This window comes from Chenopodium album, chromosome 27 (genome assembly GCF_948465745.1).
Source record: "Chenopodium album chromosome 27, dcCheAlbu1.1, whole genome shotgun sequence".
NCBI classification, from domain to species: domain Eukaryota; kingdom Viridiplantae; phylum Streptophyta; class Magnoliopsida; order Caryophyllales; family Amaranthaceae; genus Chenopodium; species Chenopodium album.
In genome coordinates, this window is record NC_137860.1 from 5,246,159 (window position 1) to 5,307,513 (window position 61,355).

The 61,355-nt window shown below is 34.7% G+C and overlaps 5 protein-coding genes and 1 long non-coding RNA gene across 6 annotated transcripts; 3 read left to right on the forward strand and 3 right to left on the reverse strand.

The window, feature by feature from the left end:
* The first annotated feature begins 6,816 nt into the window (after positions 1-6,816).
* LOC145621552 (homeobox-leucine zipper protein REVOLUTA-like) lies at positions 6,817-14,637 on the forward strand. Its single transcript, XM_081676281.1, has 18 exons — positions 6,817-7,577; positions 7,689-7,848; positions 8,490-8,575; positions 8,673-8,763; positions 8,884-8,979; positions 9,086-9,199; positions 9,288-9,371; positions 9,848-9,994; positions 10,079-10,153; positions 10,311-10,417; positions 10,626-10,809; positions 11,205-11,393; positions 11,627-11,707; positions 12,448-12,582; positions 13,230-13,549; positions 13,666-13,771; positions 14,051-14,200; positions 14,292-14,637. The coding sequence occupies exons 1-18, from the start codon at positions 7,300-7,302 to the stop codon at positions 14,439-14,441; spliced, it is 2,553 nt and encodes an 850-aa protein (XP_081532407.1). The 5' UTR covers positions 6,817-7,299; the 3' UTR covers positions 14,442-14,637.
* A 7,164-nt stretch (positions 14,638-21,801) lies between these two features.
* Positions 21,802-24,223, forward strand: LOC145619593 (UDP-glucose 6-dehydrogenase 3-like). The gene is made up of 3 exons (XM_081674306.1): positions 21,802-21,892; positions 22,410-22,506; positions 22,823-24,223. Exons 1-3 carry the CDS (start codon positions 21,888-21,890, stop codon positions 24,221-24,223), a joined length of 1,503 nt encoding a protein of 500 aa, XP_081530432.1. The 5' UTR covers positions 21,802-21,887.
* A 1,212-nt stretch (positions 24,224-25,435) lies between these two features.
* LOC145621186 (uncharacterized) lies at positions 25,436-31,429 on the reverse strand. The gene is made up of 3 exons (XM_081675922.1): positions 31,271-31,429; positions 26,608-27,004; positions 25,436-26,034 (listed from the first exon to the last, which is right to left on the reverse strand). Exons 2-3 carry the CDS (start codon positions 26,697-26,699, stop codon positions 25,500-25,502), a joined length of 627 nt encoding a protein of 208 aa, XP_081532048.1. The 5' UTR covers positions 26,700-27,004; positions 31,271-31,429; the 3' UTR covers positions 25,436-25,499.
* Positions 31,430-40,791: 9,362 nt separating this feature from the next.
* On the reverse strand, positions 40,792-42,331 carry LOC145620959 (uncharacterized). Its single transcript, XR_014108325.1, has 3 exons — positions 41,969-42,331; positions 41,631-41,705; positions 40,792-41,040 (listed from the first exon to the last, which is right to left on the reverse strand). It is a non-coding gene; the product is annotated as an uncharacterized LOC145620959 (long non-coding RNA).
* A 4,670-nt stretch (positions 42,332-47,001) lies between these two features.
* Positions 47,002-49,482, forward strand: LOC145621173 (UDP-glucose 6-dehydrogenase 3-like). Its single transcript, XM_081675908.1, has 3 exons — positions 47,002-47,092; positions 47,610-47,706; positions 48,023-49,482. The coding sequence occupies exons 1-3, from the start codon at positions 47,088-47,090 to the stop codon at positions 49,421-49,423; spliced, it is 1,503 nt and encodes a 500-aa protein (XP_081532034.1). The 5' UTR covers positions 47,002-47,087; the 3' UTR covers positions 49,424-49,482.
* A 1,152-nt stretch (positions 49,483-50,634) lies between these two features.
* LOC145621185 (uncharacterized) lies at positions 50,635-56,614 on the reverse strand. The gene is made up of 3 exons (XM_081675920.1): positions 56,456-56,614; positions 51,807-52,203; positions 50,635-51,233 (listed from the first exon to the last, which is right to left on the reverse strand). The coding sequence occupies exons 2-3, from the start codon at positions 51,896-51,898 to the stop codon at positions 50,699-50,701; spliced, it is 627 nt and encodes a 208-aa protein (XP_081532046.1). The 5' UTR covers positions 51,899-52,203; positions 56,456-56,614; the 3' UTR covers positions 50,635-50,698.
* Between the last annotated feature and the right edge of the window lie 4,741 nt (positions 56,615-61,355).

A 61,355-nucleotide genomic window follows, 5' to 3' on the forward strand; every position in this document is an offset into this window, starting at 1 on the left:
GTTTTAGGGCTGGGTTTGGGTGGGTTAAGTGGAGGCGGAGATCATGGTGGCGTAGGTGGTGGCTGAAGTTCAGGTGGTGGCTAAACCTATAATGGAGTTGAAGAAGAAAGAAGGAGAGAAAAACTTTAAAAGCAAAAAAAAAAAAAAAAATTACCTGAAGTTCAGGTAACCAGTCAAATAGGCTTGGTGTAAGAGAATAATTAGTAAACTTAGGATTATTCTAGGTTAATCAAAAGGTTGGATTATTTTAGGAGAACGAGACAAAGGTTGGATTATTCTTGTAAAATTTTCCTTTATAATATCTCAAACTTATAATAACCAATTTTTAAGAGTGGTGGTAATACATAATTATTTTATTTTACAAACATATATAATTCATGGATAGTTCGATAATTGAAATAATATAGAGATCATCCTACTAATAAATAAAACTACAAAAAGTACACCATTATTTTCACATACGGAGTATGTTTTCATATTATTTATTGTTCTTAGCTTACATAAAGTAATGATATCCTACCTAAAAATATTCTAAATAAAAAAGGATTACGCCTCTTATAAAATATGATTTGTATCAATATTATGTGTAAAGAGCTGGTACTTGGATTGGGAGAAAAAATATATCTTAAAAGTTAATAAACAAACTGATTGTCGACTGGGCACAAAACTAGTTTATAATTAAAAAATACAGTAGGCTCGTTTGTTAGTGTATGCATTTTTATACCCACCATTGAGTAAGTAAAAAAAATGAATTTATGTGATTTTATTAGGTCAATTATTGACTTGTACTGGATTAGTAGATTGGTTTAATGGAGAGAATAATTTTATTACGATGAGAAAATTTGTGATTTGATTGAATTAGGAAATTAATTTTTTTAAAAAATAAAAAATCACTAATAATGATAATTAATGAGATAGTATAATTTAGGAAGTTATTTAATGTAATTAAAGATAATATTAATAAGATTATGACATTGTTTGAATCAATTAAAGACATACATGATTGAAGATTGATGATATGATTGGTTTTAATTGAATTAATTAAATGCTGATTTAAAACATAGAATAAATAAATTTTTTTACCCTGATTTTTTATTGCAGTATAAGCCAAGAGGGGTACTAAGGTCTTTTAAGGAGGACACCATAGCCTCCCCTTGAATTATATAATTAATAGAGATAAGTTCCCAAAAAAATGATAGATATGGATCATAATATTGAATTTTTAATTATTTATGGATAAGACGTCTCAATACTTTATGTAGTGATACATCTAATTTATGGTAGTTTGTTAGATCAATAATTAAAGTTGATGGGATTTATGAGAATGAGGGATAGTTTAAGTGGTTAAAGGTTCCTTCCTGAAGTAACTATTAGATGTTAGCTATGAAGATAGATATATAATTAAATATGCGTGTATGATAAGTAGCTTTTGACTAGTTTTTCACATATAAAAAATAGTATATGTTTCATAAAAATATATACTACCTCCGTTAAGAATTAATTGCAACTTTGGGGTATTATTTGTGATTGAGATATTATTTGTGAGATATTCAATATATCAAAGTTGCAACTAATATTTAACGGATGTGGTACTACTTTTAATTTTCAAAAGCTAAAATTGACCTACGTGCTTTAAGGTTGTTACACCTAATTACCATCGATGGATCCCTACCTTATTATAAAAAATAAAAAAATAAAAAATAAAAAATAATAAAAACTCTTGTGAATAGTGTGATGACTTTTTTACCCCTAAAAATGTTTATTTACTCATATGTCCATTTGTGGTTAACTTTATGCTTCATGTACTTGGTTCTCTTCATATACCTATTTATGTTAACTTTAACCCTATTACTAATTGTATCACAAAGGAGGGGCTTTTGAATATTTTTTTCATCTTGCATTAACAATTGTATAATTAATGTCTTATTGAGTTGTATTTTAGAAAACATGTCAAAAAATTTATCTCTCTATTTAGTTTCTTGCCTAGTTTCCGTTTAATGTTTTTTTTCCACTTTAAACTTTGCTTTCGTGAAGGAGTATACATTATTTGGACAAAAATATATAATTATATATGAAGATTATCCTTTTCAACTTAGACCTGGAGTAAGGATAAAGTTGTTCATTTTGTTAAGAAGAAATGTTAACTTATTTTTTGTTGTTGATTTATACTTTTGTGTGTGTTTGTAGTGGATGCTAAGCTACATGAACAAGAAGAGGAAGAGGAGGGAATTGTTGAATTTGATGTCGTGTTAGAAGGCAAAATTGTTGAACCTTATAATATTCCTCCTTAAGGATGGGGGGACTAGCTAGGCAGGATATAACCCACTTTGTTACAATTCCCTTTAAAAAGATCCACCGAAATCACACCCTCTGAGCTTACCTCATCACGTAATTAGATAATTTTCTCTTGAAACTTTCTTCGATCCACTCACTTTAAGTTGTAACATTTTAACTTTCACACTTGCCAATGCATAATTTAAATCATTCGTATTTCTAATTATAGATATGTAAAAATCTAAAGATTAGATATTTAAAATATATATATATATATATATATATATATATAAATTGAGATGAATTTAATTAAATCCTATTTAACTATATTGCCCAATAAAAAAATCAATACAAATAAAAGTCCATTATAAAAATGTGAATAATGTATGTAAATTTTCAAATATTGCAACTAAAAGTGATAGAGGATATAATAATTACTCACAACAAAAGTCATCATGTTGCAACAACAAAAGGCTTGCCCCTCTCTTCCCCCCCCCCCCCAAAAAAAAAAAAAAATCCTTACAACGTCGTTCAACATGAAATGACGACATTTATCTCCTCAATGGTATGATTGTCATTTGTCAACCATTTATTTTTAGTGTGCATTCAAAAGCCTCCCCAATAAGTTTTGGGTGTCATGATAAGGTATTACGACTTCACCGGACAAACTTATTATGTCGCGCGCAACGGGTGCATAGGCTCCCCTAATTATTTAAAAATGCTTAAATGTCCATAGATGATAATTCGAATCGAGTCATTTCATGTAATATAAACTTAAGGTGTTTTTTTTTCTTTCTCCTCAGGTGGAGATAATAAAAATATTTGGACAAGAGGCGACAAAATATGGCGGGGTATAGTAGCATATGGTATAGATTAACTACATACAATGTAATATGTACTATTTGGTTTCAAAAAAAGAGTACTATGTACTCCCTCCGTTTTTAAATACTTGTTCCATTTCTCCATGCGCTGAATTTTAGGAGAAATTGGAGAAAGTAATAAAATATAAAGGTAGTGGGGTTGGTGGAAAATAAAAAATTAAAAAAAAAAAAAAAACAAAAGTAGTGGAGATGATTGAAGGAGAGAGAATATGAAATTAATATTGTTGGGTCCACTTGGTGAAAGATATTAATTAAATAACAAAATGGAGCAAATATTTAAAAACGACTAGAAAAGAAAAGTGAAGCAAGTATTTAAAAACGGAGGGAAAACTATTTAAGTGGGGAAAGTTTGACTAGCTTAGGAAGCATTGAGGTCTGAAACTTCAGATAAATAAATTGACATAAGAGATGTATTAATGGGTTCTTAAGATATTCTCTAACCATTGGTTAAAGATTTGGCTAGTTGAGATCAAAATTTGAAAAGTAAGCCCAAGCACGGCATCAGCCCATGGACTAGCCCACAAGTTTCTTATAAGAAAAGGAAAATACATTATAATTAGTTCTTTCGTGGTACTCTCTCCGTTTTTTTTAAGTGCCCCATTCTGACATTTTATGCATGCCGATGCAAAACTTTGACCAATAATATCTTTAATTATCATTATCTATAAATTATAACAATAGAATATTAATAATCTACTCATTAAGACGATTCCAACAAGTACCCACAAGACTATATTTTTTCTTTTATATAATTCACAACCATTTAAGTATGTTTAATAAATAATGCCAAAATTCCAAATGGGGCACTTTAAAAAAACAAAGGGAGTATATACTTTGCTAATTTATCAGACCAAATAAAACATCTATTGTATCTATCATAACCAATTTTACAAGTACAAAACTAAATACAAACAAAAAAGAAACTTCACGGCCTAGAAACCTAAAGAATGTCACGGAAAGAAAAGGAAAAATGGAAATTAAAAATCCAACCTTTGCACTTTATTCTCTAAAAAATCCAACCTTCATTCGTTTAATCCCACAAAAATCCAACATTTATCCATTACCTGTTGATGATCGGTTTTTGTAAGTTATATGCCACGTGTCAGCTATTAATAAGTCAATTATTTTTTTAATTATTAAAAAAAAAGCAAAGAAAATTTTTATTTTTTAAAAAAACCAAATAAAAAAAAAAGAAAACCCAGGCCCACCCTCCTTCCCTGATCACCCCATCTATAGCGGCCACCGGAACCTAGCAACCCCACCAGAAAAACAATTTCAAAATATCTGCAACCACCATTCCACCAACCAGCCAATAATACCACCACCTCCACCAATCAGCTACCTTTTTCCCCTTCCCCTTCGATGTCGGCGCATTGCACGACTTCTGCGTTCGCGCCCAATCATCCCCCAATCGCCGGCGACCCTAAACCGACCACCATCACCTACCTCGGCCATACTCTTTCTACACCTCGATCACCGCCTGAAACTCGCATACCCCATCCCACCTAAACCCGTAACCCATCTCCAACCCCTTTGGTTGAAACCCATAACCTATCCTATCCCCTCGCCTGAAACGGATACTCCTCCCGTCGATAAACCGCCACAGACATCCAAACCACCATTTACCTCACGAATGTTGGTGTTAGCGAAAGCTTGGAGGATTTGAGGGTCGCATTCGAAGAGTTTGACGGATGTGAGGGTAATATGGGAAGTGAGGAAGTTAGCGATGGAGGAAGGTGGCGAGAGGTTGTCGGTGACGCGGCCGAAGTTGACGCCGATGAAGGAGGAAGTGGCGGTGGAAAAGAGGAGGCAGAAGAGAGAGAAAATAAGGAGGAAGTGGATGTGATTCATCATTTTTGTTTGGGGTCGTGGTGGTGACTGTGTTGTTTTAGTTTTTGAGGAGAGATGAGAGAGATAGAGGAGGACTGAAAAGGGAAAGTTAGAGAATTTTTTAAAAATAATTTTTTTAACCTTAATAGGTTAAAGGTCAAATGGATGTGCTGGTGAAAGGGGGTATAAAGGTCGGATTTTTGTGGGATTAAATGAAGGTTGGATTTTTTAGAGAAAAAAAAGTAAAGGTTGGATTTTTAATTTTAATTTTTCTTTTCAAAAAGAAAAATATAAGTACAAAAGACAAGGGTTGGACTGTGCTTTTTTGGCCTTCTGTCCCTTGGGCCGATCCATGTTGATGTGGTAGCCCATGGTCCAAAACTAAGCTCAAGTGGGCCTTAAAACGGGCGGAGTGCTAAGCTGGGTCTACCTCACAAAAAACCAGGGCTATGCCCAGCATGTGGCCTAACCCTAAATGCCGCGGTTGGGGGAGCCCAAAGCTATCTTTGTTGTGCATACTTAAACAACGTTAAAAGCGAATAATTACAATTTAGGGGTCGTATAGTTGGGGGTATTCATCAAAAGGAAAGGGAATCAACTGCCCTTATCCCCTCTAATGTTGTTTGTTAGACATTTTTTTTTCCATTTCATTTACCCTCTCCACCCCCCCAAAGTCTTCTAACTTGATTCCCCACCCCCTAGGATTTTTCATTCCTTTTTCTTAACCACACTACGTTACAACATCATACCCACACTAACCACCACAATCTTACCTTACCCCCACCACCCAACCACCCTCGCCACACCTCCACTGCCTCTCTTCCGCACCTCCCCGTCCTGTGAAAAACTCTCCCCTCCTCTAAAAAACTCCAGAAAACCCTGAAAAACCCCCTACCTGTAAAATCGTTGGCCGCCCCTCCCATCACCCTCGAAACCCTAATCGCTAGGGTTTTGAGGGTGGGGGAGGGGTAGTTAAGGGTTTCGAGTGGTCGGGGAGGCATTTTTAAGGGTTTTTCGAGGGGAGGAGTCTTTTATGGTGGTTTACAGGGGCGAAGAGGCGTTCCTGGAGTGCTGGGCGGGGCGATGTGGGGAGGCGATGGGGTAGGTGACCAAGGTGGGTTTTATTCAACTGAAAGATGGTGGGCCGTCTTCATGGTATCCGAAAAAAGAGAAAGGAAACAGAAGAGGTGGTGGTTCAATGGTGGCTCTCATTTCCTATGTTATTAATAACAAACAACATTGCAGATCAAAGCGAGTTATCTTCTACTCTTCTCCTTTCTCTTTGTTTAAGTAATTCCTTTTTCCGTAGATGAACCAAACAACTTATTATTAAATACTTTTATATAATTAAATTAACATTCCGTATATGAATTAATCAGCTAGTCAATATCAATTGACACGATTACTTTACCTTTCACCTATACAACCGTCAACTAAATAAAAACAAAGGCAGTTATTAATTACGGTCTTACAAGTATAAGAAAAACGTGACAAGTAAATAGAGACGAAAGGAGTAGAAACGAAACAAACAAGAAGTAGAAACGAAACAGTAGGTGGTAACAAAATCACATGAGAAAGAACAAGTTTTATAAGAAGGAATAAAAAAACCGAAAAAGGAATGAAACGGAAAGGCAGAGGGCCAGGGTTCATCGAGATACGAGCCTAATGACATGAAGTATGAACAGCCGAATTTATCATTTTTAATTAAAATAAATTAAATTAATTATTAAAAATATTTTTAATTAAATTAAATTAAATAAATTATTAAAAAAAAAACAAGAAACACCATATTTTCATCATTTCTCTCTCCTCCTTTTTCACCCCTCCTTTCTCTCTCCTACCCACTCACTCTGTCACTGTTCCCTCCCACTCACTCCCTTTCTCTCTCCTCCTCTTTCTCTCTCTACTTTCTCTCTCCTCCCCTTCTTCCTCTTTCCTTTTCCAGATATGACTCATCACTCTTCTTCATTTTCTTACTTCCATGGATGTTCTTTCTCTCTCCTCTTTTAGGGTTCTTCTTTCTCTCTCTTCCCCTTTTCACTAAATGCCTCTTCTTCTTCAACCCACTCTCAAATTCACCCACACCCCAAAAATCAAAACTAAATTCCATTTCAAACAGCAAATTCTGCTAGATTATTTCTCTAATTTTCTCTAATTTTGTATTGTAGATCACGAACAACAAACAAGGGAACAGTAATCTTGTTCCGTGATCTGGTTAAACCCGTGTTTGAATTAAAATAATACTACATTTTATCAAATTACGCAACACCAAGAAGAAAAAAGGGTGAACGAAGAAGGAGAGAGGAGAGAGAAAATGGCGATGGTTGCGCACCGAGAGAGCAGCAGTGGAAGCGGAGGAAGTAGCGGAATGAGCAAACACATGGCGGCGGCGGCAGCAGCAGCAGCAGCGGCTTCATCGGCTGATGCCGGAAAGTATGTGAGATACACAGCTGAGCAAGTAGACGCTTTAGAAAGAGTTTACGCCGAGTGTCCGAAACCCAGCTCGTTACGGCGCCAACAGCTGATTCGTGAGTGTCCTATCCTGTCCAATATCGAGCCCAAACAGATCAAAGTTTGGTTTCAGAATCGGAGGTAGTCAATCTCGATAAATTGCCTAGTTTGTTTTTGTTTTTGTGGGTTCGTTGTTGTGTAATCATTTATGAATGAACAAATTTTGTTTCTGTTTGTTTTCGTGGCGAATAGGTGTAGGGAGAAGCAGAGGAAAGAGTCGTCGAGGTTACAGACGGTGAACAGGAAGTTATCAGCTATGAATAAATTGTTGATGGAAGAGAATGATCGGTTGCAGAAGCAGGTTTCTCAGTTGGTGTGTGAAAATGGGTTTATGCGCCAACAACTTCATACTGTATGTTCTTTTCTTTTCTTTTTTTTTTTTTGCTTATTTTAATGTATTAAATTTATAATTAATTGGCTGTGAATAAAATGCTGTAATTTAGATCTTGTTACCATTATTGAACAGATTTTTTTTTTTTTTTTTGTAATTGATCTGGATGATAAAGTTCATTTATGGTTGGAATTTAGATTAGAAATATACTTTGAACTATATAAAAAAAAATGATTTTGGTGAGATAACTGTTTTGCATTAATTCTATTTGTTAAATTTGATATTTTTGGTTTAATTTTTTTGGAATTATGTTTGTATGTAGAACAATTTTGTTGGTGTTTCAATACCTTTCATTTTAAAAAAAAAGATTCAAAATTGCTAATAAAACCGTGTCTAAATTTGTTACTTGCTTTCAATGAATGTATTGTAGTTTTAGACATCCAATGTGGGGTTATGGTTAATTGTTTCCTATAGTGCCATTTTTTGAACAGTCTTATTGTGCTACTGGGATAGAATATTAATTGAATATAGTGGTTCAATTAGGCTTGTTATGTTTGGAAATTTTCAGGGTGCAGTGTTATTTCAGATGGAATTTGTTATTTTTGAACGTGGTCAACAAAATTTTAGCAGAATTTGATGTATTCAATGATACTTTTTTACAGGCACCAACTGCGACCACTGATGGAAGCTGTGAGTCTGTGGTCACCACTACTCAGCATACTCTTGGAGACACCAATAACCCTGCTGGGTAAGGATTTAAGGGCAGTTTTGGTCCATTTCTACGCCTTAATGAGTTTTATGTTTCATTTTTATAATACATGTCCCTTTTTTGTGTTTGTTGACAGACTCCTGTCTATTGCGGAGGAGACATTGGCAGAGTTCCTTTCTAAGGCAACTGGGACTGCTGTTGATTGGGTACAGATGCCTGGGATGAAGGTTTGAAATTCTTACCGGATTAGATTAATTGTAAATTAGGAATTAAATTGATGACTTAGCCCATAATCTTCTATCATTAATACTTAATAAGCTAAGCAATTTGCTTGCTAACTATCGCAGCCTGGTCCGGATTCGGTTGGGATCTTTGCCATTTCACATCGTTGTAGTGGAGTGGCAGCTCGAGCCTGTGGTCTTGTTAGTTTAGAGCCCACTAAGGTAAGTTGATTGAAAAACACATTTGATACTTTTTTACATACACTGCTCATTTGCGGGGTGTCAGCAACATAATTAGGATTATTCTAATGTTTAAATGATTTTCCAGATTGCAGAGATCCTTAAAGATCGTCCATCATGGTTCCGGGACTGCCGGAGCCTTGAAGTATTCACTATGTTTCCTGCTGGAAATGGAGGAACAATTGAACTTATATATACACAGGTTTGATAAAAATTGTATTTGACTTTCTTATAGCTGTCTGCTTTTAGATGTGTTTCTCTTCACGGGTTGCTAAACTTGGTTACTTCAGATATATGCCCCAACTACTTTGGCTCCTGCACGTGATTTTTGGACTCTGCGGTATACCACAACTTTAGAAAATGGCAGTGTCGTGGTATGTACATCCAAGGCTGTACCTTTTGTATCATTTGTGATTACTGCTTTCCTCTTATTAGAACAGTTGCACTTTTCACACTGTCCCAACTCCTCATATTTATAATATGACTTGAATAGCTAAACTATTTCAACATTGTTCCTAATACTTGGAAGTCCAATCATAAACCATTACTAATATTAGGAAAGGTAACTAACTAACTACTTATATGGACATCTCAAATATTATATGTGAATACTATTTCTGGATAAGAATATGTTTCAGTGATGTATAATAAGGCAAAGGGATATGCCTGGATTATTCTGCATTAGTGACTATGTATTGTCTTCTGCTTGCTAGTAATTATTGACTGCCCAAATTCATTTTTATATGTGGGCTGAAGTGAGGTGCAGCTGTCATGGGTTTATGTATTTTGTAGTGTATTATTCTTAACCAGGAGGACCTTTGCTGATGCTGTTTCCTTGTAATGCCTTAAGGTTTGTGAGAGATCTCTATCGGGTTCTGGACCAAATACTGCCGCTCCTCAGTTTATAAGAGCTGATATGCTTCCAAGTGGCTATCTTATTAGGCCATGCGACGGTGGTGGTTCAATCATCCATATAGTAGACCACCTTAATCTTGAGGTTTGTTGTGTCATTTGTGTGCCATTCTGCGGTTAAGTTGTTTCCTAGTGCTTTGAAAAAAAAGCTTACCTATCCTATTTGTAGGCATGGAGTGTACCAGAGGTGCTGCGGCCATTATATCAATCATCAAAAGTTGTGGCCCAGAAAATGACTATAGCAGTAAGTTAATTTATAATTTTTTATAGTAGTATGGTACTGTTTGATCTTAATGAAAAGGAAAGGGACCAGTGACATGTTATTAATGGCATCAAATGAGATCAAATAAGCAATAATTTATGCTGTGACCTAGTCTGACCAATTTTTTCCCTCCTGACAGGCTTTACGCTACATCAGACAAATTGCTCAAGAGACAAGTGGGGAGGTGGTATATAGTTTGGGTAGGCAACCGGCTGTTTTGCGGACGTTTAGTCAGAGATTGAGCAGGTACATTCCTAGCACTAAGATATGCTGTCTTCATTTTGCAAAGCATATTGCCTTTGTGGTGGCTGTTTTACGTGTATAACTTGGTCCTTTGCAATTGCACAAGTGAAAGTGATGGACACATGTATGATTAAGCTGCTTTGCTTCTGCTATTTCTTATATATGGGATCAGCTTCTGATTTTAAAACTTGTGTTTATTGGTTTGCTCCAGAGGTTTTAATGATGCTATCAATGGGTTCCCTGATGATGGTTGGACATTGCTGACTTGTGATGGTGCTGAAGATGTCATAATTGCCTGTAATTCTGCCAAGACTTTTATGGCCACTTTGAATGCTGCAAGCTCACTTCCTATGGTTGGTGGTGTCCTGTGTGCAAAGGCATCTATGCTACTCCAGGTAACGATAACATGATCATCTAATAGCTTGAATTCTGCCGTGTTAATGACTTGGCAGTTTGCACACTTCTGCCCCTTTTACTCTGGAATTACACTGTTTCCCGTGTAGATAAAGCTGTATCTTACTATGTTTAAATTCCCACTCCATTACTTTTCTTCCTACAAACCCTTTGTCCAGTGGAAGTCATATTTAAATCCGTGCTTCACAAAATGCCAATGCTTCTTCAGAAAAGCTACATAGACGTGATATATGTCTAGCTCAGTTAGCTTCTTGACTTTAAAGTGAAACATGGGCAGTGGGCATGCCTATTTTGTTTTGAGCATCTTGGCAGATGATCTGTTACTGTTTCTGGTTTAGGAGTTGTGGGTTTTCATGTTATGAACATCTCTGTGCAGAATGTACCTCCGGCAGTGCTGGTTCGATTTTTGAGAGAGCATCGGTCAGAGTGGGCTGATTTTAGTGTTGATGCGTATTCTGCAGCAGCTTTGAAGTCAAATGCATATGCATTTCCTGGAATGAGGGCCACAAGGTTTACTGGAAGTCAAATTATCATGCCTCTTGGACACACAATTGAGAATGAAGAAGTATGTTGATTTTTATTTTGAGTGTTGGACTATTCTATCATGTCAGTCATTCTTAATCATGAATAATACTTAAAAATCTTTTAGTGCATTTTACTGTAGTGGGTGGTGAATCTATATGTATATTGGTGTTATCTTAATATTGCTACTGCAATGTGTGTGTCAGCAGTTGATTGTCATCCTCATTTATCCTAAATTATTTCTATAAATCATTCTATCTGTTGTCTGCATGCCAGATGCTGGAGGTTATTCGGTTGGAAGGCCATTCTCTTACTCCAGAAGATGCTTATATCTCCAGAGACATCCATCTGTTACAGGTATTTTTTAGAATCTCAGTAACTTATGACTTTCAATACTCTAGTAAGGTCTATCCTAACTTACTCTTCTCCTATGATGGTCCCTAACTGCATATTCTTTTCTCCATTAACTCAAATGTGTGCTTCTTCCATTTCAACCTCCTTGTCTACATATCCTTTGAAGCATCCATAGATTATGCTCATTTACTACATCTGGTTAATTAATAGTACACGGACATCCTCAACATCTGGTTGATTTGGCTCAACTTAAATTTTAAGATATCAATTGTAGTTGTAAAAGATAGAGGTCAAATTGGCTTTTTGATGAAGTAGGCAGTCTTACTTTCATGTCTGTTGAAAAAAGTCTCCTCTCAGAAATAGAAAAAGAGGTTTGAATGGAGGGAACTTGGTACGTCGAAGTAATTAAAAGCTTTGAAAAGTTCAATTGCTTGGAAAATCATTCTCCTATCTAATATTTATCAATTTGTTACTGATTGATGCAAGCTTTTCAACATGGTTATAACTTGTCTTCAATATCTTCGAGCAATTTTTGAAGATAAGATTTTTTTCTGGTGTTCAATTTGACACAATTTCCTAATCCTGAACTTTATTCTGTGTTATCCTGATTGTTTATTTATGAAGTCCTTTGCCTAGTTTGTTACTTTTGCTTCAATTGTATTGCCCTCCACACTGCCCTTTACTTGATTTAACCTCCTTCGTTTTGCTCAGATTCTGGAATTAATTGATTTTTTTGGTAGCAGATATGCAGTGGAATAGATGAGAATGCAGTTGGAGCCTGTTCTGAACTTATTTTTGCACCAATTGATGAAATGTTTCCAGATGATGCTCCCTTGCTTCCTTCTGGATTCCGTATTATTCCGTTGGATTCAAAACCAGTAAGTTAATTATGTCTTACTGCACTGGACATTGCCTCACTTTGCAGTGCTTGCTGAAATTAACTGCCTTTAACGCTATTGATTCAGCTAAGTCCTATGTTGTGATTTAGGGTTATCTATGTTGTGATTTAGGGTTATCATGCTAAAAGATAGACTTTATGCTCTTCTCTTCTCTTTTACCCAACACTCCCCTCTTAAGGAACACCTAACTTGGTTGAGGCTAATTAAACAGCCTGTATTTAAGGTCTAGGTATAGCATTTAGCTCTCTTTCTTAACATTTTATAACTTTCATTTACCGGTTATCAAATTGACTTCATACCATCAATTGATTAAGTTGTTGGCTTAACTATTTATTATCTATTTGAGAACTATAGAGAACGTCTTATATGCTCATCATGGCCAATGTAGTCTCAAATTTGGTTTTTGAAAACTGTTTCAAGCACACCCCCCCCCCCCCCCCCCCCTTTTTTTTTTTTTAAATGATGATTAGTTTATAATAATCTTATATCCAGAAATATAATGTGACCTCAATTTTCACCTATCCCCAGCTGCAATTTGACTGGTACTGTCATGAAATAATCATGGAATTTCTGTTTCTTTATGACATCTTGGAAACTGAATTTCTGTTTCCCCATTTGACATCTAGGAAACTGCAACAAATCGGACACTTGACCTAACTTCAAGTCTTGAAGTGGGTCCATCGACCAACAATGGAGCTGCTGATGCAACTTCTTCTGGCAGCACTCGTTCTGTGTTGACCATTGCCTTCCAATTCCCATTTGAGATAAGCCTCCAAGAAAATGTTGCTACAATGGCTCGCCAATATGTTCGTACTGTCATATCTTCCGTGCAAAGGGTTGCCATGGCAATATCTCCTTCAGGAGCAAGTCCGACAGTGGGTCCAAAATTATCTCCAGGCTCTCCAGAGGCGCTTACTTTGGCTCATTGGATTTGTCAAAGTTACAGGTATGTCAATTTCTGCATCCTGTGCTAGTGGGGAGAGGTCTTTTAAGGTCTTTGTATATACATATGAGTAAAAGAAAAATGAATATCATCAAATGGTGGTCTTCTCTTCTCTGCAGTTACCATATGGGAACAGAATTGCTTAGGACTTCGTCTGCTGGTGATGACACAGTGTTGAAGCATCTTTGGCATCACCAGGATGCTATCGTGTGCTGCTCGTTGAAGGTATGGTGACAATGCAATTGGAAATATATACGAAGTAATTTTTAATCATATTGTTATAACAATGCATTGTTTTTTGTCCAGCACCGTTAATGTCATACCTTTTCATTGCTGTATGGATTGACCATTATTGCAATTGATTCAATTAAAAAAACAAATTGCCATTGTAACCTCTAATGAAGCCTAAATTAACCGTATAATCTGGGGTTGTACATATTAGTTTGATTTTGTTAAAACAATTCTGTCAGCCATGAGTAATCCCACTGTTCCTCTGCTTTGCAGTCCCTCCCGGTTCTCATCTTCGCAAACCAAGCAGGGCTTGATATGCTGGAGACAACTTTGGTTGCACTACAAGATGTTACGCTAGATAAAATATTTGATGAATCAGGCCGGAAATCATTATGCTCCGACTTTCCAAAGATAATGCAATTGGTATACTACACTAATGAGATATCTTTTGATTGTTGATACTAGTATATTTCTCATGTCATGTATGGATTCTGAAAATTTCCGTTTCTTTCAGGGTTATGCTTGCTTACCTGGTGGAGTGTGCACGTCAACCATGGGCCGTAATGTTTCTTATGAACAAGCGATTGCATGGAAAGTCTTTGCTGCAGACGAGACTACAGTCCATTGTCTTGCCTTCACTTTTGTGAACTGGTCTTTTGTGTGAAACCGTAATTTAGGCAAAATATTTAATTTAATCCCATCTTATCCTCGGTTGTTTCTTTCTAACAACAGGTTAAAAAGAGGAAGGGTGTTTGATAAATTAAGGCGGGTCAGTTGTGTAGAAATCCAGGAAAAAAAGGAATTTTTTGTAATATTTATTACACCAGAGCTGCATTTTATTAATTTATTTAATTGCGAAATTCCGTCAAATTTTAGTTGCAAGAAATTGGTCAAGAAATTTGCTGGCAATGCAAGCAGGATACAGAGGATGATCACTCACATCTTGAGCTTATTGTCAATGGTTGGATAACTGCCTACTACCACTAATTGGATGATGCTTTTCCACTTTGTTATGGTATCCCTTCAATATTTAGTGGAGATAACACCCATATTATATACTCGTATTAAGTAACGCAGCAAAAGTAGCTCATTTTTTTTAATTAAGTTATTTTTAATTACTTAGGTGTGTACTAAACTACTTAAGAATTCAAAAAAATACTTATGAATTCACTTTTGATCCATGCATCACATAATTTTGATCCATGCATCAAAATAAAATAACTCCCTCCGTCTTTTTAAAAACTGATGGTTAAATTCCGTAAAGTTTGAATTTATACATACATCGGACCATCCTTTTAGGCCAGAGAGAATCGCTATATAAGATGAGGGTAAAAATTAAACTTTATATCAGATGATTAAGTTACATCATTGAATTGTTAAATCTTTCCCCAGTTCAAAACAAAAATCTCTTAGGACATGTAGCTTTCACTTTTAATGCTCTCTTTCTACCCTTACCATTATAAGATAAAAATAAAGAGCAAATTAAGTAAATTGAAGATATAGAGAAGAAAGTGTCCTTGGTAATTGGACAGCAGTAAACTGTAAACCCATTAAAAGATGTTTGATTTTGTGCAGTTAGCATTTAATTTACATTTTTCATTTTCATTTTCATTTTTTTTTGTTTATTTTTAGTTTTCAAATTCATTTTTTGTGAAGAAATTAGCATTAAATTTGAGGTATGCATGCAACGAAGAAAATGCAGCTCTGAAGGACTGGTCAATCCCACAATAAGTGTATGCATGATGCAGTGGTGGCCAGTGTGCGTAGACTATGCAATCAACTATTTGCTAGTTTTGGGATGTTTTTTGGCGTTGCAAAATGTTGGTCGTTTCTTGTGTAATGTAGTATAAAATTAAATATCATATTATAGAATTAATTTGTCTAGTCAAACATGAAACACCCAATTGAGTTGTATGTCATGGGTTTATATACAAAGGGTAACTTGTAGTTTTGGGTTGGCTAGTAAAAATTAGCCAACTAGGTTAAAAAAGTGAGGTGTTTGCATTTAAGCTTTAATAGTACCTTCCATGAAATGTCACTTTACATTTATGTGGGAAATCGTATGAGATATGGAGGAGTGTGCAAGAGCATCCTTGGGGTCATAACTTGTATCCCCTTTTCTTATGAAACTTAACCAATAATAATCATGACCAAGTGTACGTGGTCAAAATCAGGGGAACCACGACCCTTATTGCATCATGTTTGGTAAGAACATGTTCAGACTTTAGAGTTGGAAACAGATTCAATTAAACCATTATCGTTATCAAGTGTTTGGTTAGAAGACTCGGGTAACAATTACGTACGTGTAATGGTTTCTAGTTTTCCACCCATTTGTTACCTCTCTAAAAGTAAAGGTAACAAACACTCTTACCCTTCTCAAACAAAAATAAAGATTATTACGTTTAAGCGATTCTCTTCCATGTTTAGACCAAACAAATAAAAAAGTAACTGTTAAATGATTCTTTTCCTTTACCTTACTTATTTCCATTGCATTCCATTCCCAATTTTCATACCAATAAAATGCACCCCTAAGAGTTATAACTAATACCTATTCATCACTCAATACAAAGCTTATTTGAGTTTTTTCACAAAAATTAAAGAGATTGTAAATTCTTTAAAATTAATGATTGAGAGTACATATTTGCATGTGGACCTTTAAATAAAAATAAGCTTTGCATTTTAGTTTACCCAAAAAAGAATTCAAGTTTTGTATTGTATGACAAAGGGAGTATATCTCAACTTACGTGTATTCAATGGGAGAGCCATAATTTTAACAATGATAGGACATCTTACCATTTGAAAATCCTCTAATCAAGCCTCTAAAAGCCGCCTCCTTGAAATTTTCAATTACAAAAAATAATAATAATAAAAAATAAATAAGACACCACTACGTAATGTATAGCAATAATCGTGAAAGAATGTTATAAATATCAACTATCAAGATTCTAATTTATTTAACAATTGTATTTCTCAAACCTTAATTATGTGTTTATGTACACCCAGGTGTATATAAAAGGTTCTCTATCCCAATCTATTCAAGGTTTTAAACAATGACCCTTTTGAAAATAAAAATTCTTATGGATTCAAAATCACTAAACACATTCGTCGTATCGAATAGCATGATCAAAATACCAATTATAAATAATAATTCGAGTATGCATATAGTATATATTCAATTAAACTAGATCGGTCTTGAAAGCGGTCTATTAAATCATTAAACACATCATCTTAACTAGAAAAGTAAGCTTGCTCAATGTGATTAAACTTTCATGGTAGTTTTTTTTTTTTTTTTTTTTTTTTTTTTTTTTTTTTTGAGGTAGGGCACATGTTGCTATTGTGTGCATAAAGTACCCAATAGTGAGATACACACTTCATCACGGTATTTATTAATAGTGAACATCACATGATATAATACACTTAAATTGGGGTTGAGAGGTTGTTAGGAGTATAATCAAGTGGGCCATGAGCTTTAAATAAAAATAATAGTACAAATTTTCACCATAAAACCATCCTTTTGGTGTATTGTAACTATTGTGATATTTCCATTTTTAAAAAAGTGTAGCAATTATAAAGAAACAGATGAAGTATTATTTACAACTAAGGATGGCAGTGGATGTGAACCAAACTTAGATCCGTGGATCCTCTTATCTTACTACAAGCATAGCTTGCTAGTTGTAACTTTCTTCTATCAAATCTCAGTGTTCTTCCCCTTTCTATTTCACGCCTTCTTTCATTTTTATATTATATCCTTATTTCTCAATTTCTTCTCTTCAATTCTCTTCTTCTTAAACTTTTTTGATTTTTTAATCATCATACATAATTTCTCTCTCCTCAATTTTCGCTCTCCTCTATTTTTCTCTCTTTGTTTCCATTGTTAATTCCTCTATTTTGCTTGAATTTGTTCATTGCTACTGTTTATTTCCATGGATTTAATTTCTAGATCTAAAGTTCCCGACAATGCAATTTCCATGGGATTAATTCCTCTATTGATTTCTTATTTCAATTGCTAATTTTCGTTGATTATGTTTTTGTTGTTAATGCTATTTTTTTATTTTACATTTGCTATAGATTCTATTAATAATGTTTTTGAGCAATTGTTGATTCGAACTCATCGTATAATTATTCAATTTAATTATTTGTAATTTCATATAATTCAATTGGTTAATTGATGAACTAGTTAAACGATTGATCAATTTTAATTAAGTTGCTGAAATTTGAGATTAGATTTTGATTTTTCATTGTATTTTTATTAATTTGCGATGACTTTGATCACTTGTTGATTATACTATAGATGCATTATGTTTAAGTTTAATATGATTTTGAACATGGCGTAATTATAAGATTTAATTATTTGTAATTTCATATAATTTAATTGGCTAATTGATGAACTAATCAAACGATTATCAATTTTAAATAAGCTGTTGGAATTTGTAATGAGATTTTGATTTCTCATTCTATTTTATTAATTTGTGATGAATTTGATCACTTGTTGATTAAACTATCATAAATTTTGTTTTATATGATTTTGAACATTCGGTTCATATGATTTCTGAACTTGATTTTGATATTTGATTATAATTTCCCATACTTGAACTTTGTTGTTTTATTTTTGAACTCCAGTAATGGTTATTATGAACTGTGTTTGTTTATTGCAGTTAGAACGTATGAAGTTGTGTATAAGGAAAGTTTGAAAGCTGAGTAGCATTCTGAGCAGTGTCTTCAGGTGCAAAAGTTTTTGAATGATGTTAAGTGGTTTGTGGTTGGGGTTCAGAAGTTTTTGTAGGGGGTTCGGAGGTTTTTGTACGGTGTTCAAGGTTTATAGTTGGGTTTCAGAAGTTTTTATAAGGGATTCAAAGCTTTTTGTAGGGTGTTTAGAGGTTTGTGGTTGGGGTTTGAAAGTTTTTGTAGGGTGTTTAGTGGTTTATAGTTGGGGTTCAAATGTTTTTGTAGGGGGTTTAGAGGTTTTTGTAGGGTGTTCTGTGTTTTGTGGTTGGGGTTCAGAAGTTTCTATAAGGGATTCAGAGGTTTTTGTAGGGCGTTTAGTGGTTTGTGGTTGGGGTTCAGGATATTTTGTATGGTGTTAAGTGGTTTATGGTTGGGGTTCAGATGTTTTTGTAGGGTGTTTAGTGGTTTGTAGTTGGGGTTCAAAAGTTTTGTAGGGGGTTCAGAGATTTTTGTAGGGTGTTCAGTGGTTTGTGGTTAGGGTTCAGAAGTTTTTGTAGGGGGTTCAGAGGTTTTTGTAGGGTGTTTAGTGGTTCATGGTTGGGGTTCAGGAGTGTTTGTAGGGTGTTTAGTAGTTTGTGGTTGGGGTTCAAAAGTTTTTGTAGGGGGTTCAGGGGTTTTGGTAGGGTGTTCAATGGTTTGTGGCTGGGGTTCAGAGGTTTTTAAAGGTGGTTAAAATGTTTTTGAAGAGTGTTTAGTAGTTTTTTAATTGAAATTTTGAAGTTTTTGTAGGTGGTCAGATTACAGGTTTTTGAAGGTAGTTAAAATGTTTTTGAAGGGTGTTCAGTGGTTTATAATTGGGGTTCAGAAGTTTTTGTAGGGGTTTAGAGGTTTTTGAGGTTGGTTTAGTGTTTTTGGTGGCTTATCGGAAAATTCTAGGGGTTTATCAGAAGTTTATGGGGGCTTTTGTGTTGCTTTTGGTGTCTTATCAGAAATTTCTGGGGGATGTTCAGAAGTTTCTTGAATGTGTTCAGTAGTTGGTCTATAATTAAATATTAAACAATAAAAGAAGGAAATACACAATATCTAAATAAATTATTATTTCATATCAAAATACTTGATAAAATTTATACACAAATTATTACTTCATACAACACATATATATGGACATAAAAGGCAACGTATATGAATATCAAACAAGAAATATATTAACAAAATATGAATGTAATGGATATGGACGATTAGTATCATATTTGCTAATTTTATTGCACAATTCACCAAAATTAGTCAAAAAGCTCCAAAAAAAAAAAACAAAATCAACTAATCTTCATTCATTTTTTTTTTTACAAAATACAAGAAAGTTTATATTAAAGTGGTTTGAGAAAGTAGAGTTTTCCCAATGTTGAAATTTTTAGAGCTTGAGTAGTAATTTAGAGGTAAAAAAAAAGGAGAATCAAAACTGTTAATGAAGGAAGCAAAAATAATTTTTTTTTAAAAAAAAGGAAAAAAAAAGAGGAGAGAGAAAAATAAAAAATAGCTGTTGAAAGCTTTAATTTAGGTTTTTAAAGAATTTAGAGGTACAAAAAGAGAATATCAAAATTGAATGGTGAAAACCAAAAAAAAAAAATGATGGGCTTCTTTATGTTGGGCGCAGGCTTTTTCTATTGGACACGGACTCGCTGGGCCGGGCGGCGGATTGGGCCCGGTGCACCTATTTCTAGGTGCACCATGGTGCATGTAATACTAATTACCTTTGTGTGATCTTATAGGATCCGTCCAATTGGGCTTTGACCTATTTTACTAGCCTGAAAATCGTTAGTAACTCTAGCTATGATATAACGACGACCCAAATGTACGAACTTAACTATCTCTATAATTTGATCCATTTATATATCTAGTAATTGCACATGACGAAGACATAATACCTTCAAGTGGGTCTGGTATGGATTTTAGAGTAAACTCGCCCCATCACCGTCTCATACCCGCCTTATACTACTTTTCGAAGGTTGATACAAGCTTGGAAGAGCTTAGAATCTAGACTATAATAATATAAAATATTTATTAATAAGATTAACGTCGTTTATTAGAAATAATAATTCTTCATATTAATGTCATTTAGGTAGCGGGTATGAGGCGGGTATGGATATCCAAATGGGTGGTGGAGCGGAGATGAATATTAACTTGTACCCGACGGGGCGGGTGTGGATGTGGAAAATTGTACCCGCCATGGATGGTGGGGTTGGGATGAGTACAAGATTTTTAGGCGGGTATGGGATTGGAGGCACCATCCTCTGCATCCGACACGCCCCATTGCTATCCCTAGGAGCAGGGAAGGGTAGGGGGTGGAAAAGGGACAGAGGGTGGGGTTTTTCGAGGGTATGGAGGTTGGGATCGGGACGGGGAAAGAGTTTTTTACTTTTTTTGAGGGTCAGGGTGGAGGTAAAGGTGGTTATTGGACAGGGTAGCCCAATGATAATAGGGTCAGGGCCAAGCTTGTGGGCTTTTAATGGACAGGGCTATTAATGGATGGGGCCCTTATTGGGTAGAGTCAATATAGGGCCAACATGTTTTTCCAATTTAGTTGATAAATAAAATACATAATGTAAAAATAATTATATAGATTAATTTGTATTCATACGTATTTAATAATGGCTTTGTCCAATATTTATTTTAATTGATATTTTGTAGGCCCGCCCATTATCGACCCGCGACCCGCATTGGCCCGACCCTATATTGACCCTATAAAATGTGACCCTCTTTGACCCTGACCCGCAACCGACCCGCACCCGACCCGCCCAATAACTAGTTCTAGGTGGAGGTGAGTCGGCGATTTAGGGAGAGGAGGGTGGGTGGCCGGTGTAGCGCTCCGGCGCTGGTGGGCAAGTATAGGAGTCGGGCCGGTGGAGATGGCAACCGTGGAGGGTGGTTGGACTAGCGGTGGGAGTTGTTTTTTAATTAATCAAATGACAATTTTTAAGTTTTTCTTTTAAAATAAAATTATGATTTTTTTTTTATCAATCAAATGCCGACACTTGTCGCGTAACTTTCTTTAACAAGTGAAATGACCGGTTGTGACCATTTAAAACTGACTGGCATTAAAGGTCATATTATTTAAAACTAATCGAAATGTAAATTATTTTAGATGAACGAGGCAAAAGCTGAATTATAGCTAGCAATTTTTCCTTTATTATACTCCGTATCTAAATCTCTAGGAATTACGGAGTACTTAATTAGAAGCTGAAATAAATTGGGCCTTAGACAGTGGGCCCTGGGCTTCGGTAGCACTCTTTGGCGTGCCGTGGTCAGCAAGCTAAAACGAGACTAGCTATTTCCCTTACAAAACAAAAACAAAAACAAAAAAAAGTTAAAACGAGACAATATACTAGTGGATCAGATCATACAACAGAGACGCAATTTCGGAAGATCAGAGGGTAGAGCAGCAAAAAAAATGAGGTAGTCCATCGATGTTGCTTGATTTGTTCATACAATACATGAATTTGGTTGCTTAATTAGGTCATATATTTGATGATTCTAACTTTACATATTTGTACTTTAGCTAAAATAGTTTGCAAACCATCAACAAATCAATTGTATTCAGTCTATGATAATAAGGGTTTGGCAATTAAGGATGAAAATCAAAGAAGAAACACAAACAATGGGAATAGGGTTGGACAATGTTGTTAAATGGTTGTCAAGCTGATTCTTTATATTAGTGTAATTTTTATTGTGTAATAGAAATTGATTTCTGATTATGGAGAAAACCCTTTTGAAGGCACATATATTAATTGTTTGAACTTATTATATAGCTTATTAATTGAACATTGCTAAGATCAATTTCTGTGTAATTTATGATTGTTTGGAACTTGTATAGCTAAATATTAATGATTTTGATCCTATAATTTTAACATTTTGTATGTGATTATAACTTCAGAAGAAGTAACATACTTACCTTAAATTATTTCGACTACAGTGATATGAACGATTCTTCTGATTACGATGATCAAGATATCTCCGACGATGTAAGTAATCCTAGTGGTGGTCCTGATGATGAAGATGTTACACCACCTGTAAGTTCTAAACATTATTATTGTTTTTGATAAAATTTATTTCTTGTTACAATATATCTTAACACATGTGTTTGACCTTATTGTTTACAAACAAAATATATAATCTGTGCAAACTTCACTAGTTGGTATCATTTGAAATGCATTAGATTAAACTAATTTTTATAACATATATACTTTGATGATATTGGTATGAAATATTTTGTTTGTTTGATACTTATACCTATAAGTAAATATGGTTTGGATTATCAACAAGTTTACAAATTGTTTTCGCTTGGTTTGATGATATTGATAGGAGGTATTTTTGTTTCATTTACAGCCCATGTTGGAAGATATAGAAAGAATATGTTGTATAGGTGGAGGAAGGGTTGGAGTTTTAAGTATGATGGTGCTTGCTCACTATTGGCACGATAAAGATTTCGTTGTTTTGGATAAGGATGTTGAGAAGATTAATGATATGAATGGTATCAATGAAGCAGATGAGAGAGTTATGCCTTTTTCTGAGCCTGGTATGGATTTTTATCTTAACGAAGGTATTGACAGGGGAAATCTACATTTTAGCTCCAATATTGATGAAGAACTTGTTCTATGTCAATTGATTTTTATTGCGGTTGACATTCCTCTCAAGATAAAGCCCAAAGTACTCAAGAATGACTTGGACATCAAGAACTTTGATGATGCTATCAAGAGCATACTCCAATCAATCGATAGAATACTCGTTAGGAAGTACGTAGCTATCAAATCTACTGTACCAGTTGACTATAAATCAAACATTGCAGACCACATTAATGGGTTTAACAATGCTGGTTATCTTAGCGTCATCACAAACCCGGAGTTCTTTTCTGTTGGCACCGCTGTTCAAGATTTGCTACATCCTCAGAAGGTGGTATTAGGTAACTTTTATGAGGGTCAAAATAGTTTAATTCTTTTCAGGGATTTGTATGCAGGAGTGGTCAATGTTGATAACATCGAAATCATTGGTTCACAATCTTCTGTGCAAATAGGGAAGTTATTATCTAATGCAGTTCTTGCAGCTCAGTTAACACTTATGAATATAGGATCTACCTTACGTGAAAAGGTCGGCTCAAATTTCGATGATGTGAGAAGCACCATAACTGCAAACTCAAGATTGAATCAGGATTTTATCAATTCGAGACCGGGTTATGGAGGTATGGGTTTGACAAAAGACATAGATTATTTGGCATATTTATGTGAATATGTAGGGATGACAAATGAGAAGAAGTTTTTTACAATGATTAGTGAGATGAGGAGAAGAAAGATGGATGAATTAGTGCAGACTGTTTCACACATGATCGGAGGCTCTTTGGATATAGCTATATATGGATTTTCTAATAAAGTGGATTCAGATGATATCAGAGAATCTCCTGCAATTTACATTTGTCGATCGTTGTTGAAGATTAATGGTATTCGTCTGAAAATATTTGATCCATTAGTTTCTGAAAATACGATCCTGAAATGTTTTGCTCCTAGAGAGAGAAATCGAATATTGGTTGCTGATAACATAGAAGGTGCTTGGGATGTTGAAGCAATGGTCTTCTTAGTTGAATGGCCAATGTTTGCTACTATGTTGGAGGAACAGCGTGTTGAGCTAGTTAACACAATGAGAAGGCCAGCCTTTATCTTTGATTGCTGTGATTTGATTGACGATGTGAATGGTTTTGATCATATTCAGATCTACCGATTAGGAAAACCTATATAGTATGCTGGTGAGGTGAAGGTGAAGGTGAAGGTGATAGTGATGAGTTTTGATGATGATTGAGATGGCAGATGATGGGGGGAAGCAGGGGATCAAATCTCCATTTCACACGCTCCTTTGAGTTAGATTAAATGTTAATGTTTTGTAATGAAATTGGGTTAATTTTAGTTTGAGTATTGAAACTTTAGTACTGTAATATGATTTTGCTTTGATTTTGAACATCTCTTAATTCGTACTTTTGCTCTAGTATTCTACTTATTGGTGAACCTATTGGGTTGTATACTTTGATATGATTACATGTTTATTTCATCAAAGTGGATCGTTTTGCATAGGGTTGGAAAAAATTGACACAACACAATACCCAACCCGAGACTTACAACTTTGGGTCAAAACTCTCATCCTATTTAATTAATTAGGTTGACAAGAAATTTTTGCAAAAAAAAAAATTAAGGTTGACAAGAAATTAAACAGGTTAGATTAAAGTTGAAAGTTTCAAATCGTAAGTGACACACCTAACACGTCAACCCAATATTAAATCCTTTGAATGAATAATATCATAAATTGCAATCCATTACGTCAAAAACAGAAAATTGCAAACCACACTATCGTTTCACTGAAAACTTTTATGATATAAATATTTTGGCGGCCAACTGACTAAAAAAAAAACCCAGCGACAATTTGGTAAAAAGACAACATTTAGCTCAAAATATCTAATTTTTTCAACACTATAAAAATCCTAATTTAACTTTTTTGTGTTTTTAATTTTTTTTCGACAAGCTCTTTAAAAATCCTTATTTAATATGAATTATTAATTTATTTATGTCATCCCTTTTTTATTTTGCTGAATCCCAATACCAAATTTATATTCAATCCGCTTGTCAAAAAAAAATATTATTTTCAATCCCTTTTAAAAGTTTCGTTAACAAGGGGTATGAAAATTAAGTGAAAATTGATACTTAAACTTTTTTTTTATTATCTTGAAATTTGGTATAAAAAAACACGGAAAAGAAACTAAATTAAGTATTCGAGAGTAATTTGTCGGAATTTTTTAAATTTTTTAGGTTAATTGTCACCTGAGATTAGTTTATTTTCCAAATTGTCGCTTAGGGTTAGTTTTTAGTTTTTATTACCAAATTGTCACTAAGAGTCTTTTTTTATTTACCAACCTAGTCAATTAGCCATATTTTGGCTGGTAAAAATTTTGGGAGAGGGAAATTTAATCGCAATTTCCTTTTTATAAATTAAAATGTTATAGACAACATTACAAGTAGATTAAATTTTAAATATACTTCCAATAACGATAATTTGTAAGTCGACCCTTCATTTTTGGATAGCAGCATTTCCAAGTTGCAGAACATGTAGGACAACGCTGTTTAGTGCACCTCAAGTGCAACTTTATACCAGCAGCCTTACAGCGAATCTCTTCTTCATTCCACTCCACGGATTGAGATATCCCAATCCTAGCAGTCTTTGAGCAGTCACGAACACAGAAACTATGTCGGGTATCCAACACCTCCAATCGTTTGTGCCCATCTAATATTGTTGACAATGCAGTGACTGATAAAGCACATGAGATGAGATACAATCGTCTGAGTCTAGGACATTTATCACGGATTGCTATTGCTGCTGCATCATTTACAACCCCAAATAACTGGAGACTTTCAACCTTTTCAAAGCAGACTGAGCAGAATACAAACAGATCTACAGGACACTTTACTTTCTTCAACTTCCTCCAATAACGCATAGCTTGCATAAAATATGAATGTCTGTAACCCAATGCCTCAGAAATAACCAACTGCTGCAGCGAGGGTGTCCTGAAAAGTGCACATAAATTTCATAAAGAAGGCATACCCTAAGATTAACATTAGCAAATTGCATACTGATATCTTGATACATTTGATGAATCCAATTTTATCTGTAGTACTCCGTTATTCTGCCATCTTAATAAAATATCATTCAGTGAGTAAAGCCATCTTCAAGAGTCCCATACCCGGATTTTTCCTCCCAAAATGCCCCTGCTACTTAACAATCAACTCCCAAAAACCACTATATACGCCTAAAACATTGAAATAAATGTACCCACAACCCCTGTTATCCTTTAACTTTCAGGAAACATCCTTTGACAATTTCAATGGCATTCTCAAGATCCAATAAGTTAAATCTCTATAAAGATCAACCATAGGAATTCACACTGCTGACAAGTGATAATAAAGACTGGGAAGGAACCAAAAAAACATTCCATTTTCAATGGGATCAACTATAAAAAGACAAAGTTGACAAGAAATTCATCTACCTTTCAGCTATATAGACATACTTGTGTGTTGTGTGACTGGCAAAGTTTTACCAAGGCACAATACAGACAAAATTGACAAAAAAAATTCATTTACCTTTTCGCAATATAGACATACTTGTGTGGCTTTAGCACAGTTTCACCAATGATCAATGCAGAACAAGAGTCAACTGGCTTAATATCCAACATATGCTTCAGGAAACAAAGGTATCTTCTCTGAAACCTGGGAAAATCACGGTCATTCTTCAACTTGTGGGGATCTATTGACTTTGAGGTTGATCACACCACAAGGTGACAATGAGTCTAATACTGCGGCCAACCACGACTTGCTCACCAAACATGCAACGTAAAGCCTACAACGCCAAGGCACTCTGTTAATTATACCCATTAATACATCGTAGTCCAAGTCATCCCAGCTTCGCACCATAGTAGGGCCAGTTTCCGCCCTAGATGCTGCTCTAGAAAGTCTTGCAGCCTTCAATCGCATCTTTATACTGACAATATATGACAGAGGGACAAAGAGATTCAATCAAAACCAACCATAAAATGGCTCCATAAAAAGACATGCAGTAGATATAATATTCGATTGAATTCTATTTCTAACCACGCTTTCTACCTTCTACAACACAACCTAAATTAGATGCAATTGCACAGCCATCAGATGTTGGAATAATTTCAAAACTAGTTTTGCTTTTTTAATGCAGCGAGCTTCTAAATAAAAAACATGACAACTGAAGAAGTGATGACAAAATGTAGATCCTAAGCAATTTTGGCCAACTATACATACATTGCATGGCTGAACAGCTAAAATAACGTTGCCGTAATTCAAAGTTTGCCTTTTTAGTCCATCTTTTTGCTCAATAACAACTACAATCATATAATAATAAATTAATAAGACCAACTAGATTAATTTTACATATAATATCTATGTAATTTATCAGCACTTAGATAAAAAAAAATTAAAAAAAAAGAATCTGGAATTCCATCGAACAAATTTTAAATTAATACTCAAACCACCAATCAACACAATTCTACCGAAGCCAAGAATTGTTACAAACAGGATAAACCAAGTATTATCTAATCCCTCAACACTTCAAACAATAACTGCAAATTAATTTTTTTACAGCAATAACAACAGAAACCTTAAAATGAATATTGAAAATTGAACTGAACTTGCAATTGGGTTATGCCAATTAGTGGAAGAGACTTTTCTAAACCAAATAAACAACCAACTCCTCTGTGGGAAGCTCATTCAAGCCCGTAAAAGGGGGAACAAACTACCTAAAGACCGTAGGACTCAACAGAGGCCGATGATCAAACAAAAACGAGGGTTGCGATTACGAACTCAAATGCATTGTTGGCCCTATAGAGTAAGTTTGAGAGCCCCAAATTTGTTGCGGAACAATTTTATGGGTTCCAAAGTTCAAATGTGGGTGTGAAGGTGGTACATCAGAAGGTCTCTTATAAATGCTACTAAGACTGTAACTATTATTTCTAGAGTGTGAGGCTTAAGGGAGAAAACTAATTAAATATTTTGAGGAAATTACATCCGGAGCATAAAGATGTATTTTGCCTTCCCAACAATACGTGAAATTTAATACCATTCAAATATATTAGAAATCTATATAGATAATGTTTCGGTAGAATTTAAGTACTCTATAATTGAATTAAAATATGTATTGTAAGATGTCATTAATAAACATAAGATTTACCATCTCGAATTTGCAAAGTGTTAATATCCCGTTAATGCATGGGATATTGATAATATAAGAAAAATATATATAATGTTTCAATAGAGGTTAAAGTACTCTGTAATCATACTTCACAATTAATGACATTTTAACGATAGAACACATATTTTAAAAAATATACCTCCTTTCTTATTTTAAATCAAAACACCTATGTATCTAAAAAGAGTATAAACTGCAACTCTGTGTTCATCAACAATACATTGTTGATGTGCTTACCCTGCATACCAATAGCTTGATTCATGCTTTACTAGTTTCTCAATCAAATCAATAATCATAAACATGCAATCTATGAAAGAACAAAAAAAAAATCATTTTTGCTACTTTGTCAGTGATAAGTCTGATAACCAAATTCATATCAAATCGACAGAACACAAAAACTACCACGTTTCATCACCAAGTTAAACCTAAAATTTCCCAACCTAAAAGGATTCAAAATTAATTTAGCCAAATAATAGAAATTGCATCTTTCTTCACATTATCAGAAACCCAAAATCATCATCAGTGATTCAGCCATACAAGTGAGGCAAACATAACAAGACAGCAAGGGCCACTTTATTAACCATGATCAATTTATATAATGGCGAAAAATTCAGGAACATAATTTATGCATCTTTCTTTCCCCTCTTCATGCAATTTCAAATAAATCCCAAAAATTGGGCCATGATAAATTCTTTACATGATATGGATTGAAAATTTGTTCGGTAAAAATTTGCTGCAGGCATGTAAGTGAGTTATTCAAACAATGAATGACAAAAAAATTCGGCAGAAATTATACTATAATCAATCAGTAATTCTGTGATAAGATAACAAAAAATTATAATCAAGTGAGATTTAGAAATAGAATCACCAGCAAAGAGTAGATAAAAAAAAAGGGTGCACATGCTAATACCGATCTAGCGCTGTTATCAGACAACAAATAACAAGAAAAACAGAGGCAAGATATGAAAAGAAAAAATCTGCAAGAGATGCAATCTTCGGAAATACAGAAGACATCTTAAATAATACTACTTGAACCGTATCAGACCTCAAACATTTTTAATATATATATATATATACACACACACACACACTATGTTACTCGGACTTGGGTACCCATGTCCGACACGGGTATGTGTCCAAGTGTCCGACTCGGCTACTTTGTGGAAAAATTTTATGATTTTGAACTAAAATGAAGTGTTCGAGTGTCATACCCATGTCCGAGTGTCGAGGGTCCGACATGGGTACTTGAGGTAAAACGAAGAGTCCGAGTAACATAGTATATATATATATATATATATATATATATATATATATATATATATATATATATATATATATATATATATATATATATATATATAATCAGACTAAAAAGCGCAGAACTTTCTTGATTTTGACAAAATATATGAATAAATCCATCAAATATTATAAACATATGAAAACCCCAATGCCCAATAACTAACAATGCAATTAAGAAATGCTAAACATACCGCCAATTGAATCAGAATAAAATCCAAAAAAATATTTATATTGAGACAAAACTAAATGCACGAAATTTTCTCAAATTTAGCAACATATAAGAACCCATCAAAAATTATAGCCAAATGAAACTATAAATTTCAACACCTAACAAATTAACCAAACAATTATGATTACAACAAATCCCTTCTGCAATATTCAAATTCTGCATTTTACCATTAATACCCAATTATAGTCACTTAGATTATGAACAGAAGACGAACAATTACCAAATAATGAGGCAATTACACAACTAAAATCTTAAACCCTGACAGATTGAGTTCCAATTTCCTCAAAACAGCAACAATACCAATGGATGTGACAGAAATGCAAAACCCTGGTGAACAGAATTCGAAGTAAATTATAGTATTTTTTTTCATTAGAAAATTCAGATAAGGGGATTAGTCAAACTTATTACTTAACTACACTATACATCAGTAAGAAATCATTACATATCACCTAATAAGGGTGTATTTTATTCACCTGATTTTAACTTATATGAACTTATCTAAATTTAAGCGAACTTATTAAAACTTATTGTAGTTGTAATTTGAACTTGGATAACTTATTAGTGAATCAGTGTCAGTGATCAATGCAATTAATATTTTACATTGTATTGTTCATTAGTGTTCAATTCACTTTTAAAACAAAATGATAGTGGCCATATGCAAACATGTAATACTCTCAACTAACCATGTTTTAACAGTAGTTTACTAGTTTCTACAGCTCCTGCAACAAGAATACTATACCATAATTACCAACCATGATTTAACATCAAACATTCAATTCCAAAATAAAAAAATTATGAATTCAACTCTTAAAATGTTCACTCTTTTTCATCATTAGTTAATCACAACAATCAAATTAGGGAAAAGAGATCTAATTTCATATTCAATTATCTCAAAAAATACATAATTTTAGGGATATTTGATTCAATAATCAAATTAGGCTGATAAAGTTCACTCCTTTTTCATCATCAGTAAATCACAACAAGCCATATGCAAGGTTAATAAAATAAAAAGCACATCAGTTCATATAAAATTAACTTTAATTTATCACCAAAAAAATTATAAAAAATGTAATTTTATTCATCATTACAAATTCCATCAACCCCGGATGCATAAAATCTAAATATTGATATTTGTTCAACCAAAATATGCAAAGATTTTCCACCAAAAAAATTAAAAGAACCCCATATTAGATAGTAAGAAGATCCCACCAGAGATGAGCAGGGCAGGAGGGGCGGCCGCCCTAGGCCCAGGGAAAAGAGATCTAATTTCATATTCAATTATCTCAAAAAATACATAATTTTAGGGATATTTGATTCAATAATCAAATTAGGCTCATAATTTTCTTTTCTTTTGGTTATGATGTTGCATAATCTAAGAATTTAGAACCAATAGTTCAGATTTACGAACCCTAAACTTAACGCGCTGATAATTGGATTGAATTAGATCAAAATAAACCCTAGATTGTAAATTGATATGATGATAACAACAACAAACAACTTACCTTAGAAGCTGCTTCAATGGGGGATACAAGAATTTGATTCAACGGAGAACGCTTCCATGGAGTCTACGCTTCAATGAAATAAGTTAGAGATGTAGGAAACTAGGAATGGAGGCCTTTTAAAAGCCATCACCCGCCACATTTATACAGTAATACGGCCAATACGGGTTAGATCCGTCTAATTATTAAATGGCACGGATCTTTATATGATCGTAAATGGGGCAGAGCGGGCTTTATAATATAAGGGTTTTTAGTAGAAGCGATAAACATATCAAAAGACATTGTTCACTAATCAAAAGCAACATCAGGAAACATGCTCTTGCCAAAATAAGGGTGCATTACAGCAGCTTGCAGTGCCATACATCAAATGTGGCTTGTCTGAGTGGGGATATCAACCTGGCTGACTTGTGAAGGACCCTGTTGTACATCATATTGAGAAGGACCCTGGTTAAGTACAGAACCATCTGCACCAAACAGGACTCCCACACCAAGTGGTAGACTTCCACCTCTTGATCCCCTGCCACCCCTTGAGCCCCTGCCTCCTCTTGATCCCCTTCCTAGTCCTGTCGTAGATGCATTGCTGCTCTCTCCACCAGAAGTTGAACCAGTCCTCCCTCCTCTAATCATTCTCCCACCCCTCCCAAGTTGGCTTGGCTGTGCTGTAGCCTCATGATGTGACTGAGCAGCAGCAGGTGTTTGTTGTTGTTGAGGTGCAGCTGCAGTTGCTTGCTTCTTCGTGGGAGGCTGAGTGGCAGTGGAAGTTGGTTGAGCACACTTCCTTTTGTTGTGGCCCTTCTGATGACAATTACTACATGTCATCTCCATCCCTGTTCTAGTGAGGTGACCTGGCTTAGATGGATTTTTAGATGGGTCTTTGATCCTGTTTTTCCTAGGTCTGCCAGGCCCTATCTTAATAGGGGGAGGGTCCATAACACACTAAATTGCAGGCCAGTGTCTCTCCCCTTCACAAGGTGGAATTGATCCTGCATGAAAAAAAAAAAAAAGTTAAGACTTACATAGGTATACAAAATTAATCAAGTTAGTTTGTCTTTTAGTCTTCCGTGCTATTTGGTCCTTGGGTCCTTTGTTTTTCATAACGTCCTCATGTCTAGCCATGCGATCATACCACAAGTCTTAATAAACTCACCTAATCATACATGTTGAGTCGTTGCACACACTTTTTCTTCAAGTAATGCACTATATTGTTTATAATCGTATACTAGGACCATGCATGTGTTGTTTTCCGTCATGATAGGAATGAGTGGAGTATTTCACATTTGTTTTGAAAATTCTTTCATACACTCTTCCTTTCCAATCCGATTTATTGAGTCAATGCATTAAGTGAGCTCATTTTGTTCCATAGTACACACGTTCAAGAATCACTATGCAAGAGTTGGAATAATAAGGGGAACGTCATTCCTTCCTTCTTTTCTTCCAATCAAAGCATCAACAATAACAAAATTGTTGTCCTTCTTGGTAGTAACAAAAAATTCATAAGCATCCATGAAGATGAAGCACATGACAAGTTTCCATACAAGCTTTCATGCTTTTTTTCTTCTTCTGTTCCAACCCTTTTCCCCTAATAAGTCTAGCATAGGTTTTCCTTATCCTTATGTCTATATGCCATGTTCCATCAATACACATTTCTTTCCTTTGCATTCGATCATGTCATTCGCAAAAAAATAAAAAAAATTAAAAAAATAACAAAATTAATCGCCGAACTAAACACAAGGTACACCAATGATTTGAGGCACCTTTGCAACCCTGTCATTCCCTTTTGTAGACACCCATTTGTGTCTCCCCAAAACCAAACCCAGTGATGAATACCTGTCACGTCGAACCATAATCGAATAAGGTGAAAGTGTGAAAAGTCAAGTGTTGCGGTTAGTTTTTATTAAAATCCTTCTTTCTGTTTTCGAAAACCCATTCTATTTTATGAAAACGTCCATTTCAGTTTATTTTGGTCCATGATAAGGGTCCAATAATGGTGTAGTTGGATGGGGCTTGAAAAGACCTTTCCAACGATATATTATAAGCCCAATTCCGATGAATAATGAGGAAGTTATGACCAAAATACTAAACTGGGCCCAAACCGGATTTTACCTACGACCCAATGATCATGAGGAGGGTCCAAAGGTTTAATCCTATTCCTAAACTAATTAGGATTGATTAGAATCTTCTATAAGTTTCTAAAATATCTTAATTATCCTTTTTTGAAAAGATAAGATCATGGAATTTGATTTGAATATAAACTTTCCTTTTTTAAAACTTTTCTAATTCTATTCGGATTTAAAGATGTTCAAAGATAGTCAGATATTATTTTCGTGCCTCATATTTTTTATCCAAATTTTATATGGTTGGATAGATCTTGAAATTATATTTCCAATGATATATTATAATAATAAATCCGAGCTATAACGAAAAAGATATTAAAGATATACGAAACTCTATCCAAAACTGACACCCTTTCACTATTTCGTCCATATCTTTTTATCTACAAAATATTTTAATCTGATTCTAATTGCATTAGAAAGTAGACTTTAAGAGCTTTCCAACGACATATTATATGACTTATTTGGACTTCTAGATTAAAAGATATGATTAAAACAAAATCCGCAAAAAACTGTCTTGTCGCGAAACGACAGGATTGTCGCCTCGCGACAGACTCTGTCGCCTGGCGAAAAGATAAATCTTTGGCGACAAGGTCGGTTTGATTAGCGACAGCATGGAGTTTTATTTCTCTTCAAATTCTAACTATTTTCTTATAAATAGGGTCCTCGGATCCCCGTTTTCATTCAATCAGCTCTCATCCTTAATTCTCTCTTTTCTCTCTTGAGCAATATATGCTTTCTTTCTCCCTCTCTTTCAAAACTAGATTTTTACACATACAATATTCCGCATTCACAAGACTTAGAGTCTCTTAGCCAAGTTCGAAGTTGCCTTCGCCCTAGACGTGCAAGGTTGATAATTTCTGAGGGTTTGGTCCAAAACTAGTCAAAACTTTATTTAATTTGATTTTAATTTAATTCTTTAATTGTTCTTTATTATTTTCATTGAAGTTTACTAACTTGTGTATTTTGTTATTAGAAAGAGGTACGAGGCTTCAAAGTAAGTAGATTAGCTTACTCCCTATTTCTTTCACAATGTAGATTGCATGTTTATTATTGTTTTTTTAATTCCTAGTATCATGTTAGGATGTTTTTTATGCTTTCTAATATCATGTTATCATGTTAGTACCATGTTAGGTTTAAAGCTTTGATCTTTATTGTTTAGTGACATGCTAGGATTTGTTATTAATCTTGTTAGTATCATGCCTAGGATCTTGCTATTTTATATCAAGCTTTATTATGCCTTATCATGCTATTATCATGATTATTATATATTGTTTATTTATGTTGCTTGATGTATATTTATATTATTGTTATTGCTTGATCACGCCTTTTATGCAGGTTTAAAGGGAATTTGTACTTGAAATCACGCTTAATAAGATAATTAATAATTTGGTTTAGGCTAATGTGATTTTAACTCAAGTGATCGCCAATAATAGTCTTATTTGTGCATTAAATTTCAACCAATATAGATAAACAGGGTAGGTTTAATATAATGTTTGTATGTTATTCGAAAAGCGCGCATGAATACGAGCAGAACAAAGTAGAGGCCTATTTTATAGGGCGGGTCCTTTCTTTTGTAGATTGGATTCGTACCCTCATCCCCGGACCCTGTTTGGTTCAAGACCTTATGGAGTAGTTGACGGTCCTTTTGGATTGTCTTTTGGGTTTACAAGTTCCTAAAACTTGTTGGCGACTCTTTTTGCTCTTTGTCTTTCCCTTTGGAACGCCACCATACTTTAGTGTATGATCACAGTGGGGTTCAAGTTTGGGGTTATCATAATGCTTGAAATATTCCCTACACCTTTAAACCATTTTTAATCAACCACTTTGAGCCTCGACTAACGATTGACCTTATTTATTCAACCCACATTTACCTAACCATGGGATGGGAAGGTGTGCAATTTGTGTAACATTCAAAGAGCAAGTTCAAAAAAAAAAAAAAAAGAAAAAAAAACAAAAGAATAAGTAAGTAAAAAAAAACAATGTATAAAGGCAAGTGTTCCAATGTCTTTGATACGAACACATCTCGAATTGCGTCTCTCATCAAGTGCTTGGTACCGTGCCTGAGAAACATGAATGCTAAGTGAGTGATGAACCGCATGATCTGTGATTGCCTACATTGATTCAAATGAACAAAAAAAAAAAAAAAAAAATCAAAGCAAAGCAAAAAAAAAAAAAATGTGAAAGATAAAACTTGCGAATTTAAAATTTTCAAATACACAATTGCATATCTTGGGGGCTTCTCTCGGGTCTTGAGCCTTTTACCCTTTTTTTAAAAAAAAACCATCAGCTTAACTATATTACAACCCTTGAAAGACCTCTTTGAGGTTACATACACTTGTGCAAAGCTCGGTTAGAGCTACGTTCGACCTGATTCCTAACGGATCGGATACGTAGGCAACCTCACATTGAGGTGCGGCCACATTCATATTCATATATATGCATGATCGAGTCAAAGAATATCAAATGCTTATCTCTAAATCCCTATCCATTTAGAGCTAGACTTGGGGGCTTGAATCCGTATCACATTAGCTTACCCAGCCTAAAGAGTCATCATCTTTGACTCTTCACACATATATTTCCATCACCGTAACCTTTGCAGCCTCACCTTAGTATCACTTTCACACACTTCACTCATACATACATAGCCATATCATCTTTCCCTTTAAGAACCCTTTATCATGAAATCTTGTTTCAACACTGTTCATGTCATCATCTTTCAAGACAACATTCATTAGAAGAAATATTGTATACTTGCCTGGCTTCCTGACCTGAGCAATATTCATTGTTTCACGCATCGCATAATGTGCTGAGCAACATTTATATATCAAAGATCTATAATCATGCAAAGCATATCGTGCTTAGCTCCTTGACCTAAGCAACGTTCATTATGAAATAATCACTTCATCTATATACGTGCTTATCCTCCAGACCTAAGCGACGTTCGAGATCATTTCTTTACACCATATATGATGCTTAGCTCCATGACCTAAGTTAATTTATCTATCGTGTCAGATGATGTAATTGTCCTTAGCCTCTTGGCCTTAGAACATGTATCATGCATACATTATCTTCAAGAAAAGCAATTCGATCCATGCATGCGATTCATTTCGTCTTGCTGAACGGGAAGTTCAAAAAAAAAAAAATTCACGTCTTTCTTTTTCGGGAGAAATTCGGTACCCTCCACTCATCTCATGACGAAAATGACGAAAAATTATTCTTTTGTATTTTCGGTTGCTTGTGTCTGTGCACACACTCACTCAATACACATATACACAAAATCACAAGTCATACACATGTCATGTCATGCTTGGTCAAGTCATTGGTCAAGTCAATTGGTCAAGTCAATCATAGTCTATACGAAACCCTTCTACACGAGTCCCTTGACAAATTTTATTTTGCAGGTCTTATCTACAGCCCACGTCCGGGGACAAGTGGACCATTTACAGCCCACGTCCGAGGACAAGCGGACCATTGACAGCCCACGTCTGGGGACAAGCGGACCATTTACAGCCAACGTCCGGGGACAAGCGGACCAACTACAGCCCACGTCCGGGGACAAGCAGATCATCTACAGCCCACGTTCAGGGGACAAGCGAACCAATTACATCCCACGTTCGGGGACAAGCGAACCCTTTACAGCCCATGTTCGAGGCGGGGACAATCGAACCAACTACAACCCACGTTCGGGGACAATCGAACCATCATCATTTTAGTGATCATCTCCCAAGCGAAGACGATTCACGGCGCAAGGTTCTCGATACCCATAGACTTGCATTTTCATCATCAGACAAGTTTTTCCTCAACATGGAAAATTGTCATTTCTCGACTTTCCTCAAGCATGAAAAGTATCTCAGCCGGTGGGTTTCTTCGAGCATAGAAAACTGCCAACATTATCTGTCGACTTTCCTCAAGCATGGAAAGTATCATCCGGTGGATTCCTTCAAGCATAGGAAGCTACCAAACTCATTTGTCATCGGTACACTGGTGTCAGATATGCATTCGATCCCTTTACTCTTTTATCTGTGGAACTAACATTTTTCTGCAAGTATCGGCGTGTACAGAGTGATTTAAGATCGCAGAACATCTTAAATCATTCTCCGTCCCTATCGACTACTTTGACTATCGTTTTCAAAACTAACGTTTCTACAAACTTAGTCAAAGTGGGGGCTTCTGTAGACACCTAAAAATGTCTCCCCAAAACCAAACCCGATGATGAACAACCTTTCACCGCCATTATTAGTCGGGTTGAGTATGTAATCTTTAGAGTGCTTAAATCCATGCTCCATTCAATAAATTTGATAAAACAATCCAATTCATAGCCCATTTTCCCAAATCGTAACTTATTTTCCTCTTTTCATGGCTTTAAACCCAAAATAATTCATTTCGTGTCCTTTCTATAAAAACGTTTTGATCATTTTATTTTGGTCCATAATCTGGGTCCAATTATTAAATATTTGGATGGGGCTTGAAAAGAGCTTTCCAACGATATGTTATAAGCCCAAATCCGAGTAATAAAGAATAAGTTATGGCCAAAATACTAAACTGAGTCTAAATCGAACCTAAGCCCACCTTACCTACGACCCAATAATCATGTGGAGGGTCAAAAGGATTTAATCCCACTCCTAATCCAATTAGGATTAATTGGATTCTTCTATAAGATTCTAAAAGATCTTAATTATCCTTTTTGAAAAGATAAGATTAAAGAGTTTGAAATAGAATAAAACTCCTCTAGTAATTCGATTCGAATTGAAAGACATTCAAAGATAGTCCGAAATTATTTTCGTGCCTCACTGTTTTTATCTAATTCTTAAATGTTTGGAGAGCTCTTGAAATTATCTTTCCAATGATATATTATAATATTAATTCCGAGCTATAACGAAAAAGATGAAAGAAATACGAAACTCTATCCAAAACTGACACCGTCCCACTATTTCGGCCATATCTTTTATTATACAAAATATTTTAATCTGATTTTAATTGGGTTAGAAATTAGATTTCAAGAGCTTTCCAACGATATCTTATTCATCTTATTCCGATTTCTGGATCAAAAGATATGATAAAAACAAAAACCGTAAAAACTGCTGTCTATCGATCGCAAGAGTTTTATCCGATTCGAATTCTTATCTTTTCTTGATTCGACCCCTTTTTTTCCCTATAAATAGAGGTCATATCCCTTTTTCAATCACCAACAAGGTTGATCATCAAATCACTCTCTCTTCCTCTCTTCTACACCAAAAATCATCCTCTCTCCCTACACCAAAAATATTATCTCCTCTCTCTCTTGCTCTAGCCTAAACTCTATCAACCCTATTCTCTCATTTTATATCCCTTAAGCACTTTAAGGATTTCATACAATACCCGAAGTTCTATACTTAAACCAAGGCGTGAAAGGTAGAATTAACTGAGGGTTTGGACCAAATCATTTCTAAATTTATTTAATTTAATTTCCATTTGATTTATTTTTATTGAAGTTACTAACAGTTTATTCATGATGTATCAATTCAAGGAAACGTGGAAAGTGAGTAATTAATCACTTCATTACTCTTATTTTTATTCTTGTTGCTATTAGCATGATTAGGGTTATTATTTGATTTGACTGACGCTATTATTATTAAATTGCTTCCAATATTGATGTTGGTTTCTATTGTTATTATGATCACCATATTGCACAGTGCCGTCTTAGACATTTTTGGGGCCCTGAGAAAAATTTTAAATAGGGGCCCTGACCCTAAACTACAAAGTGTAATTTATACGTAATTTAGCAACAAAACATTTTACCCCTGATTATTGGATTAATAATTTGAATTATTTAATTATTAATTTTATACCATCGCGTATTAATTAAAATTTTGATGGCATCACAAAATTTGAAACGAGAGAGAGAAGAGGGCAATAATATAATCCTTCTATTTCATAATAATCGCAACACTAACACATATGTCAATGCACAAATTTAACTATTAATATTATTAAGAAGTATAAAATGTAAATATAATGATATATATAAGTTAATCCAAAAATATTTTACATGAAAACATACGTTTTTTATATATTGGTAAAAAGTATTAGCATGGTTATGGACTTATGGGTATAATTAGTGATAATAAATAAACCAAATATGTCTCATATATTTCTAGTATTTAAAAATTCATTTTATTTTGTAAAAAAAAATAAATAAAAAATCACAATGACGGGGCCCACTAATAGGGGGGCCCTGAGCCGTCGCTCATTGTGGTCCCCCTAATAGACGGCCCTGATATTGCATGTTAAAGGGAATATGTAATTAAAAATAACGCCTAATAAGATAATTTGGACAACTGGTTTAGGTTCATTTAATCTTGTTGTTTAATTAAGTGATCACAATATTTTAGAATAATGTGTGCATTAATATTCAACCAATTTAGCATAATAATAGTTTGGAGCAAATTGATATTTGTTTGTATGCCTTTGAGATCGCGGGTATACTTTTCACAATAAGAATCGAGTAGAGTCCAATACGGGCGAATGTGACTCCATGACTCACTTCGTACCATCATCCCCGATCCTCCTTTCGTGGTTCCGAACCATATGGAGTTAGTAATCTCATGGATTATGAATGGGGTGTAACCTTCACGGGTCAATCGTTGTTGCCTTTCGTTGTCCCTGGTTGCCTTAAATGATCCGTGAACGGTTTACAAGTTCCTTAAAAACTTGTTGGCGGCTCCCTACTTTCCTTGTTCCTAATCGTGTCCCTAATCGTTATGTCAATTCCCACTTCCTATGAGTGCCAAGCATATTCACAAGATGCTTTAACGTAGGCGCACTTCAAACGACGCCTACACTAGCATCATAACCCCAAGCTTGAACCCCACTGTGATCATACACTTAAGTATGGTGGCGTCCAAAGGGAAAGAAAAGAGATCAAAAGAGTCGCCAAAAAGTTTTAGGAACTTGTAAACCATTCACGAGGTGAAGGTTACACCCCTCAACGATCCAGGAGATCGTCAACTCCATAAGGTCTTGAACCAAACAGGGTTTGGGGATGAGGGTACTAGTCCAATCTACAAAAGAGAGAACCCGCCCTATAAAATAGGCTTCTACTTTATTCTACTCGTATTCATGTGCGCTTTTTTACTAACATGCAAACATTATATTAATCCTAAACCTGTTTATCTATGTTCGTTGAATATTAATGCACAAATTAAGCTATTATTGGCAATCACTTGAATTAAAATCACATTACCCTAAACCAAATTATAAGTTATCTTATTAAGCGTGATTTCAAGTACAAATTCTCTTTAAACATGCATAAAATTAAAGGCGTGATCAAGCATGTAACGCCCTAACCTCTAAATCAGTTATTAAGAGAATCTTAACAGTGGAATTAACCTAACACGGTCGGGACGTCACTGCCGTAAATCTCTTGGCCGTAAATCCCTCACGAGATTTACAAGGCAACAAACATACTTAATTAACAAACTTGATTTATAAAACATAGTGATCTATTTATAACAAACATTATTCTTAATTTTTACAATAGAAATCCTATCTTATCTCAAACTTTACTAAGTAGCTTAGTCTTACTATTCAAATTAAACAACTTAAATCTATAACTACTATTAAGTGATAACTGAAATTAAAATCCTCGCTACTACTCGTCTCCATCATCCCCAGCAGAACCTAAAACATCAAAACATAAAAACGGGTGAGCCGAAGACTCAGTAACGAACTACTCTAGTAGTGTAACATCATTTCAATTCATTTTAGTTAATAAAACAGGGAGAATGGAATATCTTAAAACATTTAATAAAATTCATATAATGATATATATAACGTTCATATTAACATGCTAGTCGCTGGCAAGTATGACATGGCGGAACGTCTTCCGCGATGGGCCGGTGCCCATAACATAGAGCAGATGCTCGACATAGTTGGGCTAATGCCCCATGGGTACATGCATGACCGAAAAGTAACCTGTAAACATATACTGCCAGACGGACTAGGTCTTTCACTGTTATTTATCATGTTGTGTAACTTTTACATAAGTCATTCATAGATTCATGACATACTTTTGTAAGATCCAAAGATCAATAAAACAACGTTTATCAATAAAATCATTCATATAAATCATTAAACTGAAGTACATTAATAAACACGTTCATCATCCCGCAAGTCATTAAATCCAGAGATATAAATAACTTTCAAAAATGACATCATGATTTTATAAACACATTTCGAAGGGAATTGTGGGTACTAGCAATAGCCGTTACCTCGATTTACAGTCTGATAACCTTCCTGTTAGCCTTTATTCTATCGTTCTCACTGAGCTCCGAGGTCCGATTCTTCTTGAAAATATAAATTATTGCATTAGTGGGAAAAATGATTAAAACTATACTCTTTAATTATTTTAGTATAAAATCAACAAACTTATTTCTAAATACAAGTAATACCATACGTAGCTTTATGACTCAAAGAAGTCATAGTTTTTCCACTAAATCATTAACTTAAGTATAAGAATTATTTTTGTATTACAAGAAAAACAATACTAGATATAACAAGATTTCTCTTTAAAGAATAAATATGAACATTGAAACAATACTACTTATACCTTGGGCTAATTAGTAGTATACGAAGCAATAAGGTAATGGGTCTTAGAAGGCCATTTTCATTAGTTTGACAAGAAAGTTTACGAAAGGAGAAAATAAAGTATATAATGAGTTAATGACACTAGTGAACGGTGATGACGTTTTATATATACATAGAGTAGTATGGTTGCTAGAATGAACTTGAAAGAAAGAAGAAGATAAGATCAAGATTTGCTAAATTGATAATCATGGGGTTTTGAGTGACCAATTATATGGAAAGGCAACATTAGACTTTGTATTATAAAGCTCTTAACCGTGAGGAGAATAGAGAAGCAAGAGGTGGGTTTTGTTTTCTAGTTGAATGAAGCAAAGTTTATCCTTTGCTCTTTTGTTTCTTAACGGTGAAGGATCAATAGCTTACAAGAAAAGATTATAAAAGTTTATTAAGTGATAAGATTATCACAAGAATTAGGCAACTAATGGTAAAGGAAACAGTGAGAAATGAAATTATCAATTCTTTTCTTAGTGGTAAAAAAGGGATGAAGTTAGGAGGTGGATTTTGTCTCTTATGATAAGTAAGGGCATTTTGGTCATTTTATTTTCTCGGGTAAAAATACATATTTTGATACAAATCTTTAAACATTTTACTGACCGGAAATAAGCTGTAAAATAATAATTTACTTTCCTTAAAATTAGCTTCTAAAATAATATAATATTAAAATAAAATTCAAGATTAAAACATTCGTTCTTGTTAAAACAGAGACAAAACTTTAATTAAGCTAATAAAATAAATATTAGCGTATAATAAATCAGGTTTTAAAATCTCGGGTATTACAAAGCAATAACAATAATAATATCAAGCAACATAATAATTATAACAATTAGGGAAATTCTCTTTGGTGAACTCCAAGTTTTTAAGTTTCCAAGTGGTAAACATTCTTAAATTTTATTATCAATGATAAACCTAAATTTTGATTACCATTGATAAGTGTTATTTTAATAAAAAATCCTAAACTATAGTTAGTTAGTTTTTTTTTTAATAATTAAATTATTATAGAAATATTTTTTTTAAAAAAAAAACGCCACCCAACCAGCAACCCCGACCACCAGCCCTCCCTTTGCCGGCGCCACTGCCACCCAGACCCCCTCCCCTTTTCTGGCGCCGGCGACCAGCCGTTCCCCTCCTTCTTCGATTTCCACCTCTCTTCCCTTGTAACCACCTGGAACCTCACCTCCCCCACCCTCGAAACCACCTGGAAACCTCCCCCACCCCAAAAACCCTCGGCGACCTCTCCTCCATCCCCGAAAACCCCGGCCACCCAGCCCACCACTCACGAAAAAAACCTAATCGGCCCTCATACACCCTCACAAAACCCTCGGTGAACTCTCCACCACCCCCGAAAATTCTAACTGCCCAGCCCACCACCCTCCAAAAATCTTAAACTCTTTCCCCACCCACAATTAGGATTTTTCGAGGATGGCGGCTGGGGTTTTCGAGGGTTTTGGGGAATAGGGGAGAGAGGGGTTTCTTGGGGTGGGTTTGGGGGAGGGGATGGGCTTGGCGCCGGCGCCGGCACCGACGTGGGGGAGGGTTTTTTTGGTGTTTTTGGGTTGGGTTTAGTGTTTCTAGGGCGGCGAACAGAGGTTGGGAGAGGTCGGCGTTTCCAGGGGTGGGGGAGGACGGCGCGCCGATGAAGGTTGGGCGGTCGGTGCGCCGGCGTGGGTGGGTGCAGGGGAGGGGGAGCTGGCTGTGGGTGGGGGGAAGGGGTGGTTGATTTTTTTTTTTTTAAATTTTAGTATAATTATTAAATTATTAAAAAAATAATTAAAAACCTAACTATAGTTAAATGTTATTGTTAAAAAAATTAAAAAACCAAACTATAGTTAAATTTTTTATAAAATATGATAATTAATGGCACCATTAATAATTATAAAAACTTTAGGAGTACCAAAGATAATTTTAAAAAACTTTGTTTACCACTTAGAATTTTATAAACTTGGAGTTTACCAAAGAGAATTCCCTAGCAATTATAATCATAATAAGGCATAATAAAGCTTAATAATAATAGCAAGATCCTAGGCATGATACTAACAAGATTAATAACAAATCCTAGCATGTCACTAAACATCAAAGATCAAAGCTTTAAACAGAACATGGTACTAACATAATATAAGAAAGAGTAAAAGGCACCCTAAGCATGATACTAGAAAGCAATAAATAACATCCTAACATGATACTAGGAATATTAAAACAATATAAGCATGCTTTCTACATTGAAATAAAATAGGGAGTAAGCTAATTACTTACTTTGAAGCCTTATACCTCTTTCTAATAGCAAAATACACGAGTTAATAAACTTCAATGAAAATAATTAATCAAAGAATTAGAATTGAAAGAAAGAGTTAAAAAGTTTAGACTGGATTTGGAACCAAGCCCTCAAAAAAAGCATAAACCTTTCACGTCTAGGGCGAAAGCAACTTCGAACTTGGCTAGGTGTTTTTGGATCTCGTGAGTGCGGAATTTTGTTTGTAAAAGGGTTGGTTTAGAAAGAGAGAGAAAATCAAGGAATCCTTGATGAGAGTTGATGAATAAAAACAGGGGTTCAGGACCCTATTTATAAGAAAAATAGTCCGGAAATAGGTAGAATTTGAAAAGGAATAAAATTCCACGCTGTCGCCGCAAAACGACCTTGTCACTTGGCGACAAGCTCTGTCACGTGGCGACAAGCCTGTCGTTTGGCGACAGCTTGGATTTTCACGCGCTTTTTATCACGGAATCTACTTGTCAATCAAAATTGATCTGTAGAGTCCGTATGAAAACCAAAATCGTGTTTTTCATAAAATAATATTTTATTTCAAATTAAACTTATCAATCCACAATTATCAATTCTAATTCCATAAGGTTTTAAGAGAACCTTCTAGAGAATTCTAGAAGACTATAATTAATCCTAATAGCTTTAGGAATGATAATTGACATTGGACCCTCCTCTAGATCATTAGGCCGTATGTAAGGATCAAACCGGGCCCAGTTTAGTATTTTGGCCATAACTTCCTCATTATTCATCGGAATTTGGCTTATAATATATCGTTGTAAAGCTCTTTGCAAGCCCCATCTAACTACACTATTATTAGACCTGTATCATGGACCAAACTAAACTGGATTGACTATTTTCATGAAATAGAGTTGGTTTTTGAAAACAAAAAGAAAGATTTTTAATAAAAAGTAACACTTGACCTTTCACACTTTCACTTCATTCGATTATGGTTCGACGCGAAAGGCATTCATCACTGGGTTTGGTTTTTGGGGAGATACAAATGGGTGTCTACAACACCGTTTGATTATTTTTCAATAATCCAACCTTTAATGTCAATCTGCTTCAAATAGCCTTAAGTTACCTGTAATCGGTTGAATAGGTATTTTTTCAGTTAAGATCAATTTACACGTGTCACAACGTGATTAGTTAAAAAATAAGTTTTAATTTTAATTTTTAAGGAAATGATTATTATTAATTACCATTAATTAATTATTTTAAACTAACTTTTGTAAAAATAATTAAAAATATAAAAAAAATTTAACTATTTTAACACCCCCAGCCCCCAGCCACCTCCTCAACCCCACGATCGGCCTAAACCAGGCCATATTCCCCCTCGCGCCCACATCTCAACTCCCCCGAGCCACCGCCCATTCCCTACCCTCTTCTGTTGCCTCTAAAACACCACACTTGTTATCGAAACAACGAGCCAAAATCAATGTGTTATCGAAACAACGAGCCAAAATCAATGTGTGGGAAGGGGAAGGGACCAAAATCAAGGCGTGCGAAGGGAAGGAGCCAAATTCGGAGCAGGTAGGAATGGCAGTAGGTCGGGTCAAATGGGAGACCCGCCTCATCCGCCCAAGTGGGGCAAGGATGGAGGGAAGTTTGGCGAGTGATGAGGCGAGGATGGGTATAATAATTGTACCCACCATGGATGGTGGGTCAGATATGGATTTTAGAGTAAACTTTCCCCATCACCGTCTCATACCCGCCTTATACTACTTTTCGTAAAGGTTGAAACAAGCTTGGAAGAGCTTAGAATCTAAACTGTAATCATGTAAAATATTTTATTAATAACATTAACGTCGTATACAAATTTTGTCAAGTGGATGTAAAACTAGGTTTATTAAAAATAATAATTCATCATATTAATGTCATTATGGTAGCGGGTATGAGGCGGGTATGGATATCCAAATGGGTGGTGGTAGATGAATATTAACTTGTACCCGGCGAGGCGGGTGTGGATGTGGAAAATTGCACCCGCCATGGATGGTGGGGTTGGGATGGGTACAAGATTTTTAGGCGGGTATGGGATTGGAGGCACCATCCTCTGCATCCGACCCACCCCATTGCTATCCTTAGGAGCAGGGAAGGGTAGGGGCGGAAAAGGGACAAAGGGTGGGGTTTTTCGAGGGTATGGAGGTTGGGATCGAGACGGGGAAGGAGTTTTTTTACTTTTTTGAGGGTCGGGGTGGAGGTGAGTCGGCGATTTAGGGAGAGGAGGGTGGGTGGCCGGTGTAGCGCTCCGGCGCTGGTGGGCAAGTATAGGAGTCGGGCCGGTGGAGATGGCAACCGTGGAGGGTGGTTGGACTAGCGGTGGGAGTTGTTTTTTAATTAATCAAATGACAATTTTTAAGTTTTTCTTTTAAAATAAAATTATGATTTTTTTTTTATCAATCAAATGCCGACACTTGTCGCGTAACTTTCTTTAACAAGTGAAATGACCGGTTGTGACCATTTAAAACTGACTGGCATTAAAGGTCATATTATTTAAAACTAATCGAAATGTAAATTATTTTAGATGAACGAGGCAAAAGCTGAATTATAGCTAGCAATTTTTCCTTTATTATACTCCGTATCTAAATCTCTAGGAATTACGGAGTACTTAATTAGAAGCTGAAATAAATTGGGCCTTAGACAGTGGGCCCTGGGCTTCGGTAGCACTCTTTGGCGTGCCGTGGTCAGCAAGCTAAAACGAGACTAGCTATTTCCCTTACAAAACAAAAACAAAAACAAAAAAAAGTTAAAACGAGACAATATACTAGTGGATCAGATCATACAACAGAGACGCAATTTCGGAAGATCAGAGGGTAGAGCAGCAAAAAAAATGAGGTAGTCCATCGATGTTGCTTGATTTGTTCATACAATACATGAATTTGGTTGCTTAATTAGGTCATATATTTGATGATTCTAACTTTACATATTTGTACTTTAGCTAAAATAGTTTGCAAACCATCAACAAATCAATTGTATTCAGTCTATGATAATAAGGGTTTGGCAATTAAGGATGAAAATCAAAGAAGAAACACAAACAATGGGAATAGGGTTGGACAATGTTGTTAAATGGTTGTCAAGCTGATTCTTTATATTAGTGTAATTTTTATTGTGTAATAGAAATTGATTTCTGATTATGGAGAAAACCCTTTTGAAGGCACATATATTAATTGTTTGAACTTATTATATAGCTTATTAATTGAACATTGCTAAGATCAATTTCTGTGTAATTTATGATTGTTTGGAACTTGTATAGCTAAATATTAATGATTTTGATCCTATAATTTTAACATTTTGTATGTGATTATAACTTCAGAAGAAGTAACATACTTACCTTAAATTATTTCGACTACAGTGATATGAACGATTCTTCTGATTACGATGATCAAGATATCTCCGACGATGTAAGTAATCCTAGTGGTGGTCCTGATGATGAAGATGTTACACCACCTGTAAGTTCTAAACATTATTATTGTTTTTGATAAAATTTATTTCTTGTTACAATATATCTTAACACATGTGTTTGACCTTATTGTTTACAAACAAAATATATAATCTGTGCAAACTTCACTAGTTGGTATCATTTGAAATGCATTAGATTAAACTAATTTTTATAACATATATACTTTGATGATATTGGTATGAAATATTTTGTTTGTTTGATACTTATACCTATAAGTAAATATGGTTTGGATTATCAACAAGTTTACAAATTGTTTTCGCTTGGTTTGATGATATTGATAGGAGGTATTTTTGTTTCATTTACAGCCCATGTTGGAAGATATAGAAAGAATATGTTGTATAGGTGGAGGAAGGGTTGGAGTTTTAAGTATGATGGTGCTTGCTCACTATTGGCACGATAAAGATTTCGTTGTTTTGGATAAGGATGTTGAGAAGATTAATGATATGAATGGTATCAATGAAGCAGATGAGAGAGTTATGCCTTTTTCTGAGCCTGGTATGGATTTTTATCTTAACGAAGGTATTGACAGGGGAAATCTACATTTTAGCTCCAATATTGATGAAGAACTTGATCTATGTCAATTGATTTTTATTGCGGTTGACATTCCTCTCAAGATAAAGCCCAAAGTACTCAAGAATGACTTGGACATCAAGAACTTTGATGATGCTATCAAGAGCATACTCCAATCAATCGATAGAATACTCGTTAGGAAGTACGTAGCTATCAAATCTACTGTACCAGTTGACTATAAATCAAACATTGCAGACCACATTAATGGGTTTAACAATGCTGGTTATCTTAGCGTCATCACAAACCCGGAGTTCTTTTCTGTTGGCACCGCTGTTCAAGATTTGCTACATCCTCAGAAGGTGGTATTAGGTAACTTTTATGAGGGTCAAAATAGTTTAATTCTTTTCAGGGATTTGTATGCAGGAGTGGTCAATGTTGATAACATCGAAATCATTGGTTCACAATCTTCTGTGCAAATAGGGAAGTTATTATCTAATGCAGTTCTTGCAGCTCAGTTAACACTTATGAATATAGGATCTACCTTATGTGAAAAGGTCGGCTCAAATTTCGATGATGTGAGAAGCACCATAACTGCAAACTCAAGATTGAATCAGGATTTTATCAATTCGAGACCGGGTTATGGAGGTATGGGTTTGACAAAAGACATAGATTATTTGGCATATTTATGTGAATATGTAGGGATGACAAATGAGAAGAAGTTTTTTACAATGATTAGTGAGATGAGGAGAAGAAAGATGGATGAATTAGTGCAGACTGTTTCACACATGATCGGAGGCTCTTTGGATATAGCTATATATGGATTTTCTAATAAAGTGGATTCAGATGATATCAGAGAATCTCCTGCAATTTACATTTGTCGATCGTTGTTGAAGATTAATGGTATTCGTCTGAAAATATTTGATCCATTAGTTTCTGAAAATACGATCCTGAAATGTTTTGCTCCTAGAGAGAGAAATCGAATATTGGTTGCTGATAACATAGAAGGTGCTTGGGATGTTGAAGCAATGGTCTTCTTAGTTGAATGGCCAATGTTTGCTACTATGTTGGAGGAACAGCGTGTTGAGCTAGTTAACACAATGAGAAGGCCAGCCTTTATCTTTGATTGCTGTGATTTGATTGACGATGTGAATGGTTTTGATCATATTCAGATCTACCGATTAGGAAAACCTATATAGTATGCTGGTGAGGTGAAGGTGAAGGTGAAGGTGATAGTGATGAGTTTTGATGATGATTGAGATGGCAGATGATGGGGGGAAGCAGGGGATCAAATCTCCATTTCACACGCTCCTTTGAGTTAGATTAAATGTTAATGTTTTGTAATGAAATTGGGTTAATTTTAGTTTGAGTATTGAAACTTTAGTACTGTAATATGATTTTGCTTTGATTTTGAACATCTCTTAATTCGTACTTTTGCTCTAGTATTCTACTTATTGGTGAACCTATTGGGTTGTATACTTTGATATGATTACATGTTTATTTCATCAAGTGGATCGTTTTGCATAGGGTTGGAAAAAATTGACACAACACAATACCCAACCCGAGACTTACAACTTTGGGTCAAAACTCTCATCCTATTTAATTAATTAGGTTGACAAGAAATTTTTGCAAAAAAAAAAATTAAGGTTGACAAGAAATTAAACAGGTTAGATTAAAGTTGAAAGTTTCAAATCGTAAGTGACACACCTAACACGTCAACCCAATATTAAATCCTTTGAATGAATAATATCATAAATTGCAATCCATTACGTCAAAAACAGAAAATTGCAAACCACACTATCGTTTCACTGAAAACTTTTATGATATAAATATTTTGGCGGCCAACTGACTAAAAAAAAAACCCAGCGACAATTTGGTAAAAAGACAACATTTAGCTCAAAATATCTAATTTTTTCAACACTATAAAAATCCTAATTTAACTTTTTTGTGTTTTTAATTTTTTTTCGACAAGCTCTTTAAAAATCCTTATTTAATATGAATTATTAATTTATTTATGTCATCCCTTTTTTATTTTGCTGAATCCCAATACCAAATTTATATTCAATCCGCTTGTCAAAAAAAAATATTATTTTCAATCCCTTTTAAAAGTTTCGTTAACAAGGGGTATGAAAATTAAGTGAAAATTGATACTTAAACTTTTTTTTTATTATCTTGAAATTTGGTATAAAAAAACACGGAAAAGAAACTAAATTAAGTATTCGAGAGTAATTTGTCGGAATTTTTTAAATTTTTTAGGTTAATTGTCACCTGAGATTAGTTTATTTTTCAAATTGTCGCTTAGGGTTAGTTTTTAGTTTTTATTACCAAATTGTCACTAAGAGTCTTTTTTTATTTACCAACCTAGTCAATTAGCCATATTTTGGCTGGTAAAAATTTTGGGAGAGGGAAATTTAATCGCAATTTCCTTTTTATAAATTAAAATGTTATAGACAACATTACAAGTAGATTAAATTTTAAATATACTTCCAATAACGATAATTTGTAAGTCGACCCTTCATTTTTGGATAGCAGCATTTCCAAGTTGCAGAACATGTAGGACAACGCTGTTTAGTGCACCTCAAGTGCAACTTTATACCAGCAGCCTTACAGCGAATCTCTTCTTCATTCCACTCCACGGATTGAGATATCCCAATCCTAGCAGTCTTTGAGCAGTCACGAACACAGAAACTATGTCGGGTATCCAACACCTCCAATCGTTTGTGCCCATCTAATATTGTTGACAATGCAGTGACTGATAAAGCACATGAGATGAGATACAATCGTCTGAGTCTAGGACATTTATCACGGATTGCTATTGCTGCTGCATCATTTACAACCCCAAATAACTGGAGACTTTCAACCTTTTCAAAGCAGACTGAGCAGAATACAAACAGATCTACAGGACACTTTACTTTCTTCAACTTCCTCCAATAACGCATAGCTTGCATAAAATATGAATGTCTGTAACCCAATGCCTCAGAAATAACCAACTGCTGCAGCGAGGGTGTCCTGAAAAGTGCACATAAATTTCATAAAGAAGGCATACCCTAAGATTAACATTAGCAAATTGCATACTGATATCTTGATACATTTGATGAATCCAATTTTATCTGTAGTACTCCGTTATTCTGCCATCTTAATAAAATATCATTCAGTGAGTAAAGCCATCTTCAAGAGTCCCATACCCGGATTTTTCCTCCCAAAATGCCCCTGCTACTTAACAATCAACTCCCAAAAACCACTATATACGCCTAAAACATTGAAATAAATGTACCCACAACCCCTGTTATCCTTTAACTTTCAGGAAACATCCTTTGACAATTTCAATGGCATTCTCAAGATCCAATAAGTTAAATCTCTATAAAGATCAACCATAGGAATTCACACTGCTGACAAGTGATAATAAAGACTGGGAAGGAACCAAAAAAACATTCCATTTTCAATGGGATCAACTATAAAAAGACAAAGTTGACAAGAAATTCATCTACCTTTCAGCTATATAGACATACTTGTGTGTTGTGTGACTGGCAAAGTTTTACCAAGGCACAATACAGACAAAATTGACAAAAAAAATTCATTTACCTTTTCGCAATATAGACATACTTGTGTGGCTTTAGCACAGTTTCACCAATGATCAATGCAGAACAAGAGTCAACTGGCTTAATATCCAACATATGCTTCAGGAAACAAAGGTATCTTCTCTGAAACCTGGGAAAATCACGGTCATTCTTCAACTTGTGGGGATCTATTGACTTTGAGGTTGATCACACCACAAGGTGACAATGAGTCTAATACTGCGGCCAACCACGACTTGCTCACCAAACATGCAACGTAAAGCCTACAACGCCAAGGCACTCTGTTAATTATACCCATTAATACATCGTAGTCCAAGTCATCCCAGCTTCGCACCATAGTAGGGCCAGTTTCCGCCCTAGATGCTGCTCTAGAAAGTCTTGCAGCCTTCAATCGCATCTTTATACTGACAATATATGACAGAGGGACAAAGAGATTCAATCAAAACCAACCATAAAATGGCTCCATAAAAAGACATGCAGTAGATATAATATTCGATTGAATTCTATTTCTAACCACGCTTTCTACCTTCTACAACACAACCTAAATTAGATGCAATTGCACAGCCATCAGATGTTGGAATAATTTCAAAACTAGTTTTGCTTTTTTAATGCAGCGAGCTTCTAAATAAAAAACATGACAACTGAAGAAGTGATGACAAAATGTAGATCCTAAGCAATTTTGGCCAACTATACATACATTGCATGGCTGAACAGCTAAAATAACGTTGCCGTAATTCAAAGTTTGCCTTTTTAGTCCATCTTTTTGCTCAATAACAACTACAATCATATAATAATAAATTAATAAGACCAACTAGATTAATTTTACATATAATATCTATGTAATTTATCAGCACTTAGATAAAAAAAAATTAAAAAAAAAGAATCTGGAATTCCATCGAACAAATTTTAAATTAATACTCAAACCACCAATCAACACAATTCTACCGAAGCCAAGAATTGTTACAAACAGGATAAACCAAGTATTATCTAATCCCTCAACACTTCAAACAATAACTGCAAATTAATTTTTTTACAGCAATAACAACAGAAACCTTAAAATGAATATTGAAAATTGAACTGAACTTGCAATTGGGTTATGCCAATTAGTGGAAGAGACTTTTCTAAACCAAATAAACAACCAACTCCTCTGTGGGAAGCTCATTCAAGCCCGTAAAAGGGGGAACAAACTACCTAAAGACCGTAGGACTCAACAGAGGCCGATGATCAAACAAAAACGAGGGTTGCGATTACGAACTCAAATGCATTGTTGGCCCTATAGAGTAAGTTTGAGAGCCCCAAATTTGTTGCGGAACAATTTTATGGGTTCCAAAGTTCAAATGTGGGTGTGAAGGTGGTACATCAGAAGGTCTCTTATAAATGCTACTAAGACTGTAACTATTATTTCTAGAGTGTGAGGCTTAAGGGAGAAAACTAATTAAATATTTTGAGGAAATTACATCCGGAGCATAAAGATGTATTTTGCCTTCCCAACAATACGTGAAATTTAATACCATTCAAATATATTAGAAATCTATATAGATAATGTTTCGGTAGAATTTAAGTACTCTATAATTGAATTAAAATATGTATTGTAAGATGTCATTAATAAACATAAGATTTACCATCTCGAATTTGCAAAGTGTTAATATCCCGTTAATGCATGGGATATTGATAATATAAGAAAAATATATATAATGTTTCAATAGAGGTTAAAGTACTCTGTAATCATACTTCACAATTAATGACATTTTAACGATAGAACACATATTTTAAAAAATATACCTCCTTTCTTATTTTAAATCAAAACACCTATGTATCTAAAAAGAGTATAAACTGCAACTCTGTGTTCATCAACAATACATTGTTGATGTGCTTACCCTGCATACCAATAGCTTGATTCATGCTTTACTAGTTTCTCAATCAAATCAATAATCATAAACATGCAATCTATGAAAGAACAAAAAAAAAATCATTTTTGCTACTTTGTCAGTGATAAGTCTGATAACCAAATTCATATCAAATCGACAGAACACAAAAACTACCACGTTTCATCACCAAGTTAAACCTAAAATTTCCCAACCTAAAAGGATTCAAAATTAATTTAGCCAAATAATAGAAATTGCATCTTTCTTCACATTATCAGAAACCCAAAATCATCATCAGTGATTCAGCCATACAAGTGAGGCAAACATAACAAGACAGCAAGGGCCACTTTATTAACCATGATCAATTTATATAATGGCGAAAAATTCAGGAACATAATTTATGCATCTTTCTTTCCCCTCTTCATGCAATTTCAAATAAATCCCAAAAATTGGGCCATGATAAATTCTTTACATGATATGGATTGAAAATTTGTTCGGTAAAAATTTGCTGCAGGCATGTAAGTGAGTTATTCAAACAATGAATGACAAAAAAATTCGGCAGAAATTATACTATAATCAATCAGTAATTCTGTGATAAGATAACAAAAAATTATAATCAAGTGAGATTTAGAAATAGAATCACCAGCAAAGAGTAGATAAAAAAAAAGGGTGCACATGCTAATACCGATCTAGCGCTGTTATCAGACAACAAATAACAAGAAAAACAGAGGCAAGATATGAAAAGAAAAAATCTGCAAGAGATGCAATCTTCGGAAATACAGAAGACATCTTAAATAATACTACTTGAACCGTATCAGACCTCAAACATTTTTAATATATATATATATATACACACACACACACACTATGTTACTCGGACTTGGGTACCCATGTCCGACACGGGTATGTGTCCAAGTGTCCGACTCGGCTACTTTGTGGAAAAAATTTATGATTTTGAACTAAAATGAAGTGTTCGAGTGTCATACCCATGTCCGAGTGTCGAGGGTCCGACATGGGTACTTGAGGTAAAACGAAGAGTCCGAGTAACATAGTATATATATATATATATATATATATATATATATATATATATATATATATATATATATATATATATATATAATCAGACTAAAAAGCGCAGAACTTTCTTGATTTTGACAAAATATATGAATAAATCCATCAAATATTATAAACATATGAAAACCCCAATGCCCAATAACTAACAATGCAATTAAGAAATGCTAAACATACCGCCAATTGAATCAGAATAAAATCCAAAAAAATATTTATATTGAGACAAAACTAAATGCACGAAATTTTCTCAAATTTAGCAACATATAAGAACCCATCAAAAATTATAGCCAAATGAAACTATAAATTTCAACACCTAACAAATTAACCAAACAATTATGATTACAACAAATCCCTTCTGCAATATTCAAATTCTGCATTTTACCATTAATACCCAATTATAGTCACTTAGATTATGAACAGAAGACGAACAATTACCAAATAATGAGGCAATTACACAACTAAAATCTTAAACCCTGACAGATTGAGTTCCAATTTCCTCAAAACAGCAACAATACCAATGGATGTGACAGAAATGCAAAACCCTGGTGAACAGAATTCGAAGTAAATTATAGTATTTTTTTTCATTAGAAAATTCAGATAAGGGGATTAGTCAAACTTATTACTTAACTACACTATACATCAGTAAGAAATCATTACATATCACCTAATAAGGGTGTATTTTATTCACCTGATTTTAACTTATATGAACTTATCTAAATTTAAGCGAACTTATTAAAACTTATTGTAGTTGTAATTTGAACTTGGATAACTTATTAGTGAATCAGTGTCAGTGATCAATGCAATTAATATTTTACATTGTATTGTTCATTAGTGTTCAATTCACTTTTAAAACAAAATGATAGTGGCCATATGCAAACATGTAATACTCTCAACTAACCATGTTTTAACAGTAGTTTACTAGTTTCTACAGCTCCTGCAACAAGAATACTATACCATAATTACCAACCATGATTTAACATCAAACATTCAATTCCAAAATAAAAAAATTATGAATTCAACTCTTAAAATGTTCACTCTTTTTCATCATTAGTTAATCACAACAATCAAATTAGGGAAAAGAGATCTAATTTCATATTCAATTATCTCAAAAAATACATAATTTTAGGGATATTTGATTCAATAATCAAATTAGGCTGATAAAGTTCACTCCTTTTTCATCATCAGTAAATCACAACAAGCCATATGCAAGGTTAATAAAATAAAAAGCACATCAGTTCATATAAAATTAACTTTAATTTATCACCAAAAAAATTATAAAAAATGTAATTTTATTCATCATTACAAATTCCATCAACCCCGGATGCATAAAATCTAAATATTGATATTTGTTCAACCAAAATATGCAAAGATTTTCCACCAAAAAAATTAAAAGAACCCCATATTAGATAGTAAGAAGATCCCACCAGAGATGAGCAGGGCAGGAGGGGCGGCCGCCCTAGGCCCAGGGAAAAGAGATCTAATTTCATATTCAATTATCTCAAAAAATACATAATTTTAGGGATATTTGATTCAATAATCAAATTAGGCTCATAATTTTCTTTTCTTTTGGTTATGATGTTGCATAATCTAAGAATTTAGAACCAATAGTTCAGATTTACGAACCCTAAACTTAACGCGCTGATAATTGGATTGAATTAGATCAAAATAAACCCTAGATTGTAAATTGATATGATGATAACAACAACAAACAACTTACCTTAGAAGCTGCTTCAATGGGGGATACAAGAATTTGATTCAACGGAGAACGCTTCCATGGAGTCTACGCTTCAATGAAATAAGTTAGAGATGTAGGAAACTAGGAATGGAGGCCTTTTAAAAGCCATCACCCGCCACATTTATACAGTAATACGGCCAATACGGGTTAGATCCGTCTAATTATTAAATGGCACGGATCTTTATATGATCGTAAATGGGGCAGAGCGGGCTTTATAATATAAGGGTTTTTAGTAGAAGCGATAAACATATCAAAAGACATTGTTCACTAATCAAAAGCAACATCAGGAAACATGCTCTTGCCAAAATAAGGGTGCATTACAGCAGCTTGCAGTGCCATACATCAAATGTGGCTTGTCTGAGTGGGGATATCAACCTGGCTGACTTGTGAAGGACCCTGTTGTACATCATATTGAGAAGGACCCTGGTTAAGTACAGAACCATCTGCACCAAACAGGACTCCCACACCAAGTGGTAGACTTCCACCTCTTGATCCCCTGCCACCCCTTGAGCCCCTGCCTCCTCTTGATCCCCTTCCTAGTCCTGTCGTAGATGCATTGCTGCTCTCTCCACCAGAAGTTGAACCAGTCCTCCCTCCTCTAATCATTCTCCCACCCCTCCCAAGTTGGCTTGGCTGTGCTGTAGCCTCATGATGTGACTGAGCAGCAGCAGGTGTTTGTTGTTGTTGAGGTGCAGCTGCAGTTGCTTGCTTCTTCGTGGGAGGCTGAGTGGCAGTGGAAGTTGGTTGAGCACACTTCCTTTTGTTGTGGCCCTTCTGATGACAATTACTACATGTCATCTCCATCCCTGTTCTAGTGAGGTGACCTGGCTTAGATGGATTTTTAGATGGGTCTTTGATCCTGTTTTTCCTAGGTCTGCCAGGCCCTATCTTAATAGGGGGAGGGTCCATAACACACTAAATTGCAGGCCAGTGTCTCTCCCCTTCACAAGGTGGAATTGATCCTGCATGAAAAAAAAAAAAAAGTTAAGACTTACATAGGTATACAAAATTAATCAAGTTAGTTTGTCTTTTAGTCTTCCGTGCTATTTGGTCCTTGGGTCCTTTGTTTTTCATAACGTCCTCATGTCTAGCCATGCGATCATACCACAAGTCTTAATAAACTCACCTAATCATACATGTTGAGTCGTTGCACACACTTTTTCTTCAAGTAATGCACTATATTGTTTATAATCGTATACTAGGACCATGCATGTGTTGTTTTCCGTCATGATAGGAATGAGTGGAGTATTTCACATTTGTTTTGAAAATTCTTTCATACACTCTTCCTTTCCAATCCGATTTATTGAGTCAATGCATTAAGTGAGCTCATTTTGTTCCATAGTACACACGTTCAAGAATCACTATGCAAGAGTTGGAATAATAAGGGGAACGTCATTCCTTCCTTCTTTTCTTCCAATCAAAGCATCAACAATAACAAAATTGTTGTCCTTCTTGGTAGTAACAAAAAATTCATAAGCATCCATGAAGATGAAGCACATGACAAGTTTCCATACAAGCTTTCATGCTTTTTTTCTTCTTCTGTTCCAACCCTTTTCCCCTAATAAGTCTAGCATAGGTTTTCCTTATCCTTATGTCTATATGCCATGTTCCATCAATACACATTTCTTTCCTTTGCATTCGATCATGTCATTCGCAAAAAAATAAAAAAAATTAAAAAAATAACAAAATTAATCGCCGAACTAAACACAAGGTACACCAATGATTTGAGGCACCTTTGCAACCCTGTCATTCCCTTTTGTAGACACCCATTTGTGTCTCCCCAAAACCAAACCCAGTGATGAATACCTGTCACGTCGAACCATAATCGAATAAGGTGAAAGTGTGAAAAGTCAAGTGTTGCGGTTAGTTTTTATTAAAATCCTTCTTTCTGTTTTCGAAAACCCATTCTATTTTATGAAAACGTCCATTTCAGTTTATTTTGGTCCATGATAAGGGTCCAATAATGGTGTAGTTGGATGGGGCTTGAAAAGACCTTTCCAACGATATATTATAAGCCCAATTCCGATGAATAATGAGGAAGTTATGACCAAAATACTAAACTGGGCCCAAACCGGATTTTACCTACGACCCAATGATCATGAGGAGGGTCCAAAGGTTTAATCCTATTCCTAAACTAATTAGGATTGATTAGAATCTTCTATAAGTTTCTAAAATATCTTAATTATCCTTTTTTGAAAAGATAAGATCATGGAATTTGATTTGAATATAAACTTTCCTTTTTTAAAACTTTTCTAATTCTATTCGGATTTAAAGATGTTCAAAGATAGTCAGATATTATTTTCGTGCCTCATATTTTTTATCCAAATTTTATATGGTTGGATAGATCTTGAAATTATATTTCCAATGATATATTATAATAATAAATCCGAGCTATAACGAAAAAGATATTAAAGATATACGAAACTCTATCCAAAACTGACACCCTTTCACTATTTCGTCCATATCTTTTTATCTACAAAATATTTTAATCTGATTCTAATTGCATTAGAAAGTAGACTTTAAGAGCTTTCCAACGACATATTATATGACTTATTTGGACTTCTAGATTAAAAGATATGATTAAAACAAAATCCGCAAAAAACTGTCTTGTCGCGAAACGACAGGATTGTCGCCTCGCGACAGACTCTGTCGCCTGGCGAAAAGATAAATCTTTGGCGACAAGGTCGGTTTGATTAGCGACAGCATGGAGTTTTATTTCTCTTCAAATTCTAACTATTTTCTTATAAATAGGGTCCTCGGATCCCCGTTTTCATTCAATCAGCTCTCATCCTTAATTCTCTCTTTTCTCTCTTGAGCAATATATGCTTTCTTTCTCCCTCTCTTTCAAAACTAGATTTTTACACATACAATATTCCGCATTCACAAGACTTAGAGTCTCTTAGCCAAGTTCGAAGTTGCCTTCGCCCTAGACGTGCAAGGTTGATAATTTCTGAGGGTTTGGTCCAAAACTAGTCAAAACTTTATTTAATTTGATTTTAATTTAATTCTTTAATTGTTCTTTATTATTTTCATTGAAGTTTACTAACTTGTGTATTTTGTTATTAGAAAGAGGTACGAGGCTTCAAAGTAAGTAGATTAGCTTACTCCCTATTTCTTTCACAATGTAGATTGCATGTTTATTATTGTTTTTTTAATTCCTAGTATCATGTTAGGATGTTTTTTATGCTTTCTAATATCATGTTATCATGTTAGTACCATGTTAGGTTTAAAGCTTTGATCTTTATTGTTTAGTGACATGCTAGGATTTGTTATTAATCTTGTTAGTATCATGCCTAGGATCTTGCTATTTTATATCAAGCTTTATTATGCCTTATCATGCTATTATCATGATTATTATATATTGTTTATTTATGTTGCTTGATGTATATTTATATTATTGTTATTGCTTGATCACGCCTTTTATGCAGGTTTAAAGGGAATTTGTACTTGAAATCACGCTTAATAAGATAATTAATAATTTGGTTTAGGCTAATGTGATTTTAACTCAAGTGATCGCCAATAATAGTCTTATTTGTGCATTAAATTTCAACCAATATAGATAAACAGGGTAGGTTTAATATAATGTTTGTATGTTATTCGAAAAGCGCGCATGAATACGAGCAGAACAAAGTAGAGGCCTATTTTATAGGGCGGGTCCTTTCTTTTGTAGATTGGATTCGTACCCTCATCCCCGGACCCTGTTTGGTTCAAGACCTTATGGAGTAGTTGACGGTCCTTTTGGATTGTCTTTTGGGTTTACAAGTTCCTAAAACTTGTTGGCGACTCTTTTTGCTCTTTGTCTTTCCCTTTGGAACGCCACCATACTTTAGTGTATGATCACAGTGGGGTTCAAGTTTGGGGTTATCATAATGCTTGAAATATTCCCTACACCTTTAAACCATTTTTAATCAACCACTTTGAGCCTCGACTAACGATTGACCTTATTTATTCAACCCACATTTACCTAACCATGGGATGGGAAGGTGTGCAATTTGTGTAACATTCAAAGAGCAAGTTCAAAAAAAAAAAAAAAAGAAAAAAAAACAAAAGAATAAGTAAGTAAAAAAAAACAATGTATAAAGGCAAGTGTTCCAATGTCTTTGATACGAACACATCTCGAATTGCGTCTCTCATTAAGTGCTTGGTACCGTGCCTGAGAAACATGAATGCTAAGTGAGTGATGAACCGCATGATCTGTGATTGCCTACATTGATTCAAATGAACAAAAAAAAAAAAAAAAAAAATCAAAGCAAAGCAAAAAAAAAAAAAATGTGAAAGATAAAACTTGCGAATTTAAAATTTTCAAATACACAATTGCATATCTTGGGGGCTTCTCTCGGGTCTTGAGCCTTTTACCCTTTTTTTAAAAAAAAACCATCAGCTTAACTATATTACAACCCTTGAAAGACCTCTTTGAGGTTACATACACTTGTGCAAAGCTCGGTTAGAGCTACGTTCGACCTGATTCCTAACGGATCGGATACGTAGGCAACCTCACATTGAGGTGCGGCCACATTCATATTCATATATATGCATGATCGAGTCAAAGAATATCAAATGCTTATCTCTAAATCCCTATCCATTTAGAGCTAGACTTGGGGGCTTGAATCCGTATCACATTAGCTTACCCAGCCTAAAGAGTCATCATCTTTGACTCTTCACACATATATTTCCATCACCGTAACCTTTGCAGCCTCACCTTAGTATCACTTTCACACACTTCACTCATACATACATAGCCATATCATCTTTCCCTTTAAGAACCCTTTATCATGAAATCTTGTTTCAACACTGTTCATGTCATCATCTTTCAAGACAACATTCATTAGAAGAAATATTGTATACTTGCCTGGCTTCCTGACCTGAGCAATATTCATTGTTT

What these genes read in the sequence shown, in the direction of transcription:
- LOC145621552 (XM_081676281.1), top strand. Translation starts at nt 7,300, where the DNA reads ATGGCGATGGTTGCGCACCGAGAGAGCAGCAGTGGAAGCGGAGGAAGT. An exon ending in TTTAGTCAGAGATTGAGCAG is followed by an intron (nt 10,418 to 10,625) that starts GTACATTCCTAG and finishes GGTTTGCTCCAG; the next exon opens with AGGTTTTAATGATGCTATCA. An exon ending in TTCCGTTGGATTCAAAACCA is followed by an intron (nt 12,583 to 13,229) that starts GTAAGTTAATTA and finishes TTTGACATCTAG; the next exon opens with GAAACTGCAACAAATCGGAC.
- LOC145619593 (XM_081674306.1), top strand. An exon ending in ATGAAGATGTTACACCACCT is followed by an intron (nt 22,507 to 22,822) that starts GTAAGTTCTAAA and finishes TTTCATTTACAG; the next exon opens with CCCATGTTGGAAGATATAGA.
- LOC145621186 (XM_081675922.1), bottom strand. Translation starts at nt 26,699, where the DNA reads ATGTTGGATATTAAGCCAGTTGACTCTTGTTCTGCATTGATCATTGGT. An exon ending in TATGTCTATATTGCGAAAAG is followed by an intron (nt 26,035 to 26,607) that starts GTAAATGAATTT and finishes TGCACTTTTCAG; the next exon opens with GACACCCTCGCTGCAGCAGT.
- LOC145621173 (XM_081675908.1), top strand. An exon ending in ATGAAGATGTTACACCACCT is followed by an intron (nt 47,707 to 48,022) that starts GTAAGTTCTAAA and finishes TTTCATTTACAG; the next exon opens with CCCATGTTGGAAGATATAGA.
- LOC145621185 (XM_081675920.1), bottom strand. Translation starts at nt 51,898, where the DNA reads ATGTTGGATATTAAGCCAGTTGACTCTTGTTCTGCATTGATCATTGGT. An exon ending in TATGTCTATATTGCGAAAAG is followed by an intron (nt 51,234 to 51,806) that starts GTAAATGAATTT and finishes TGCACTTTTCAG; the next exon opens with GACACCCTCGCTGCAGCAGT.